This window comes from Neodiprion lecontei, chromosome 6 (assembly GCF_021901455.1).
Source record: "Neodiprion lecontei isolate iyNeoLeco1 chromosome 6, iyNeoLeco1.1, whole genome shotgun sequence".
NCBI classification, from domain to species: Eukaryota; Metazoa; Arthropoda; class Insecta; order Hymenoptera; family Diprionidae; genus Neodiprion; species Neodiprion lecontei.
In genome coordinates this window covers 15,629,805-15,701,893 of record NC_060265.1, presented here as the reverse complement: position 1 = coordinate 15,701,893, position 72,089 = coordinate 15,629,805, and the positions used below count along the sequence as shown (strand labels likewise).

Genomic DNA, 72,089 nt, shown 5'->3' with positions numbered 1-72,089 from the left:
CATGAGGCTACTAACACGCTCTCTGGAAATTTATAAAATTTCACTTCCACACCGAATCCACGATCTTGACGTGATGTATTATTACATCCGAAAATACAACAATTTTTTCTCGAAGCTGACATTAATAAAAAAAATTTAATATATTTTGTTTACAATTATTAAAAAGTTAATCACGTATGTTTACGTTAAATACATGATCCCAACTGCTTTGGATACTTGCCACTAGTTGGCGTAAAAGTCTAGAAGCACGGTCCCTATTTTTTTTTTTTTTATTTTTTTTTTTTTTATTTTTTTTTTTTTTTTCATAGTGAGCTGTACATGTTCAGCGCATTTGTGTTGTCCTTAGGGGGCACATTGCTCCAGGACATTTTTAATAAACGCTTTTCTCCCTCCCTCCCCCCTCCCTCCCTTCCTCCCACCCTCCCTCCCTCCTCCCTCCATTTCACGAGATGACACTACGCGCCACTCATCACGTCTTGGAACAGCTCATACTTTCCATGTTTCTCTCTATAGGACCAATATTTATTGCGATTTCTTTCATCTTACAGCCGTGTATCTATGGCATTCACTTCCTCTCGAATATAACTTCTTCACCCTTTGTTATTGAGTTTAAAGAGCGATTATATAATCATTCACTATCGTCCGAGGAATCTACCTACAGTGTTTTAGATATACTTCAGATTAAATTAGATCAGTTTTCACTCAAGTAATAAGTCTCTATCGATATTTATGTATACATACATATATATATACACACATACCTTACATCTTCATCTTTATCCTCTTTTTGTTTCATTAATTTTGTTTCATTAGTTTCCTTTATTGTAAACTACACTAATTAACCACTGTTTCTACGACTGATCTATTTCTTTTACTATCACATAATATTATTATCATACAGCGCATTGCAGCATTATTGGTATTATTTTTCATGCTATTTATAAATTTATTTTATAAAATTACAATTTTGCCCCAAAGTTTTCTAGGGCATAATAAAGCATCTATCTATATCTATCTCTCTCTCTCTCTTCCGGTTTACTGACTGGTCCATGATTGGAAGAAAAACAGTAGACTCCAAACAAAGAGATGGCTGAAGCTGACGCTAAGACATACACAGCAGAGACCAAGAAAATAGCGCCGGGTTACAAAGGTAAGCCTGAGAACTTCAATCCTGAGCACCACCTCGCTTCCTCTACTGACCTACACCACATTACTGGCTCTTGACCCAACGATCCTCAGGAGGAATATCTCATCTGTCAGGATGATGGGAAGGTTAAATGCGGTCTCAACCACCACGACCAGTGACAGCAGACTACCACCTCTTGCTATCACTCTTTCTTCGCACGCCCTCGTCCGATCCACCATAGCAGCCAAGGCCAGGAGGCGTAAGCTGCAAACGGCGACCTGGACAAAACTCTCTTGGAGGAAGCAAGAGCTTTAGCACCGGAACACTAAGGGCTCATCAACATCAACGAGCTGCTTCCTCCAGATGTCCACAAGCTGAGAGTCAGAGCCAGTATGGCGGCCAGAAAGAGACGGGGGTTGCACGCGTAAGTGAGAGACGGGAGGATTCTCATCCGACGGTCCAAGTGACAAGGTGGTCACTATCACTAGCGACGAGGAGCTGAGCGCTTTTTTAGAGCGCCTACCGCCATCATCACAACCAACACCGCCAGCACAGACGACAACGGCAACCTGAAGATGATTGATATCATACCACCTGCACCACCAAAATCACACACACTTAACTCATCTTCATCACAGCACACCTCCAAGGTAATACTGTCCACGGCTCTGCGGGTCTGTCATTTCAATGCCAGAGGAAGTGATGGTATCCCGCAAGTGGTAATATCTAAGGCTCTACCAGTGCTTGCACCATTATTATGTACAATCTTTAACCTTTCACTGAGCAAATCACGCTTCCCATCGGCCTGGAAGAGATCTTGAGTCCGCGCGCTGAACAAGACCACTTCACCAACAGCGATTACCGAATATCGTCTAATCTCCCTTCTCTGCTTTCTGCCCAAGGCGCTGGAGTGGCTGGTGCATAAGCAACTCACGGAGTACCTTGAGTCGAGACTATTTCTCGATGACATGCAAACTGGGTTTCGCACTGGTCACAGCACACAGTCGGGCTTGATCAAGCTGACTGATGATGTCAGGCTTGGCATTAACAATAAGAAGGTAACACTTCTACTCCTTTTTGACTTGAGCAAGGCGTTTGATACGGTGTGTCACGTCCAGGCTCCTGAGAAAGCTTTCTTCGTTCTGCTTCTCCAAGCAGGTCAACCGCTGGATCGCCTTCTATCTTTCAGGAAGAGAGCAGGCGGTAGATAACAACGAACTCTCCACCTTTCGTAGTTTGAATATCGGAGTCCCATAAGAATCAGTACTTGGTCCCTTACTATTCTCACTGTACATAAATGACATCAGTTTTTGTCTCGACTCCGACATCTCTCGCTTGATATACGCGGATGACCTGCAAATATACAGCAAATGCCACCTTGAGGAGCTTGATTCTTTATCCGTTAAGATGAGTGCTAACGCCGAAAGGATAATGGGCTGGGCTGCTCAGAACAAACTAAAACTAAATGTTTCAAAAACAAAGGCAATCGTCCTAGGCTCACCCTACTATATTAACTCTCTACCAACAGCAGCTAACACTTACTTTTACGTAGGGGGAGCCCGGGTCGACTATGAGTTCTCTGTTCGCAGCCTATGGGTGATACTTGGGTCCAAGCTCAAGTGGAAGGATCACATATTGCAACTCTGCAAACGTGCACACTCTCTAATGTACCCGCTCTATTTCCTCAGAAAGAGCACTAACTTCCAGTTGCGGAAAAATCTGATACAATCCCTATTGTTCCCAATTGTGGACTACTGTTCTCTAACATACTGTTACCTGACACAAGAACTCGACACCAAACTACAGAGACTAATCAACACGGGAATACGTTACATATATGGTGTAAGAAGGGATCAGCACATCACTCCGTACAGAAGAAAGTTGCAGTGGCTCACAACCGCCGGAAGAAGAAGGTACTGTTATGGGCTGGGTTGGCTGATGACCAAACCATTCCATAAGTATAACGCTTGGTTAAGATTAATTTTCCCGGATATAAATTATTGGAATTTTGACACCGTTTGCCCTCTTAATTGAACTGGCTTTGATATAAAAATGGTTACTTGCCTTTTGTTGTTAACTGTTGATTCGGGCTCTGTGGGGCGGCTCTGCGTGCTCGGTGAGGACTGGATACGGTATTAATTGACTGATTATTTAGCTTTTATTAGCTTGTAAACTGTGTAACTTCACTTGTGGGGTTTCAAAAGAAAGGATAAAAAATTATACCAGATGGATTAATTGAATGAATGCATTAAAGGTAATTGATTGGTTTACTCATGATGTAAGTTTTAAAACACACCTATTCGTTTATTCAATTTAGGTTTATGAAGATGGTTGAAATGGTATTAGTTATACATGTAATGGTAGAAAAAAGTTTATATTCAAGTAAAATAACACGGAATTCACTTAGCGCTTGATGTGATTGGATTCTTAGGTAATAGATACAGTGAGAAAGATTTCTTGTTAAAGACTGAATGACGACCCTCTGACGACTACTGATGGCTAACTCTCTCTCTCTCTGACTGTTCTTTTTTTGAAAGATTCGCGTGGTTTTGTCTAAACTACTTTCTGATTGGTTACCAGTATCCTTAAGGGATGTTGGACCAATCAGGACGTCCTGATCAAATTTTGAGTCTTTTCATTTGTCGAGATTACCCCCGCCCTTCGGGTACGGTGTAGCATGAGAATTTATCATGAACTATCCCGCCTTTTCCACACGTACGGGTAGGAATTTCCGTGCTGTTTTGTACATAATAAAGATATGCTTATTTTATGTTCGGGCCAATACTGCCCAAACAGACACTTGAGATAGACCCATACGGATCTATCCGTTGCACGTGTTCAGGTCATTTGGTCCCTCTTAGGGAGTTTGTATATACGAGTCTGTTTGGGTGAGGATTGTCTCCAAGAATTATGTATATAAGCTATTATATAGCTTAGGGTGTTCATTTCCTGAAGTAGTAAAAAAAGTAATTAAGAGAGCCGTATGCATACGGAGACGCAAAATAAAAAATAGAAAATATAAATGTATTCAATGATAAATTGAAAAGTAATCAAAAATAAAACTAGTGGGTAGGTGCAGAGGACATCGAGGATGTGACACCTCCCCCCTCCGTTTCAAATGTTAAACGTGTGTTCAACATTTGACGTTCACGTAGATGATCTTCAAGCACACTGGTGGGAACAAGTTTTATTGCTTGCGAATGAGGTACGACCGGTGGGTTTTCCATGTCTTGTTCCTTTGTAGATGTTTTCCCAAATGCGTTAGCAGGGTCGTTAATGAACTGAGTAGCGCCCCCAGCAAATGTATGCTCCAGAAATAAATGGTGTCCAGGGTATATCCATGGATTCCGACATTGATTACAGTTTTTATTCATTGAAGTATGAAATAAACTCCTATTTCTTCAGAACTAGCGGTACCCAACATCATGAACCAGTTCCAAATTTTTCGGGATGTAGATTCTGCGATTTTGTTCAAAGAATTTTTGTCTAGTAGGCCGGATAAAGAGATTTTTGTATCAGATACGGAATGTCCAGTTGCACCCCTTGCAACTGCGTTCAGAACGGTTGGCTTCTCGATCGGGAACATTACTCTGTCGCGGTAACTTGCCAAGTCCTCTTCCGTGTAGATTCCACTGACAGAGAAAGGTGGCGGTTTGATATACTGCCAAGATAATCTGGTCATCGGTGTCAGTTTCTTCAGTGCTTCTATGATAACCTTGGGTAGCGGTGAAAATGTAATCCATGTTCTATCGATATTGAATGTACTTGGTTGCAATTCGCTGCATTCTCGTTCACTTGATTGTCTCACTATAATTCGTGATTTTGGTGTTAAGAAGAGCGATTGATTTTGAAACGTTACCGGAATTTCTTGATGACATGTCTCTGATTTCCTGACGGTTACTGTCACAGGTACACATTTGATTAGTTGCACAACTTCTCGTACTCGTATAGCCATGTAACCTGGTCCCTTCATGACGTTGTATGCGAATTCATCTGGTGTGTGAATTGCAAGTGTAAGGGTGCTGCGTAAAACTTGTTCTTCCAGGGTACATTTTTGTTTAATAAGATCCTTATAAACTTGAGTTATTTGTTTACTAAGGTGTTTTTCCAAATATACGATTTTTGAATTCATGTATGAAAGGATGTCAACATTCTCGGCGTCAATTTTACTTTTAGCTTTTATTGGGTTTGCAGGGTCAATTTCCACAATGAATAATTTGGGATGTTCTGTTCGTGAGATTTTATAACCGCAGATTTTGAATTCGGTGGTCTTCATTAAGGCAAAAGTCGTCTTTTCACTTGAGTAAGTGTAAACATCTGGTGTAAATTCTTCTTCTTGGGGTTCCTTAATTTTCGTCGCTGGTCCGGTATACAAGGCATTATAACGATCAAGTTTACAATCATTCGAGGGCGAGTTTGTCCAATAGGCATACGATCCATCATTTCCAAAGCAATCAGTATTAGACAACGTACACCTGGTCCCATCCTTCAAAAAGAGCTTACTTTTATCGAATTTGACCGTCGCTGAATATTTTTCGACTGTTACTTTTGCTACTCCCTGAGCAATGACATCTTCCCATTGACCATAGCCATCGTCGTAACTAGCGCCAACACAGCTTTCGGTGTCGTTTATTTTTCCCGCGAAAATTGCGTCTCGGATGTTGGTTCTATTTTGAAGAAGTCCCGATAAGACGACGTTATTTCCCAGTCTTATGATTTCAAAATTATAAAGTCCCATATATGCTTCTCTGTTAACTTCGTGTATGTAAACGCGTCGTCCCTTTCTCACCACAGAATTGTCTGAATGCATACCACAATGGTGAACTGTTCTGTCTATCTCAATTTTACATTGAATAATGTCTATATGATGAAATTCGGCTAATCAAAGTAGTTGGACGTGAATATTTTCAGAACTGGGTTTCCTCTCCGGTATGTCGCATTTTCCGATACTGGCAGTATCGATGATTGATGTGTTTCTTGATGTTCCTCCACAGTCGTATCCCACCAGTGCCCAAGTTGCGGCGGGCAACCATAACATGATCATAAGTATGATTTTACTCATTGTTCCCCTCTGCTAGAACGAAGTGTTCTATTCATTTAGTAATAAGGAAATATTTGCTTAAATTAACAGTCTTTTCATTATTTGAAATGAAATCGAGTTATACTTATTTACGTTTGAATGTGTGTGTTATCAAATTTATTTATATCTAGTCCTGCCCTTTAACTAGGCTATTTCTATTCAGTTATAATTAGTTGTAATAATGAGTTATTCTTTTAGCATTTTCAGTTTATTCATATGAACTATTTTAATCTTATTTCCAACTTGAATTTTGACATTTTGGTTCTCTAATAATTCCTGTATCTCATACGGTCGTGAATATTGATTAGAAAATTTCTTTTTTGGGTTCTTTTAGAAGAAAAACTAGGTCACCTTTCACCAAGTTTAGCAAATTTAATTTTTCATCATAATAATATTTAGATATTTCTTTTCAATGTATCAGATTTTCTTTAGCCTGATTTTGGATATTTTTAAATTTGGTGAAAAGTTCTATTAGGTATCCTTCGTAAGTTCGATCATTCAATTCCTCTATTATTGCATGCTCAGATGCTAATCTTGCTAATTTGCCGAAAACCAGTTCACAAGGTGTATGTTTTGTTTCCTCATGGACACTTGTATTATAAGAGAAAATTGCAAAGTCTAATCACTTATCCCAATTATTATTTTTCGTAACATATTGCTTTTACTATTCGGCTAGAACACGATGTGATCTTTCCATAGATCCATTTGATTGGGGATGAAAAGCGGTCGTTTTGCATTCTTTGATTTTAAATTTCTTTGCTATTGTTTTCATTAATGAACTTGTAAGATTATCACCTTGATCAGTAAGGATTTGCTTAGGAGCTCCAAATTTACAAATAAAGTTATTGATTAGAGCTTTTCCCACATTAATTAAGGTTGTTGAATTTAGAGGTACTGCTACAGAAAATTTCCTTAATTAATCTTGAATTGTTAAAATATATTCATTGTTTGAAGGAGTGATAGGTAAAGGACCTACAATGTCCATAGATAGTTTGTCAAAGCTTGAACCTGGCGTATCGGTTAATACCATAGGTTGCTTAGTTTTTACTCTAGTTAGTTTTTTGAGTTCACATTCCATACATCCTGTAACATATTGTTGGATTTCTGATTTCATATTTGGCCAAAAGAAATTCTGTCTGATTCTATTGAATGTCTTTGTAACTCCCTTATGTCCCCCTATTGGTAGTACATGATATTCTCGAATTATCTCTGTACGTTCATCAAGTGATGGGACTCTAATCAAATTTTTGCAGATTGTTATTTTGCATTCATTATCGTTAAAGATGGATTCCAACAAAATTTGAATTTCCTTCCAATCCATCGTATCTATTTTCTTAGTTTTTGCAATTGATAAACTATTCAAATTTAATTCTCGAACGACATCCAATAGAGATTTCAATGATTCTATAAAAATATTACGAACTAAAGGTGTATTTACTGATTCTTTGATTGGAAGCGCAATACAATTTTTGCTTTCTATTGGAGTTACTCGTGCCCTTCCCAACATAGCTTCGGTGATTTTTGGAAATACATTTGTATTTTGTAAATCTCTAGATCCCTCATCCAACGGGATCCCTCGAGTAGTTACAAAAATGACACAATTATCACTACGCATAGAAAGTCTATCCCTAGTCTCAATAAATTTTAGATTATTTTGTGGTTCTTCCTGATTTGATTCAAGATCTACCATTTCTATTTCGCTGTCTGCGGATGATCCTATATCCTTATCAGATTCATCATCAGAATATTTAATAGGGCTATTTATGATTTCCGTCCTTTCGTTTTCAATAGATCTGTGAACTTTTGTGTCTTGTATGTTAGCATTCATATTGATAGTTTCTAGGATTTCATCATTTATTGTACTCTTAGATTGCTCTTGGATTTCGTTGTAAAAGAGATTAAAATCATTTAAAATATCTTCTGCATTGATATGTGTTTTAGTTTTTAGTTTGCGCGTTTTAAAATTGGTTGTGTATCTGTCCGGTGCTCTTATGGTCTGTCTGTCTCAAAGTTTACGACCTGCATTTTTGGTATTCTGAATACTTGGGTCTTCTGATTTTCGATCCTTTTCTAGGCTTGGGCCAGCTGTTACACTATTTTTTCGCGATGGACTACCTTCGTGGTATGGTTTATTACCTGAAGGTCCTTGACCCTGTGGCCCATATATTTTGGATGTTTCAATTTTCTTATTGGCATATATAAGTACTTCAAATGGTTCTGCGAGAAGGATGTCGATTTTTTCTTTTATCGTTTCCCATGGCAGTTTATCTAAACCACATCGTATTTTAGGCATAGCGATTTTGTAACAGTTCAAATTTTCACATAAACTTCTTAGTGATATCAGACTTCGTTCTAATGATTTTAATGTTGCTTTTTCGTTACTTTCTTTTTTCGTTATTAAATAAAATGTGTATCTATTACCATTTTTTAGAAAAGCTACGTCACCAACAGTTTTTTTCTGAGACTTCAAACGACCAATATTTCCGAAACGTGTTTTGAATTCGCGAGCTATACCTGCGTTCATACCAAGATCTTCTGCTACGCAATGAACTAACGAGTAACTTTCATCTACTGTAAATAAATCACCTGAAATTAGTTTAATGTTCTGCCTCGGCTTTTGCATCTTATCGTGGAGCTGTTGCTTGATCGCTAATACTTGTGTCTCACTTAACACTGGATTTCTAGATAATGCGTCAGCATTCGCGTTTATTTTTCCAGGTTTGTATTCCCAGCTATATTCATATTCCGCGAGTTTTAATCTCCACCGCACGAGTCTCGACATTGGATCTTTGACTGAGTGCAACCAAATAAAGGTCTATGATCTGTGACCAATTTGAATTTCTTTCCATATAAATATAGTCTGAAATAATTTACCGCGTAGACTATTGCCAATAATTCTTTTTCAATCGTTGAGTAATTTCTTTCTGCTTGATTTAATAATCTAGATGTATAAGCTATAGGCGAATCTTTTCCGACTGTTCCTTGACTTAATACACCTCCTATTGCGATTCCTGATGCATCTGTTGTTACTATAAAGGGTTTGGTAAGATCAGGATATTGAAGTATTGGATTTTCGTAGTTTATCTTGTGACTGATTGAAGGCGTTTTGTTGTGTGTCCTTCCAGAGAAATTCAACATCTTTTTTCAAAAGTTTCGTCAAAGGTTTTGCTATTTCAGAGAAATTTGGTACAAAGCGTCGATAGTAACCAATTAGACCTAAGAATTGTTTACATATATATTTGTATGTTTGTATATATATTCTTTGCGTTCTTGGGTTTTGCGAATTCTTTTACTGCTATGATTTTCTTTGGGTCGGGTTTAAAAACGTCCTCACTGAATATGTGCCCTAAATAAACTACTTCTTTCTTTAAAAATAGACATTTATCTAGTTGAAGTTTCAAATTCGCATTTCTTAATTTGATCATTAACGAATAGAATTTAATCTCGTGTGCCTTGGGAGAGCTTGAGTATATTACTACGTCATCGAGGTAAACAAATAGTTCTATACCCTGTAAACCCCGTAAAACGTGATCCATCAACCTTTGAAACGGTGCTGGAGCGTTCTTCAGACCAAACGGCATTTTTTGAAACTCGAAATGACCATACGGCGTTGAAAATGCTGTTTTAGTTGCATCTTTCATTTTGATTTGGTGAAAATCTGAGGCCAAATCGAACATTGAAAAGTATTTTGCACTGCCCAATTGATCTAAAATTTCTGTTATATTCGGTAGCGGGTAGGCGTCTCCTACTGTCTTCTCATTTAAATTTCGGTAATCTATAACCATTCTCCAGCGTTTATTGCCCTTGGAATCGTCCTTCTTCGGTACAATCCATAATGGAGGATTATGTGAAGTGTAACGTGGCATTTTTACTGCGCGTTCCACACGGCTCCCCGAACTCTGGACGGAACCTTAACTTAGGGAGCCCGCGGAGCAGACCGCGGCTCATTTCAAAAAAAGAGCTCCAGGACAACTGTCACGCATCCGAGACTCTGAGAGGGGACCATAGTCGGTCTAGCGAATACGACTTTTCAGGATTTTTGTTAATTTTTTTTTTGGGTGGCGAGTAAATGCGGTCTCAGATAGAGGATCGGCAGCAGATTCGAACGACGTTACCGGATGGCAATCGCGGTGGATCGGGACGGAAGGAGGGCCTCACGCGAGGCTGCGGAGAGAGCGTCAACGAAGAACTCTGCCGAGAGGGAACCCAAGGCGGACGAGATTCCCGTTGGAGGCCGGCGAGCCGTAGCCGCCCCCCCCCCCCCCCCCCCCCCCCCCCCGTCACCCAACTGACGACAGGCACCCTCGCGAAGTCGTCACCACGCCACTGTCAAGCTACGGGGTACCAGAGACTGGTCAGCCAATCAACACCCCGCGACAGCGGAATTCAACGATAGCGATACGCTAGGCTGTAAGAATTCCGTAACGAGAACCCCAATTAGATCGGGGGGAATTTGACTACGGATAGCGCCTATGTTCGGGGCATGTTCGAATTGCGGCTCCGATTTGCAGGACTCGTCACTTGAGTCCTGGCGACGTTACGCGGTGGGTGCAATAGTAGCGAGTAGACGTTAACAAGAAGAAAAAAAAAAGAAATTGTGTGAAACTGGAGTTGGGGAATTCCTCGTGTGGCTGCGGAGCGGTAAGCGCTTGTAATTCTTTGCGAGCATATTTCGTGCGCAAGTTATATTGGCACACTGATAAACGGTCGGCCCACTTAATTCTTGAGTTAGAGTAGCGCTCGAAATCTGTTTGCCGATCTCCTTGATGATGACCGTAGCCTGAGTTTTCGCGATAACGCGTAGAGTCAAGTTGATCCCTGTAAAGTCTCGCGTAGATTCACGGTTTCGAGTGGGGAACAATTTCGGTTCGAAATTGAGTGCGGCCAAATTTCGCTGCGCGGGGTCTCGTCGAGTCTGCGTACGTAAAAAGGGTCAGCTCTCGTGGGGGTCGCGTGTTACTGTGCGTAGATGCTCGGTTTAGCGGGAAGGGTTGCGAACTTTGTGGAATTAGTGACTACGACTGGAGCTCGGATGCGTCATAATACGCTACACACCCGCACGAAAAGAAAAGCTTCCTGGAGTTATTAATTCGGTCGCGATTAGCGCGTCGAGTCACGTCTTTTTGGTTTGTTGTATGAATTATTGTGTATCAGTAAGGTGGCGACTAGCGCACGTGGAAGTAAGACATCACCTAGATTTAATCACGATCGCGATTAGCGCGTCGATTATGATCTCGATCACGTTTTTGTCTAGCGGTTTATGATTAAGTGACGATTAGCGTCGTAGTAGAGGACGATCGCGGGCAGCGCATCGAGTCAAAATTTTGTTTTTGGTTTTTGTGAGTTAGGGTATTATTAAGACGGCGACTAGCGCACGTAGGCCGTAGAGGTCTTCTAGATTTATTCGTTTTTTTTTATTTTGTTTGTTCCTTCTTTTTTTTTTCTTTTGGGTTAAATTTAAGCATTTGTATTTGGAATCGCGAAGAACGACTTTCGCAGTATTATTATTTTAATTTTTTTTTTTTTGTATTATTGCTGACGAAAAATATATTATTGGAATTTTATAGTGATTTGGCCAAACCACGCGTTGGCTTACGTGTGTTGTATCTCTGTCTACCCAAAAATCACCCCTCCCCTCTTCGCGGTACTGAGCTAACGAGTATATGGTCGCGGTATTTCGCATTACCGATTTCGAGGCGTGTTAATCACGCCAGGCGCCCAACAAATTTCGCGATATTGTTTTAGGTCCAGGGTACATCGTGGACGCCGATTTATTGTGCGCGGGGTAAGTTCTCGGTCATTTTCTCCGAGTGACCGGAGAGCGGGAAAAATCCACGTCACAGCAGATAATGACGGTTTAAATAATGTCATCATTCAATAAATCTTTTACCTGCCTAGTTATTTCATCTTTATGAATTGGCGGGAATCTATATTATTTAATGTTTATTGGTTGTTCGTCAATTGTATTTATTTCGTGTCCTATAACATTTGTGGCTCCTAATAGCTCACCGGGAATGTGAAACCTGTCTTGGTTTTCACATATTAAACGATCTATACTTTCTTTTTCTTCATCGTTCAAGTGTTCGAGTCTTAATAACTCTAATATTTCGTTATAACATGTTTTTACGTCTATTTTACTAATTTTCCAAATTCTTTGAAAGTTTTGAATGCAATGATCATTTTGGATGCTCTTATTATATTGAATGCGATGATCATTTTAGATGCTCTTATGATTTTGGTTATTTCTTTTCGAAATTAATTCTGGGTTTGAAAAAAAAACCTTGTTGACCTATTCTATCATTTCCCTGCCCTAAGGAAAGGTTTGATTCAGAAATTTCATTTCTCACTACAGGATTTGCTAAATCATTCACGCAATTTTCCAGCAAGTCAAGCCCTAAGGTTGAATCGTGCAGCGGTATCGTGCAGCGGTATCGCGCCCTCGCTAGGTAACAAACTTATGGTCGGTACAAGCAATTCTATCTCCTCATCCGTAGAATCAATTATTCGAATATGCGCTTTTCCGTTATCATCTCTAACTAACGCTCCTCCTTATAATACTCCCTCTTTTACAGTAAATCTTGGTACGTAACCTTCGTTTACGTCCTTATTTTCCATCTTCACATAGAATGGAGCATTCGAACGCGTGGGAATTGTAACTACCTCTCGCGTATTGAAATAAAATACTAAGTCGTTTATTTCGACCAATTCTTGAGCATGATCAATTGTTGCTTTCTGAGATTGAAAGAAATTTGTTCCCAGTATGCCGGTTTGAGAAATTGGGAAATTATCACTGACGACATGAAAGTAAATGGATATTCCAGATATTTCAATTTTGACACATCCTAAGGTGTGAACGTAATTTTCTGTTATTCCTCTCGATTGCAACACATTACTCATATCAATATTATTCAATGATTAAAGAGTTCCTACTTTTAAAAGATTCGGTTCCGATCCCGTATCTATCATCACATTTATTTCGTCTATAAAGTCCTTAGATTTTATTTTTATTATAGATACTTGATCAGCGATTGTTAATTTTATTGTTGCGACGCGGACTCTTGTACCTTCTGAGTAATCATGGCTGTTTGGGTTTGGTTGACCACCCGGGGTCCGCTTTGTGTTACCGAGGGTCCCTGGCCGTTTCCCGAGTTTTGATTACTGGTATTTCCCTCAACATTTCGGCGATACTGCAGTTTACGACACACTTTTATTGTATGACCTGTTCTTTTACAGTACCTGCAAGATGGTAAGCTCCCATTAGTGAAGTTGCTTTCCCGTTCATTGTTCTGGCTATTTTGAGGTAGGTTTTTTATCGGAATTTCACGCCTATTTTCAAATCTATTATTGTCATAGTCAAATCTCTGGGTATTTCGAGGTTGATTTTGTATCGGGACTTCCCGCCCGTTGTCAAATCTATTGTTGCCATTGTTTCCGTTATTCTCCCTTTAGTTGAGGAGTTGGTTTTCCCGTTTAAAACGACAATTTATTGTGTTATGATTATTTCGCATACATATACGGCATTTCAGTGGTGCTAGAAAATTGGTTTGTAGCGCGCTTTCTCTTATTTTCTTCGTATGGAATCGTTTATAAAATCTATAGCTCCGTCAAATACTTCGGAAAGGGAAGTATATCCCTTCAAATATAGCCCTGTACTAAATTCTGTTGGCAGACCCTCTATAAAGCCTTCTAATGTTACAGATTCTATGGATTTGTCAGTTTCCTCATCTATGCTACTGTTTGCACGTCGTTCACATTCCAGAATTGAAGTTTTGAGATCTTTAATTCGGCCAATGTATTCAATGATATGTTCACTCGGTCCCTTAAATATTTTAGCTAGTTCTCCGCGGTAGAAATTTACTGATCAAGAAGGTGTGAATACTGACGGTAATTTGTCTGAGAATGATTCGAGCGTGTCAAAGGTTTGATCCTCTACTACAATGCACGCTTCATGTTTTAGCTTGGCTTTAATGTTCCTAATCAACTGTTTTTCTAACCTGGGTGCAATCACACCTTTTGCTCGTCTACATGCTCGGACAAACAGTGAGAAAGCTACATTTTCTCCGTCAAAAGATGGTACTCCTACCAAAATTGCACCCATCGGAATTGATTGTTCTGCCGTAATAGGTTCTAATATGCGGGATTCAATCCAATACTACTGATTACCATGATGAACAATGCAAGAAAGGCTCGCGCTAGAGCTATTGCATCAGGAGAAAGATCTCTCCAACGCCTAACTCTCTCAGTCTCAGTGGATGAAAGAACTGAGAGCTTGGAGCATACCGACAATGAGCTTTTATCAACTGACGTGAAATTATTGTGTATGATAAAAGAAAAATACAACCTAAATACATCAAAAAAGGTCACTGGGGAAACACTACCAGCTAGTGCTATAACAATACCACGTGTTTCAGCATCATTCCCAGCTATGACTACTGCTTTTCAGTATGCTGGTCAGGCTCGTCTGCTGGTACAACCTGAGGTTCTATTCCCAGATTTCCAGATGCCCATGGCACTGTTTTCTCCCTTAATCCCCGCCTGCACACCCAGAAGCATTAAAGAAAATGGGGTCTGTACAAACATACACCCTCAAATAATGCTGATCGCCATATCAGCGGATGACATCATAAACCCTCCACCTAAGAGGACTACACTTCAGCAGATGTGGCAGTTTTATCTAGCATCATTTCAACCACAGATGGTGCCGGAGGATGTAAGGAACTGATCAATTCTTAAATGGGATATGATCGAAGAGGGGCTTTTTGCAAGAGAAATAAGGAGTGCTAGAGAGCATTCAATCAGAGTGTTGTCTACTCTGAGAGCTACAGACCCAACCCTCCCCATGGTACTAGCTGCCATGCAAACCACGTTTTGAGTTGCCAGTGAGCGATCATGATTGATGACAATCTCTGTTTTCATTATATGTTGTATCTGATATTATGTTAATCTATTGCCTTGCTATTTTTCGTTTCAAGTTTTAGTTACTGTTTAATATATAACCTGGGTGTAAAATCACACCTTTTGCTCGTCTACATGCTCGGACGAACAGTGAAAAAGCTACATTTTCTCCGTCAAAAGATGGTACTCCTGCCAAAATTGCGCCCATCGGAATTGATTGTTTAGTCTAGTCGAGAAGTGAGTTTTCTGCGAAAATTAGTTACAGGTCTCGTCAAAATATGAGCCATAGCTCATTCAATCCGGAATCACAACCCGAAAAAGGAGTTTTTTGGATTTTTTCTGCCGATCAAAATTACGGTTGTTATTAACAAAAAACTGAAAAAAACGCCCTTTCGTTTTTTGGCTATACCTCAAAAATTATAAGTGATAGCGAAATTTAAACAAAAGATCCTAAAAGAGAAGGAAATTTCCGATGAAAAACTCCATACTCCCGGAATTCTAGCTCCATTATTTATAATTTTAATTTGACGCTGAAAGTAGGCTTCCGCGCGGCAGTTTCAGCATGCGCGCGCCGCCACTATAGAGAGTACTGCACATATAATAATTTTTTTATGTCATTTAATGTTTTTTTAAAAATTTGAAAAAATTCAGGGGTCATCTAGAGACTTCAAAAAATACGGTCCCGTTGGAATTTTATGTCTATCTCAATTTTTCAAAAAGTTATGCAATTGTTAAGTAACTAACTTTTTCCGGGTTTCCGTTATTAAAGAACCCGGTATAAAAGTTTAAATAATAAACCTAAAAATATTTTGCTTCTTGGAGCCTTTTTTTATAAGCATGCTGAATAAGATGACGTCATAAAACTCTTATAAAATTTTTTATTTTGTTAATTATGAATTTTCACAGTAACAAAAAATGGAAAATTCAAAATATTGTTGTTAAAAAAATTTTTTTTCAATATGCTAAGCTATCACTGATTTCAACTCTACTTTAGACATCAATCAATACCAGTTTTAATTTTTTTATGTCATTTGTTTATAAATTGTTTATAAACAAACTTATTGTTCAGTCAACACCCAAATTGCCCGGGCGAGGCGAAGTTCGGCTTACCCGCAGCAAGAAGGCAGCACTAAGCAGAGCATAGATCACCCGACAATCGATAGCCAATCAATGAATTTCTAGTTCAAATTCACTGACACTTGCGCATTTCGCTATTCTCTGACGTCATTCGCTACGAATTTTCTTATTGGCTCTTAGCTATGGGACATGCTTAGTCTTCCTCTCAGGGAAGAAGACTCGATTTCTAACGGTTTCCGCCATTATTACTTTCGGCTACCTCTAGTTCACCTCGTGTTCTTTTTCTTGCCGCTAATTCTTCTAATTCTTTGGCTACCTCTAGTTCACCTCGTGTTCTTTTTCTTGCCGCTAATTCTTCTAATTCTTTAGCTACTGATAACAACAATTACTGTGTGAGAATTCGCTTTAAAGCAATTATTAAACCAATTGTGATTTCGGGTAATTCGCTAACTGTATAAAGTGTGTTCAATAAATCTCGTTATAATTCTTTTTTGCTAAATTTAGTGCGCGCAGTTTTTTTATTGTGACGACCTGTACCAAACCAGATCCCGAGTCTCCTCTATTGTTACGCGCTAAAACACTTATAAATTTACAATTTTTCAAATTTTTTTTTACCATATGGTTGTAATGTAGAAATAATGATTTTTAAAAAAAAAATTTTTTCTTAAAAACATTATCTCATTGTTGTTAATCGTTTGTCTCATTTTTTCATTACTTAAATAAATTATTAAGAAATCGTTTTTTTTCTAAAAATCATCATTAACATTTCTCAATAGAATAGCAAAAAAAATTTTTTTTTTAATCAACAATTTGTTCATTTATTTATTTAACAATTTATTATAAACTATTTTTTTTATTTGTTATAATTTTTTTCTAGAAGACCAAAAAATTATCTTGTTTTTTTAACACAGCTAAGTCCAGCGCTGACTCGATTTGTTAACTAACAACTTGCTGTAACTTTGCAACTATTGCAGATACAGTTTTCGACCTTCAAGTCATTTTTGTGCAGCATGAGTTCAGCTTCCTAATAAAATTTTAACCTAACGTTTATCAATTATAGTTTACTAATTACACGCTTTTATTTACAAAAGTTTACATTGTCTATTCCTTACAACCCTTATATCTCATAAACAATTAATGTTACGACAAATATGCTTCAAGGCATTCTTATCACCCGATTATTAAACTATTCGAATATATTTTTTTTATATTTTTAATCTTATTTGTTTATGAGATTTTGGAATTTTTCTTCAATTATAACATATTTTATGGTCTTTTTTAAGATTTCGAAAGTATATAGTAATTGAAATTACACATTTTTTTTGTTTATTGTATCGTTAAATTCAATCTTACCATTTCTTTAATTATTATTTATATTGGAATACAGAATATGATCGTTGTTTTGTATTTGAAAGTATTTATTTGATGTCTTACAAAGTAATCTCTAGCTTGCTTTCTTTAGGGCGATCGTCATTCGGTAGCGAACTCTCGTAACGTTCAGTAGTGTTTCGTGAGTTTTTGTACTTGTGACTGGAATATTTTATTTTCTTTCTTAAACTTTGCATGTGTTTTTATATTGTGTTAAACTTATAGTATTTTATTTATTAATTGCTACATTACGACATTATCTATACAAGTTATTTCATATATTATACTGTTACAAACATGGATACTTCCAAGAACTGTTTTATTTGCAAGCAAACGTTAAATGTCGACGACCTTGAAAATGTTAAATCGAAAAGGATTGAAACTCTTACCGCTCTCAGTCGACAATATGGTGACAAGAATTGGAAATGGCTTGAAAAACAAACCGAAATTGTTATTCATCAACAATGTAATTTACAATATTCTACTCTGGCAAAAAAAATCCCGAAAGGAGTTGGTTCTCCACGTTCAGGACGAACTTCACGGTCTAGTTCAATCGAAGGTTTTGACTTTAGTTCCTTGTGTATATTTTGTAATAAAAATTGGGCTGAATGTTCTTCAGATAAGTATGTTATATCAGACGATATAATGAAAGAAAAACTTACAGCAATTGCTCAGGAACGTAACGATGAACTGGGAATGAGTGTTATGCCTCTAATTGCTCCTATCCCGTCTCTAGTTGAAGTAAATACTCGTTATCACAAAAATTGTTTTGACAAATTTAAATATAAACCACGGCAATCAGCATCCAGTAGTACATCCGATCAAGTTGTTGAAAATACAATGCAGGCAATTTACAATTATATAGAGAATCATGAAGAATGTCAATTTACAATCAAAGAATTACAAAAAGTGGGAAATAACATCTTATGCGATAAAACTATTTTGAAGTATTTGGAAATAAAATATGGCGAAGATATAACCATAGTGACACGCGCTCGGAAAGATACCATTATTTGTTATTCTGGTACCGGAACGTTTCCTGTCGACGAATATTGGTATTTGCATCAAGAAGAGAAGAAAGAAGATGAACGTTTGAGGATCATTAAAACTGCTGCGGAATTAGTGCGAAAGCAAATCAAAAGTACCAATTATGACAAAAAAACCTATCCTTCTTCGGCACATTTCTTAAACGACGTTGAAACGGATATTCCTAGTTATTTAAACACTTTTTCAAGTATCGTTATGTTGGATAGATTTGTCCGAAAGAAACGGAATGAAACTCTCAGCACTGACAAATCGATTAGTATTGAAATCTTAGCAAGTGATCCTCCGGTACAAGGTATGTTTATAGTATCAACCTTAGTTTTTCTGTAGGTAGTAATTACTTTACTCAGTTTTTATTAACTTATAATCATAATCTTTTATTTCATTTTTTAGATCAAAACACTGCAGACGAATTTTCGTCTTACGATAACAACGAGAAGAAAATTAAAGTGAAGAAAAATTATCTTGCTCATTCGATCATTTCTGCAATTCGGCCAAAGTCATTTATCTCCAGTTTCCATCACGCAACTGGTCTTTACATAAACCGTAAAAGCGGATCAAAGCTAATAATAGTTAATCTTCTTTCTAACTTGGGCGTTTGTGCTACATATTACGATGTTGCGCTACACGAGATTTCAGCTATAAAAGCAGAAGTTACAACAATAACACCACCAGTTTTCGGCCAGTACGTGTATGATAATGCCGACCATAATGCGCAGACATTAGATGGTAAAAATACCATACATGTAGCCGCTGCTATAGTTGCTCTCCACCCACCATCAGCATTAGGAACTGGCAATCCAGTGCGAAAATTGCCAAAATTGCCCCGCGCTGCTGAAGTCGCTTCTTTTGGGAACGTTCCGCTTGAAAATTATATCGATCACGGAACATCATTAAAATCAATAGTGTACGAAGATGTTCAACAGTACAAGTTTGGAACCATTGTGCCAGGATTAACACCTGTATATACAACTTATCTATGGGGTCGTTATTTAAAAGTATGGGAGTTACCGAGTGCCAGAGGTTTCCTAGAAAAAGTTTCGGAAGATAGTCAATGTCACGTTTCTAGAATTCTTCTTCTACCAATTATTGATCAAGACCCATCAAATCACCAAACAATATACACGGCTTTACACTATGCTGCTAACCACGCGAAGAAAATTCATATGAAGACTTGTTTTGTTACTTTCGACTACGCTTTATGGATTAAAGCTAAGCAAATACTATGTAATACGCAGGATAAAGACTTGAACGCTGTGCAACTTCGTTTAGGCGGGTTTCACTTATTAATGTCATATTTAAAAGCAGTGGGGACGATAATGGGTGGTTCTGGTCTTAAAGAACTGTTTACTACGGTATTTGCGCCGAATTCGGTTGACAAAATCTTGAATTGTAAATCCTACTCCCGAGATATACGCGGTCATATTTTAGCAGCAACAGCCATCGGTGAGTTGATTGCAGAAGCAGCCAGTACTGAAGAAAATATAAACAGTCACTCTGATATAGAAGGTATTAAATCTTTCGATCCTCGCAGAGCTGCGCCGTCAGTTATGAGCATACAACGGGTCATCGATGGAAAATCAAGAAAATTGACAGATTTATTGAAGAATCTTAGAGAGAATCCACCAAAATCCAACGTAATCGACGATGACAATGACTGTAAAGCTATGTATTACCTATTTTTAAGTGCTATAAGCACATTAAAACTAAGAGGCCCGACAGCTGAACTGTGGATACAATATTTCCATATGGTTATGACAGCTTTAAAGTTCATTGATGCCGAGAGAAACGGGAACTGGAATTTACATCTACAGTGTATCCGCGAAATGTTGCCAGTTTTCCATGCTGCTGGTCATTTTAACTACATCAAGGGCGCTCAGATATATCTTCAGGATATGGAGAAGTTGAAGAATGTTATGGATGTTGATGAATACATGGCTTTCACAGATAAAGGTCTATTCACTATCCGGAGAACTGAAAAACCGTGGTCTGGGGTATGGTCAGATATGACGATCGAGCAAACAGCTATGCGTTTTTTCGGGACTGGTAAGGAAGGAACAAAGCATGGTCGAACAATGACTGACAGTGTAATTTCGCGGTTTATTTTGGGAATGCCATATGCTTTCGATGTGTTGGATCAGCTGGAACAGATTGCAGACTGCAGATCTTCGTCGTCAGATCAGCACGTTGAGTTGACGTATTCTCGCCAAAAGCAGGACAAAGAGGATACTCAAACTTTTAAGGATTGTCTACATGAGCATGGTGTTTTTGAGTGTCAGCCGAACAAGTTAATTTCTCTCTCAAGCGGACTTGTTGCAGATTCAACAGTTGATTGTCACCAAGCCATTGCAAAAGGCCTGCAAAGTATGAAGAACATGATCGGTTCCAATGCCGATACATACAAACACAGTAAATCAAACAGCGTAAAGACACTAATTAGTACGACACCGGTTATTGAAATCGAAAATGAGAAAGTCTCAGTGAATACGACGCTGATTTTTCAAAGAATCGCAGCTGGTCTCATTGACAATAAAAATCTAATGAAAGATGCCATAGAATACGAATTAGCACCGTATCCTATAGCTCTTTTTAACGAACAGGGCATTATGCGAGAAAGCCAAAAATCTGAATTGTACAAATCACTAAAATCTACCTCGTACATCCAAAAGGACTTTGCAGATGCAAAATTTGTTGTTGACGGAGGTTATTTACTCCATAAAGTTTGTTGGCCTAAAAATTTAACAGTACGAGAATTATTTGAAACTTACGAGACTTATATTATAAAGCATTACTCTCCCAGTGCAACGATAGTTTTTGACGGTTATGATCCTGAAAGCATGGGAATTAAGTCCTATGAGCGCTACAGGAGAGTGTTTAAAAAAGTTTCTCCAGAAATTAATTTTACAATGGATATGAAAGCTCCTCGTGAAAAAGATTTCTTTTTGTCTAATAGTAAAAATAAAGCCAAATTCATAAAGGACTTGAGTTCTATCTTTATGAAGGGTAAAAAGTTTTTATTAACATTATTGCAGACAGATTTGAGTACTGAAGGGCTAGTAGAGACTTTTTATAATCCGAGTTCGTCGCAAGAAGAAGTCAAGGTAGCCGGAGAAGCAATAATGTTGAAGCTATTCCGCTCAAAAAAACAAACTACGAAAGAGGCACGGGTAGAAAAATTCGCTGGTGTCGCACGTAAATCGTCGGCTCTAAACTTAGCCTTGTTGCCACCAACATCAGGCGCGACTTATCAACATTCGCTGAGAACTTATTTACAAGTCCAAATGTGGCAAGGAAACTTCATTAATCCTGAAGATTGAGGCTGGAAGAAGACCGAGACAATGTTTCTTCCACTTCGCACCAATGAGCCATTAGCATCGCAGGAGCTCTTAAGGGGGGGGTAAGGTCAAATCATACGAAAAAAGCCATGTTTTCGTGATTTTTTTTCTGACGACGTAGTTAAAATTTCTTTACTCAACCAATGGTACATTATGAGGGGCACCGCAATTCAATTCTTTTTCGAGACACGTCCGAACAATTGCTGCCATTGCCGTATTTTTTAATATTTCTTTGTAAAAATTTGATGAAATATTCTTCGAATGTCATACTTCAATGTACCATTGGTTGAGTAAAGAAATTTCAACTACGTCGTCAGAAAAAAAATCACGAAAACATGGCTTTTTTCGTATGATTTGACCTTACCCCCCCCTTAACAATGGTCCACTGCTCCTGCGCTACCAGTAACTGTGGCTCAAGATGCGGCTGCAGAAAAGCAGGACTGCAGTGTACTAGAGCCTGTGAATCCTGCCATGGAGAAACATGTTTAAATTCAGCCGATATTATCGGAGGAAATGATGATGACGACGACAACGACGACAGCGTAAATTAGTAAACTATAATTGATAAACGTTAGGTTAAAATTTTATTAGGAAGCTTAAGGGAGCTTTCCAGTGTGAAATTTTCAAAAAATCGATATTTTTTTTTTTGCTTTATCGAATAGTATACACTCTTCCGAATATTCCCTGAAATTTTCATGCCGAAATTCAGATTATTTCGGTTACTGTACAGCATTTTTTGGAAGAAGGCAACGGAGCGCTACAGCTACCGCGTCGGCCGTCTGCCCGTGCGACTGTTATTTCTATTGTCTCGTTCCTACCTGCACGTACATGAACTTGGCTCGCCAATTGTCGAAAATGTGAATTCGGACTATTGCATAATTTGCCGTTAATTAGCCGTAAATTAGTCGCGCGACTTATTTTTTTGTCGCACTCAATTTTCAAAAAAAAAGCGGATGGCGTGCTAAATTCTTGAAAATCAATCAATCACTGTGTGTGGCAACTAGCCCCAAAGCACGTATTCTGCGGCAAGCAGATAGTAGAAATCGCTACGCAGTGTGCTGTGTGCACCTTCAATGAAGGTTACGACCCAATTTTAAAAATTTTGAAGACGATGGGATGCACGATAGGGCCGAGCGCCGCAGATTTCGCCGCTAAGTACAAGAATGCGCGCATCATCCAAGCAAACCGCCGGGCGTCCCTGGATAGCAAAGAGGCGAGGACAGCTCGTCGGACTGAACAATCCATTGAGCACGATCTTTTCGAAGAAGCAGAAGGGATATTGTACGGACCTGGCATCGCTGATTGACCGTAAGTAAACGATTTACCTAAAATTTCCTTACTTGAAACTTTGAACGCGTTTTTCTCGAAACAGCATTTTTCAAAACGGTGTCCAACTTGGAGGGCAGAGTTTTAAAGCTATCGAGTTGAATTTTTTACACAATATTCTTAACGTCATTGTTTATCGTGCTATGGAAGCTTTTTTTTTTTTTTTGACATCTTCCTATTTTTTTGTAAAAAAAACTGCCAAAAAAAATGCTAAAATCGATACTTTTTGTTCAAACCAGCGCCATTTTTGCAAAAAAAAAAGAAAACAAAAAAGCCTCCATAGCACGAAAGCCAATTATATACCGATCAATAATCTTTTTGTGTTTTTTGTTTCAGATCAAAATTGTGACCCCCAACGTGGACACCACATCCAAGTGCATTTTCTGCAACAATTGTTTCATCATTTTTATAGATATTAATTGATAAATAAATCGATCTTTAAAAAATTGTTTTGTATTCTTCAATACACAATTAATATACAAAAAAAAAACCAGACCGATTAGATTATTTTTTCTTTAAAAAAAAAAATCGCGAAAAACAGCGATTTTTCGGGCTGTCACACTGGAAAGCTTAAGGGAGCTTTTTTAAAGCTTAATTTTTTAAAGATCGATTTATTTATTAATTAATATCTATAAAAATGATGAAACAATTGTTGCAGAAAATGCACTTGGATGTGGTGTCCACGTTGGGGGTCACAATTTTGATCTGAAACAAAAAACACAAAAAGATTATTGATCGGTATATAATTGGCTTTCGTGCTACGGAGGCTTTTTTTTTTTTTTGCAAAAATGGCGCCGGTTTGAACAAAAAGTATCGATTTTAGCATTTTTTTTGGCAGTTTTTTTTACAAAAAAATAGGAAGATGTCAAAAAAAAAAAAAAAGCTTCCATAGCACGATAAACAGTGACGTTAAGAATATTGTGTAAAAAATTCAACTCGATAGCTTTAAAACTCTGCCCTCCAAGTTGGACACCGTTTTGAAAAATGCTGTTTCGAGAAAAACGCGTTCAAAGTTTCAAGTGAGGAAATTTTAGGTAAATCGTTTACTTACGGTCAATCAGCGATGCCAGGTCCGTACAATATCCCTTCTGCTTCTTCGAAAAGATCGTGCTCAATGGATTGATCAGTCCGACGAGCTGTCCTCGCCTCTTTGCTATCCAGGGACGCCCGGCGGTTTGCTTGGATGATGCGCGCATTCTTGTACTTAGCGGCGAAATCTGCGGCGCTCGGCCCTATCGTGCATCCCGTCGTCTCCAAAATTTTTAAAATTGGGTCGTAACCTTCATTGAAGGTGCACACAGCACACTGCGTAGCGATTTCTACTATCTGCTTGCCGCAGAATACGTGCTTTGGGGCTAGTTGCCACACACAGTGATTGATTGATTTTCAAGAATTTAGCACGCCATCCGCTTTTTTTTTGAAAATTGAGTGCGACAAAAAAATAAGTCGCGCGACTAATTTACGGCTAATTAACGGCAAATTATGCAATAGTCCGAATTCACATTTTCGACAATTGGCGAGCCAAGTTCATGTACGTGCAGGTAGGAACGAGACAATAGAAATAACAGTCGCACGGGCAGACGGCCGACGCGGTAGCTGTAGCGCTCCGTTGCCTTCTTCCAAAAAATGCTGTACAGTAACCGAAATAATCTGAATTTCGGCATGAAAATTTCAGGGAATATTCGGAAGAGTGTATACTATTCGATAAAGCAAAAAAAAAAATATCGATTTTTTGAAAATTTCACACTGGAAAGCTCCCTCAACTCATGCTGCACAAAAATGACTTAAAGGTCGAAAACTGTATCTGCAATAGTTGCAAAGTTACAGCAAGTTGTTAGTTAACAAATCGAGTCAGCGCTGGACTTAGCCGTGTTAAAAAAACAAGATAATTTTTTAAAAATGAAGGAAAATTTTTTTTGCCATATTGTTGCAGGTAGCTGTTTTTGTAATTTTTTGATCTTCTAGAAAAAAATTATAACAAATGAAAAAAATGGTTTATAATAAATTGTTAAATAAATAAATGAACAAATTGTTGATTAAAAAAAAAATTTTTTTTGCTGTTCTATTGAGAAATGTTAATGATGATTTTTAGAAAAAAAACGATTTCTTAATAATTTATTTAAGTAATGAAAAAATGAGACAAACGATTAACAACAATGAGATAATGTTTTTAAGAAAAAATTTTTTTTTTAAAAATCATTATTTCTACATTACAACCATATGGTAAAAAAAAAATTTTGAAAAATTGTAAATTTATAAGTTTGTTTATAAACAATTTATAAACAAATGACATAAAAAAATTAAAACTGGTATTGATTGATGTCTAAAGTAGAGTTGAAATCAGTGATAGCTTAGCATATTGAAAAAAAATTTTTTTAACAACAATATTTTGAATTTTCCATTTTTTATTACTGTGAAAATTCATAATTAACAAAATAAAGAATTTTATAAGAGTTTTATGACGTCATCTTATTCAGCATGCTTATAAAAAAAGGCTCCAAGAAGCAAAATATTTTTAGGTTTATTATTTAAACTTTTATACCGGGTTCTTTAATAACGGAAACCCGGAAAAAGTTAGTTACTTAACAATTGCATAACTTTTTGAAAAATTGAGATAGACATAAAATTCCAACGGGACCGTATTTTTTGAAGTCTCTAGATGACCCCTGAATTTTTTCAAATTTTTAAAAAAACATTAAATGACATAAAAAAATTATTATATGTGCAGTACTCTCTATAGTGGCGGCGCGCGCATGCTGAAACTGCCGCGCGGAAGCCTACTTTCAGCGTCAAATTAAAATTATGAATAATGGAGCTAGAATTCCGGGAGTACGGAGTTTTTCATCGGAAATTTCCTTCTCTTTTAGGATCTTTTTTTTAAATTTCGCTATCACTTATAATTTTTGAGTTATAGCCAAAAAACGAAAGGGCGTTTTTTTTCAGTTTTTTGTTAATAACAACCGTAATTTTGATCGGCAGAAAAAATCCAAAAAACTCCTTTTTCGGGTTGTGATCCGGATCGAATGAGCTATGGCTCATATTTTGACGAGACCTGTAACTAATTTTCGCAGAAAACTCACTTCTCGACTAGACTAGCTGAAGAGTATATATCTTGTGACGTGGACTTTTCCGCTCCTCGGTCACTCGGAAAAAATGACCGAGAACTTACCGCGTGCACAATAATTGGGCGTCCACGACGTCCCCTGAACCTGCAATAATACCGCGAAATTTGTTGGGCGCCTGGCGTGGTCAACAGGCCTCGAAATCGGTACTACGATATATCGCGACCATATGCTCGGTAGCTCAGTACCGCGGAGAGGGGAGGGGTAATCTTTGGGTAGAGAGAGATACGCCACACGTACGTTGACAAGTTATTTCAGAAAGCAGCAAGAAAATTAAACAATATATTTCAAAATAGCGATAATACAAAAAAAAAAAAAATTAAAAATAATAACAATACTGCGGAAGCTTGTCCTCGCGATCCCAAACGCAAGCGCTTAGCTTACAAAAAAAAAAAGAAGAACGAGCAAACAAAATAATCAATCAAGAAGAAAAAAAAAAGAGAAAACAAAAATATTAAGGGATCCCAAAGACCTCTACGGCCTACGTGCGCTAGTCACTATACTACTCGTGACCGCTAATTTACACACTAAAAGAAACCAAAAGCAAAATCGGACGCGACGCGCTGATCGTGATCGTCCTCTACAGAACGGCGCTAATCGCCAACTAAATACTAACTGATTATACCAAAAGAAAAAAAAAAAAACTAAACTGAAACGAGGCTCGTCGCGGCACCCGCGACCCTCCTCTAGGAACGAATATTTGTATTAGCGCGCACCCGAGCTTCACTTTCTTTGCGGCGGCGGGACGCGGTCGCGAATTCGAATGCTCCCCGTGAGACTGCTCGCGACCTACACGAGAACGGAGGGTGTATCGGATGAAGTAAAATGACCCCGTGTAACGGATTTCGGTTACACTCAAACTCGAGGCAATAATGTCTCGGCTCAACCCGTGACTCGACTCGATCTCCTGGATCCCCCGAAATTAACGCTACTCCCTTACGCGCAACTCAGACTACGGTCACCAAGAAATGTATCGGCTAAAGCAGGACTTCCCAACCGGTGTGGCGCGCCCCCCTGGTGTGGCGTAGAGAAATAGCAAGGGGGGCGCAACACGCGTTTGCAATTTCGAAAGAAAATTAATTTAACGGATTTTAAGGCGTATAATATAACGTCATAATATCACAGTGATTGATTCCGTCTAGTCCGGGAGTTAACGACAGAAATTTCCGGGTCATTTTCGCAAGCTTCATTTTTTTTGTATGAGTTATGTTTGTAACGTATAATATTAATCTGAACGTCTGCCAGCGCACCCCCGCGACAGGGGGTTACAGGAGGGTTACAATTGCAGCAAAAAATCGACAAAAAAAATTTATAGCCGCATACGCGAAACTGATTTTACGTACCAGTTGAAACATAAGAAGCTTAGAAATTATCGTCTGCCACCTAAATTCCGCAACAAAATTCGTCTGCCACCCACGCAAGTAAGCGCAAAAAAAATAGTAAAAAAATTTATGCCCGCAAGGATGAAATTGATTGAAATGCTTCTTTTTATAACAGCAAACACAAAAATAATAGTCTGCCACTAATAAGATACCGCGAAGGTCGTCTGCCAAGCGTATGAAGTTGCGTTCGGCATGCAGCGCGCGAGCACCGCGGCCGAGACCGCGGCTACGACGCTGCATCTTTATCGGCCTGAAAGACGATCGTTGTTATAAATTGTTCAACGGCTATCATAAAGTTGTTTTTTTTTATGTTATATGTTGTAACGTGGCAGTTTTACTGCGCGTTCCACACGGCTCCCCGAACTCTAGACGGACCACAGACTTAGGGAGCACGCGGAGTAGACCGCGGCTAATTTCGAAAAAGAGCGCCAGGACAACAGTCACGCATCCGAGACTCTAAGAGGGGACCATCGCCGGTTTAGCAAATAAGACTTTTCAGGATTTTTGTTTATTTTTTATTTATTTTTTTTTTGGGTGGCGAGTAAATGCGGCTTCGGACAGGGGATCGGCAGCAAGTCAGAACGACGTTACTGGATGGCAATCGCGGCGGATCGCGACGAAAGGAGGGCCTCGCACGAGGCTACGGAGAGAGCGTCAACGGAGAGCTCTGCCGCGAGGGAATCCAAGGCGGACGAGATTCCCGTTGGTGGCCGGCGAGCCGTAGCCCCCCCCTCCGTCGCCCAACTGCTGACAGGTGCTCTCGCGAAGTCATCACCACGCCACTGCCAAGCTACGGGGTACACGAGACTGGTCAGCCAATCAACACCCCGCGACAGCGGAATCCAACGATAGCGATACGCTAGATTGTAAGAATTGCGTAACGAGAACCCCAATGTGAGCGGGAAAATTTTGACTATGGATGGCGCCTATGTTCGGGGCATGTTCGAATTGCGGCTCCGATTAGCAGGACTTGTCACTTGAGTCCTGGCGACAGTTCGCGACGGTTGCGTATCGAGAAAATAAGAAAAAAAAAAAAAGAGACTGTGTGTGAAATGGCTGAGACGGGAGTAGGAGACTTCCTCGTGTGGCTGCGGAGCGGTAAGCGCTTATAATTCTTTGCGGGCATATTTCGAGCGCAAGTTAAATTGGCACACCGATAAACGGTCGGCTCACGTAATCTTAGAGTTAGAGTAGCGCTCGAAATCTGTTTGCCGATCTCCTTGAGGATGACCGTAGCCTGAGTTTTCGCGATAACGCATAGAGTCAAGGGGATCCCTGTAAAGTCTCGCGTCGAGTCACGGTTTTGAGTGGGGAACAATTTCGGAGTAAAATTGAGTGCGGCCAAATTCCGCTGCACAGGGTCTCGTCGAGTCTGCGTACGTAAAAAGGGTGGTGAACTTTGGGGAAATAGGGACTACGACTGGAGCTCGGATGCGTCATAATACGCTATACCCTCGCGCGATTAGAAAAGCTTCCCAGAGTGATTAATTTGGTCGCGATTAGCGCGTCGAGGCACGTCTTTTTGATTTAGTTTGCGGATGTTTGTGCATCAGTAAGGTGGCGACTAGCGCCCGTAGAAATAAGATATTAGCTAGATTCAATCACGATTGCGATTAGCGCGTCGAGTATGATCTAGATCACGTTTTTGTTCAGAGGTGTATAATTAAGTGACGAGTAGCGTCGTAGTCGAGGACGATCGCGGACAGCGCATCGAGTCCGATTTTGTTTTTGGTTTTTGCGAGTTAGGGTATTATTAAGACGGCGACTAGCGCACGTAGGCCGTAGAGGTCTCCTAGATTTATTCATTTTTTTTTGTTCTTATTATTTGGTCTGTTTCTCCCTTCCTTATTTCTTTTGGATTAAATTTAAACCTGTGTATTTGGAATCGCGAAGGACGACTTGCGCAGTCGTATGATTATTTTTATTTTTAATTTTTTTTTGTAACATCGCTGACGAGAAATATATTATTGGAATTTTATAGTGATTTGGCCAAACCACGCGTTGGCTTACTTGTGTTACATCTCTCTCTACCCAAAATTTACCCCTCCCCTCTCCGCGGTACTGAGCTATCGAGTATATGGTCGCGGTATTTCGCATTACCGATTTCGAGGCGTGTTAATCACGCCAGGCGCCCAACAAATTTCGCGATATTGTTTTAGGTCCAGAGTATATCGTGGACGCCGATTTATTGTGTACGAGGTAAGTTCTCGGTCATTTTCTCCGAGTGACCGAGGTGCAGAAGAATCCACGTCACAATGTATACAAATGTTTGTTCAGTGAATTAATTTAAAGTCTGGTAGAGACCTTTTAGTTTAAAAATTAAAAATATATTGATTTGATAAAATGCTTTAAGATAAAAATTAGATATTACCGTTTTACAATGACATTCGGAGATAATTATTTATTGATTTTTATTTTATTATGTACAAGAATCTATATTTATTATGTACACGTATAATGATGCTGATCTTGTTTAACAGCCGTAATTTTATAACCATTCATCCATATCACATTGGTCGATAGAATCATCCGTTTCATCCAATATTATATCGGAATCCTCAATATCAGAGTTATTGATTTCAAGATCGTCTTCTTCATCTGACTGACCTTGGTCTTGCTCTGTATTCGTTTCTTTATCTGTAAATATAATAATTTATTAATGGCTATATAATTATTTTTATATAAATTTTTATGTTTTTGTATAATACCTTGATTTTCTTCAGAGTTGATTGCTATATCATCGATGGATTTCGGCAATTGATCTCCTTCGAACCATTCGAAAACAAGTTTATCTTCTGATTCTTGCCAACCATAATCAGTGGGTAAAAATTCCGTCGGTTGCGGGAGATAAGCATGCCTCCAAAGATGTGCAATATATGCGGTTCGTTTCAATTGCTTTTGCAGCTCAGCTTTACAAGGTGGTTGTACTGCTCCATCGACATTTTTTGCGTTGGTCCGGAAGATTTCGTCGCCCTCATTTATTTTATAATTCTTCATAAAAATAGCTACACGAGCTTCATTGACGTCAGCTATCTTTTTCAACCCATACATACGGCATATAAATTCTTTGATAACTGTATAACTGCTGATAAGTCGCCAGTGTTTAAATCACTGATACTTTCAAAGGCAGCTATGTACCTATCACAGTTCCTCAACATAGTAAACGGGCGATTTTTACCTTTTCGGTAAAAAGATGGGTTATAGTCGCAGCCCGTCAATGCGTGGAAAGCTGGTAACGCATTACACAACTTTTCTCCTAATTTATTGTACATTTCTCTGACATTGACAAATCTTTGCGAATTGCCAACGCCAACATGCATTCACAACTTTACGTCGTTCCTTATGTGTGTCATATTGCCCAGCAATATGATAACATTTTTGCGAATTTCATCACTATATTTAAGCCTCCATTTTCACGGAAGAGATCTAGCGTAACTATCCACGAGAATTTATTAAGGGCGTTGCCTATGCCTCGAAGAGCGCGCGCAAACAGAGACTCACGATTTTCCTTCTCATTTCCTCATTTTTGAAGATAATTAGGTTCTTAGGGGGTCATTTTGAAGGTAAAGGATAGATCTGTGTCGCCTTTTTTGCCGAATTTTCGATTTCGCTTTCAGATTTGCGTAAAACGTACTTGAAAGTACGTTATGTTTGAAGTGAAACACAGCGGACAGTGAATTTTTTTTCGCAATTCGGCGAAAAAGGCGACACAGATCTATTCTTTATCTTCAAAATGACTCCCTAAGAACCTAAATATCTTCAAAAATGAGGAAATGAGAAGGAAAATCACGAAGCATAAAACAGCAAATTTTTCGCGCAAAAGGCGGGCGGCTGCTAGCGCCACGACTGCGTTGGCCGGCGACCATGCGAATTACAGGCGAGGAGAGTAGACTCAACACCCCCCACCACAATTCCCCTCCTTCGAATCCTCGTCGCTCGGCACGTGGGTAGTGTTCCGCGCTTTTATTTTTGCTTGTGTTTTTCTACAGTGTTTTTTATTATTTCGAATCAGTATTTATTCCCGCGATGGCTAAGAAGAGAGGGAATGTGTCTTTGGAGAAGAAGAAACGACCCGGCATAAAGATTTTGGCTAAATTTCAGGAAAAAATGAGGTAAATCGAATTATTTATATGATTGATGGTGCACCCTCTCTGACTTCGAAATTCAATCACTTGAGTACGAACAATCGCAGGGCTTTAATTTAAGAAGGTACTTTCAAGAGCTGATAGTGCTGTTCATAATAGCAGTATACATTCATTCTCTAGTTTTTTTGTACATACGAAAATATAAACTAGAATGCATTGTGACGTGTGGTACTAGCCCGGTTTGCATTAGTCGCTAAAATATGTCATCAATTTGTTACGTGTTCAGGTTAAATGATCGAAATCGATATTCGGCAATTAGCATGAGTGTTTACTAGACTAGGCCAAAAAAATTGACTATTTTTTTTTTTTGAAAAATATATTGAGAATATCATTCAGTATGGCAAAAAAAAAATTTCATGAAATTTTAAGCCCTTAATATTAACTTTAAGAGGTCTATCATCGCTATTTTTGATTTTTAGTAATAACTTGATGTTTTACGTCAGAACTGTCGAAATATTGAAGTGAAAAAATTTATGTTCACTTATCCCTTTATAAAATTAAATTCCCAACAAAAAAGGTCTGATTATAGATTTTTGTCAGACAAGCCGTTTCCGAGTAATTAAGCTTAATAAATTGATATAATTTCTCGATTAATTCTCGATTAATTCTCGATTAATTCTCGATTAATTCTCGATTAATTCTCGATTAATTCTCGAGAAATTATATCAATTTATTAAGCTTAATTACTCGGAAACGGCTTGTCTGACAAAAATCTATAATCAGACCTTTTTTGTAGGGAATTTAATTTTATAAAGGGATAAGTGAACATAAATTTTTTCACTTCAATATTTCGACAGTTCTGACGTAAAACATCAAATTATTACTAAAAATCAAAAATAGCGATGATAGACCTCTTAAAGTTAATATTAAGGGCTTAAAATTTCATGAAATTTTTTTTTTGCCATACTGAATGATATTCTCAATATATTTTTCAAAAAAAAAAATAGTCAATTTTTTTGGCCCAGTCTAGTGTTTACACTTTGTCGATCATAAGGAATATTCTTATCACTTATTGTGACTACCTAAGTATCCAAGGTAAAATTACAATGTACCTGGCAGAATTTTCCATAGAAAGTAAATACGGCGCGTACGTATTAGGCCACTAAAATACGCGCGTTTTGTTTTTAGAAATAAACTTGACGTAATTCTGGGGTAATCATATATGCACACATTACTTACAAATCAGCCACCTACAAAACTGTCATCAAATCAGATACTACTGCCAAGTATAATTTATTTAGAAACTAATGATGATTTTGATATACTATAACTAATGATGACAAAAAAAAAAAAAAATTGAAATCAAAATTGAAATTCTAAAAAAAAAAAACGTAAATTTTGATAAAAAAAAAACAATTGGAGTACGTGGTCCTGGCGGGCCCATGCTTATATTGCCATTACAACATTGATATAGCTCGACTTGTATTTTCTTGTGCTTGTTTTAAAAAAGCCCGCCTTTACCACTATCTCCAATTTTTTTTTTTTCAATAAAAATTATTTTTTTTTTTCAATATCAATTTTAATTTCAATTTTTTTTTTTGTCGTTATAGTATATCAAAATCATCATTAGCTTCTAAATAAATTATACTTGGCAGCAGTATCTGATTTGATGACAGTTTTGTAGGTGGCTGTTTTGTGGGTGGCTGTCAAATTAATATACTTGGCGAAAGGTTTTTGCAACAGAGGTGCTTTTTGGGGATATCAGTACTTTTTGTGGGATTTCGCTTGAACATTTAAAAATTTAAAAAAAAGATCCTTCTCATACAGATTTCGTGATTATGTTTATTAAGTTTAAACGAGTTCAATTTTACTTTTACCATTTTATATTATTTTTTATCATTTTGTATTTGTTTGGTGCAAACCCGATCATGGTTGGGAGGTAGGGACGGGTTAGGCGGGTCTCTGTTTGATAGCGACCTCCACGTGGTGAGACCTGGGAGATTGATGATATTTTCGTTGCTATATCATGAATTTGCTCACAGCTATTCGTTGCATTTTCAATTTAAAATGACCTGTGACGACGTCTGGCCGGTATTCGTAAATAGTTACGTATTATTTTCGAGACTGTATTAAGAACAGCTCTCAGCCGATCAAGCTATGCTTTGAGCTGCCTCAAGACAGTCCTGCAAATCGAACCTGACTATGAATACCGGCTATTAGACTATTACCAGTCACGTGATCGCATTGCGTAGAAATACGGACGCCGGTGAATATAATTTTCGTTGAAATATGAAGAATGTATATCTATATCAACATACGTATAAGGAATTCTACGTCACGTCAATCAAAAAATGACCTCGTATTTTTTCAATCTATTCATACTTTTTTTCACACGAAATAAAGGTAAAAAGAATCGACACGCATTTTGGTGTTCGTCCGAATTATGTTTGTTTTCGAAAGTTACAAGACAATCATTCAATTTTGATCCAAAAGGAGCTCGGATATATCCGGTTCTATTCGACGTAAAGACATCATTTACAGTGCATTCGGAAGGTGAACGAATAACCTTTCATAAAAAAAATGCAATGTTGAACATTATTGAAAATCCCAATTTTTATAAACAATTCAAATATTTGACGATTTTTACCTCATTAATGACAAGTTTTCGAATTATAAAAAAAATAGTTTCGGGTTCCTTATTAAATTCTGTATTACTAGTAAATTTTTCAAGTGGAATCTGAAAGGAGTCTACTTTTTTTTCTATTATTCATCAGGCGCTGCGTCGTGCCGAGCGCGATACACTGGGCTGTTTAAAAGTATTTGAAACCGAATGCCCGTGAGGGGTGGAAGAGGATAGCGCGTCACCCGCCCAACTCCGGCGACAGCTCGGCTGCTCCGTCTCACTTGTTTCTTTACCCTCTCTCTCGCCACGGTTAACGCGGGAAGCGGAGTAGCCCGCGCTTTCTAGCTAGGCAACGCCCTTAAATTAATTATATTAAACAAATGTATAACATAAAAAAAACAACTTCATGATAGCCGTTGAACAATTTATAACAACGATCGTCTTTCAGGCCGATAAAGATGCAGCGTCGTAGCCGCGGTCTCGGCCGCGGTGCTCGCGCGCTGCATGCCGAACGCAACTATATACGCTTGGCAGACGACCTTCGCGGTATCTTATTAGTGGCAGACTATTATTTTTGTGTTTGCTGATATAAAAAGAAGCATTTCAATCAATTTCATCCTTGCGGGCATAAATTTTTTTACTATTTTTTTTGCGCTTACTTGCGTGGGTGGCAGACGAATTTTGTTGCGGAATTTAGGTGGCAGACGATAATTTCTAAGCTTCTTATGTTTCAACTGGTACGTAAAATCAGTTTCGCGTATGCGGCTATAAATTTTTTTTGACGATTTTTTGCTGCAATTGTAACCCTCCTGTAACCCCCTGTCGCGGGGGTGCGCTGGCAGACGTTCAGATTAATATTATACGTTACAAATATAACTCATACAAAAAAAATGAAGCTTGCGGAAATGGTGCAATGAAATCTGTCGTTAACTCCCGGACTAGTCGGTATCAACGTAGCCACGTAGCGTCGCTGCTGGACAAGTTTCGACCAGTAATCGCGGGAGGAGCGGGCGCCGGGCGGCCGGCGGAACTTCTCCCACATAACACAGGACGTCCACGGGATATCTCAAACATATCCCAAATGTCCTTAAGATATCCCGGATATCCTCAGGAGGTCCCGAATATTCCGGGAATGTCTTGGACGTCCTCTGGAGCTCCCAGGGATATCTCACAAGATTTCATGAGTTGGTTAGTTTTTTGACACAAATAGGACATCCTTAGAATATCCTGATGATATCTTCTGACGATATCTTTGTAGTGAATTATGTTGCATCAGACTACTACGAGAAAATAATGTCGGAGTATCTCATTTATAAAGCCGGAAAAACTTTGAAAATTATCGACCGCAATGGTATTTTGGTTGAGGCACATCACATGTTGCGCGCTTTGCTGTCTCGTAATATTAAATATATACAGGATGCGCCGAATATGTGCGCAACACCGTTGTAGCAGATCCGACCTAACCTATATTCCGTTTTCACATCAGTCTTTACGTGCAACTAATAATTTGATCGCATAACATCAAAGATCTATAAATTACATATAATATATAATATATAATATAATATATAACAATAAACAGCAGTAACATCAATAGTAATAGTGACAATAATATAATAATGATAATATAAAGTATAAAAAAAAATTCAAGGTGAATTTAAGTTCTGAAATTCTCAGACAAATTTCGTGTTTCTCTCAAACAAAAAATTTACTATCATATTAAATTTTTCTAAACTCCCTACTTACTGCTGAAATTTCATTCCAGCATTTATATAGCTGTGGTTTGGTATGTTTTTTTTTCCAAATAATATAAAAAATTCTCAGATCTCAAAATTTTTCATGTGCTTCAAGTTCTGAATTTGATCGAAAATGTCAACAGGCTTTCATATTATAATATGATTAGTTGTTCAACAAAAGTTCCCCAAATTTGAATTTGATTATAACAACCAATCCTTAATGTTGCTATATTCGAGGTTCCATTTGTGGGAACTTTTCCACGGAAAAACCGGGAATCTCACAGCATAGAAGGCACAGAACAGTTTACGTTGACATGAAATTTCAGAACTTCAGGCACATAAGTTTTCCGAATTCTCGAAGAGAATTTTGAAAAAAAATATCAAAATCTTCAACAAATTTCATATAATAACGTTTACCAGTAAAGTGAATAGTGATCCAGAATTTGAAATAAAAACTTGAACTTCATGAATAGCGGTTACGTGTTCCGTTACACTAACAATTTGAGAAAAGATTGGCATAATCGTCGCGAATTTTGTGCTCCGTTTCCAGTCGATACAATATCTCTAAAAACATGCCCAAAGAAAAAACTTTGAAGCCTGTCCGGAAAATATCTGAGCGTCAACTCCGGCGGCAGGTCAATGAGGAAAGTTCACTAGAGTACCTAAACATTTTCCAACGTAATGATGCGAATATGGATGAAATGCGACTGATATCTTCTTCTGATAATAATGCTTCCGTGTTGTCAGAAACATCAGATTTTGCAAGCTGCGCTGAGAAGAATATATTCAGTGAAAATGTAAGAGAATCTTGGTATATCTCTGATAAAAATCATGAAAACGCCACACATCCAGATGAATCCATTGTGGCTGAAGAGCCATATAACGAACCAGAAGTTTGGTATTCATCTGACTCATCGGAGAGCAGCGAGTTAGCTACTGCTGACAATGAGTCAGTATATGTTGAAAAGCCTCCTGTACCTACGTCTGAGGATTACAACCTGCAATCTTTTCTTGCTCAGTGGGCGGTATGCAACAGAATTCCACATGTGGCTATATTGTCGTTATTGAAGAAGCTAAGGCAGCATCCATGTCATTCGCACTTACCATCTGATCCCAGAACTCTACTAAAAACACCAAGGTCTACGATTACAACGGATGCTCACCCAGGAAAATATATTCATCTAGGCCTTGCTCGTGGATTGAATCAATTACTTGTCAAGTATTCAAGTGAAATAGATACCGATATTGAGTTAGCCATTAGTATTGATGGTCTCCCCATATCAAAGTCGTCCAGGGGTTTTCCATGGCCGATTCTGGGATCAATCGTTGGGTTTAATGATGTATTTATGATTGGAGCATATTATGGCAATGAAAAGCCTGGTGTCGCCGGCGACTTCATGCGAGATTTTATACAAGAAGCTAAAGACCTATGTGAAAATGGATTATCGTTTCAGGATACGTTGTACACGTGCAGTATAAAATTCTTTGTATGCGATGCTCCAGCGAAGTCGTTTGTTTTGAATGTCAAAGGATGTACTGGGTATTCTAGTTGCACAAAATGTACAATTGAAGGTACCTATGCCAATGGACGCATCTGCTTTCCAGAATTAACTGCACGGGAAAGAACCGATACAGATTTTAGAAACAAAACGGACGATGTTTATCATGCAGGAGATTGTTGCCTTGAAGAAATTCCACGTTTTGACATCATCAAAAATGTACCATTGGACTATATGCATCTAGTCTGCTTGGGAGTTGTGCGAAAGCTTCTTTATTTGTGGTTATTTGGGGACCTAAAATACCGTTTGCCACATCGCAATGTTTTTTCAATTTCAAATGCTTTAGAAAAACTCAAGGGGTTTATCCCTTTAGAATTTGCACGGAAGCCACGGTCTCTTGATTTTGTGAAACAGTGGAAAGCCACAGAATATAGACAGCTCTTGTTATATACTGGTCCAATTGTTCTGAAAGATGTATTGCCATATGATGTTTACATGAATTTTTTGACACTTCACGTTGCAATAAGAATTTTGTGCAGCACCAATACAACTTCACTTTTCAACTATGCTCACGACCTACTCAAACATTTCGTTACATCATTTATGATACTTTATGGAAGGCACAGCGCAAGTCACAATATTCACGGCCTCATCCACATTGTACAAGATGTTAAGAATTTGGGTATTTTGGATAGCTTCAGTACCTTCAAGTTTGAGAATTATATGCAAACTTTAAAGAGACTACTAAGGAAAAGTGATAAACCGTTGCAACAAATTTTTAGGCGCTATGTTGAAATAGAAAACAGCTCAGAAAGTACCACATCAAAAAAACGAAGTTGTAAATTCGAAGTACTCACACAGTCTTCTCATTACGATGGGCCATTGCCAGACGGCTGTGAGAATCCACAATATAAGATTGTTAACTATTCAGACTTTAAATTAAAAGTGGACAGCTTGGCGGACAACTGTTGCGGTTTAGTGAATGGGGAAATAATTTTGGTGAAAAATATTGTGTATGACTCACGTAAAGGCATACTTGTTTTAACAGGAAATGAGTATGAGGAAAAAAACAATTTTTACACTGAACCATGCGACTCTTCATCACTTGACATATGGTCAGTTGGTAAACTGTCAGAGTTGAAAACATGGCCTTTAGAAGATGTTCGCCAAAAGTACGTGAGATTGCCATATGGATCCAACAACTTCGCAGTTTTTCCGATGCTACATGTAGAACTTAATTAATTTGAGAACAAAAAATAACGATAATAATGATAATGATAATGATAATCAAAAGAAGAAAAAGAAGAAGAATTAGAAGAAGGAAATCATCAATTAATATGTTAATAATGAATAATAAAATAAAATGGAATATAAAATGGATGTACCCACGTTAGGTACATACCTGCGCTGAGGGACCTTGTACACATTATCATCGCATACGGCCCTAGCGCGTCATCGCGAGCGCAACACGGCCCCCCCTCATATGCGCAAAAATCATGCGTGGCAGTTAGCCGGCCGGTATTAACCTGTAACTGGTGCAAGAGCTAACGAAACTCGGCACGTGCTTGGCACGTTGTAACAGTCACGGTGTTGACGAGCGATTCAAACTGTTTTGTGAACGAGAAGACACGTGGGCTGTTTCTACCTATGCAGGGTAAGTGCAACAACATTCTAACTCCTATTTTTCTTCTTGTAAGCTACACGATTTGTGCGATATTCTTGATATACACAGAAAAATCACATTAACGAAAATGGAATATGGCGACGCATCAGTGCAAAACATCTAGATGTCTCATATTTTGGGCTATTAAGACGATTCCGTAACCATATTTGGCTAACATAAACGGGCAGGTAGCCGAGGTAGAATCACGCTAAATCTCACGTGAAAATTTACTAGGTATTACGGTCATAGCCATAGTTTGGCTCATTAAGAGTAAGTAACACCGATAGCGTGGTTTCTACTTCGCGCACGCGTGAGTGCCAAGTCACGGGAAATTTTAGCGTAACTCGAATAGAGTGTCGAACCGTGTGAATAGTAGTTTTGTTTCGAAGAATTGAAGTACCTATACGAAAAAAACTTGATACGAGGTGTTGCGAATTGTGTTCCGCATTATTCTGTGTCTTTTTGACCCCTCGAGGGCACACCTTCGTAGAATTACATAAAGTGCACACGAGATCAAAATAACTCCAAGCAATTTTCAAATTCATATACCTCAAAAAGTATGCATTCTTTCGGGTAAAACGTAGAGACACTTCTTGAAGCTAAAAAGTCATGTTTTAACCCAGTTTTATTACTTTTTATGAAAAAAATTATTATTTTTTCTCAATTCATAGTCATTTCAGAGGTTTCGAGATTTTATAATGTTCTACAGATTGTTGTGTTGCCTGTTTCTCTTCTTAAAGTTCTTTGTTCACTGGTTTGTATAGTATTCGCGTAGATAAATTTGAGAACTTGTGAGAACTCCCATTTCAGACTCAAGCATTGCTAGCAGAACGAAGTATCATTTTTTATTTCCAGTTATTGGCAAAGTAGCAAACCACTTGCAGAATTTAAAATCGAAAAGCTTTATTGAATGTGTATATTCAGCATTGAAGACGTATGCACGTTTCAATACACCCATATTAGTATAGTTGTGTAGGTGGTTCTATATTTGTTACAAAAATCATGATCAGGATTTGCTTACAGTGCTGAAATTATCTTGTTGAAAAACTGTAACTATTATTTGAAAATGTTGATTACCTAGAGTATTTCTTTACAGTGTAATTTAAGCAAAGTCATGGCGCAATCCAAAAATTATGTCATTGTAGAGTTTGAGGATGGAATTCAATTGATAGCGAGTAATTAATTGGCTAGTTGAAGAGACCATGGAAGCTTACTGGCCTAATTTTACAACGATGAATCGATATTACAAGGCTGTGCAAGTATTGGAACCGATTAAAGATTCCTGGAAGTTGTTCAAAGTAAAACGTATACTGGCCAAAACTTGTAAGTTAATTTTTCTTTACACCCGTGGTATAGGCTCAACTATGTACTACGATGACCAGAATTAGTATTCAGTCTACCATCGTTTTCTTTTTGAACGAGTTGGGTACAGATAAAACATTATAGTTTGTCCGTTCGGTTTAGGTGGACATTAACCAATAAGGTTACGAGAAATTATGAGTAATCTGAAATCCTCAATATCATATTATAAACATTTGTTTGACCGCTTTCGTTACTAGACTGCTATTCTAGACATTAATATTTTGAGCTTTGGATCCATTTCTGATATGACGTCACTTTCTCTCACGTAGCCATCTTCCTTAACTGAATGAACAAGCTGTATTTAAGTCGTGTATTGTGAAAAAGAATTGTAATGTAATTCAGTAGTTGCCAATGATGAATTTTTTTACCTCAAATATATTTACAAAATTTTAGATAACTATGAGAAAGGAACAAAAATTTTAAAAGATGCGGAAATATTTTCCGATCTCAATTCGGATGTTGATGATACATGTCTAAAATTGAGACGAAGAACACATGCTCGCTTAGTATATTCTGATAGCGATGATGAGGAGTCGGGTATGGAAAATAACAGTCGATCCAAAATTCCTCCTCTTCCTAAGCCCTATGTGAGTGAACCATTCATTCCACCGCAAAAACCGATAAAAAACAGCAAAGCATCAGCTGTTACTTCAAGGAAAATGGGATGTCACGAGCCATTGAACAATAACAACTCAGATTTCGAGGATGCGGAAATCCATTGCCCCAAGCAGACTGGCAAATATCTTAATATCCAAGAGCACTCAGAAGTCGATGCTGAATCAGAATGTTGACTTGCTACAAACACACTTGCAACGGCAACTCTTCCACATACTAACAATACAGCGTCTATCAATCCTAAACAACATAACAGTAATCCACAAGTTACACACGCACATAGGGAAATGCCAGCCAAGAAAGTAATACAACCCAAAAATGTTGATCCAGATTTGGAAAGCTGTATGCGGAAGACAAATATGAATGAACCTACTATATCTCTTGACAATGAAGGTAAAAAATGAAATACGTTAAGTAATTCCATATCTTGAGACATCAACTTTTTTTTCCAGACTTCAGAACTTATCAACGCTTTGTCATATGCTCTTTCACTATGCTGAAAGCCAAAATCAATAATGTTATTGATGTTGTGGAGGTGATGAGTAAGAAGCTAGATGGTATAAAATGTACTGATAATATTCCGGATGCGAATCAAGAAGCTGATAACCCCGAACTTGAAGTCATGAATCTTTTCCCAATTTGCCATGTAAAAATGTTGCAAAGAGTAGAAAAAGAATTAACGAACAATGCGATGAAACAAAAATTGGTGAGTATATAGTTTTTTATTCCAAATATACCAAAATAGATTTTCCTTCTGGCATTCAACAATTTACAACTATTGTAATGGCGTTTGCTATAGAAAGCAATTGAAATTTGAAAGAAATTGCTTGTTTTGTTGGTAACATGGTAAAAAAAAGCTATTTTTTTGGCAGATTTTCATGAATTCATACAGCAAGCACCATTCTGTAACAACCAAGGTGTTAGATGGTAAATAAAAATTCTATTTTATTGCTCTATTCAAGAGTAACCCAATAACCTGCAGTAATAGTAATTTAATCAAGCATAACATTGCCTTAACCAGATGATCTGAAATTTACACACATATTGACTTCAAAAGTTCCACACAAGTAGTCAAAGATGAAATATTTACGCAAGAATATTGTAAAAAAGATTAATATTGACATTAAGTGAGGTCTCCCCTTACTATATCTGTTTCATACATGTCCCGAAGTATAACAGGTGAAGCACAAAGGCACCTCCGATGTAAACTATTAGCTGAGGAGGTTCGTTTGAGCATTTCTGTAGAGGACACTTCGTTAGTATTTACACTATTGAGCACAGAATTTTCTAAAGTGGAATCAAGTTTCATGCACAAGCGATGGAGTAGTTCAATCATTTTGAAATAGACCTTTCACAATCAGTTCCAAAGGATATGATTATGTACATTTAAAGCTGCTAAATAATCTTTTGCAGTTCAAAGAATTTCGAGATACCAAAATAACCGTTCAAATACCTTTTTCTGAAATGACAACTTGCAGGTTATTGCTTTCTGATCACTTTCTCTTTGTTGACTTCTCAGCTCTTCTGTTTCCTTTTTAGTAACATTACGTTTACACTCACATTCTTCTCGAGTCTACTCATTTTTCTCATTTGTTATTGAAAAATCAGTTATACCAGATCCCTATAACAGTAAAGACAAATGACTTGTGACTGAAAACGTTAATTCAAAAATATTGTGAATTGTGAGTTTTGATTTAGTGGAAAATTTGGTATTATTCATTTTAATTTGATCAATTGTATTGAACATTTTCCAGATGACAGCATTACTAAAAATCGGTGGAAGTGATTACAAAAACACTACCACTAGATTGATGGAACGGCTTTTCAGCAATTATGTAGCTGAGAAATTTAGCTGGGTCGGGTCAAAAGGAAAAAGAATTTTTTCAACACTTCATTTGTGTCGTGTTATTCTAGGTAAACTGATTCATACCATATTAAATTAATTGTAACATTTATCATGCACGTTGGTAAAATGTCCATAACTTATTTACATTCTAACGTTATTGTAGATGTTGTCGGGAAAGCATCGACCACAAATTTGGTCACAGAAGATATGATTGCGAAAGTCATTAAAGATTGGTTACGGCACGCGAAGGAACGATTGTCACGAGAGAAACCGTGAATATTAGATTTATTTAGTCATGTTTGTTCCTATCAATATGAAACAAACAAATAATTGCATTATGTCGAGCAGAATCTTCTCAGAAATATCTGTTCCAAATTGAATTGTAAATCTCATAATGTATACACTTTCAGGCCCCTATCTTTGCACACAGATGCAGAAGAAAACTCCGCCAGAGAACCAGATGCCGAAGTAGAACTTAACGTTCCTGGAGTAGCTGAAGGGACTGATTATTCGAACTAGTACGTTTTCTTGTTCTTACTACAAAATTATTATTTTCTCAAAACTTGCCTATAATGAGATGTTTTAGTAGGGAATGATTCAGATATTAATCAGAGTCCTTGTGTTGTCTTAGCTTCTCTTACCAGCTTGAGAATCAACAACGGACCCGTTTATACAAAAGTTCGGTTGTTCAGAAGGGGAACGTTAACGTAGGTTATTCGTCTTTTATTTTAAAACATTGGATTTCGTACTTTCAGTAACTAGGACATTATTGCAATGTGTGCTAATAAGAAACACGTACTTCGGACCTACCGATAAGATACCACGTATTTCTTATCCTTTTACGCAGATGATACGTGTTCTTTTATCCTAATGCATGAGATAATTGTTTCTTATTAGAAGCCATTGATTTGGATAAACCCATTTTAAAGAATCAATCTAGTCCTAAGTCCTATACACATATTGGCTCTACCAAGCAGCGCTTTTGACTATGTATCGTTCTACGCTCAATGTATACATTGTTCACCCTTATAATCTTATCACATTATAAATGTATTGTACAGCTACATCATTACACAGTACTTCTAAATGAGAAAAAATTTTTCAAATCTTTCATATTTCAAAAATTTTGAACCAATCGGTACTAAGAATTGAATAGAATCTATCTGTTGAAAAAATTAAATAGGCGGCAACATTTTTTTTTTTTTAGCGACTTCATGTATAGCATAATACAATTATAACGATAATGCATCACTATATTTTTTTCAGAAATACACGCACATACCAAATGTCTGCCTAAATTGGCATTGCATGATGAAAATATCTGATGCTTCTGCGACTGTGATTATAAAATTAAGTGGCACATTTCTATCCGTCTGCTGGTTGGATGGAAATAAAGCTAATGCCTTTTAAGTATTATTATCCTTTAAGTTCGACAGCGCTTTAAACAGCGGTTCAAATACTATATTATTTATTGCAATACATTGCAAGCAAAGCAAGTTTTATGTTTCAAATAATACTATGAGATAATGACTGATTCTACGTACTACATGGTGTAGCCAAACTAATCGTAAGTATATTATTGAAATTCCTTATGGACGATTCCGTACTATTTCCCATATTTCTGTGTTGATTAAACAAGATAGTATGTTTTTATTTTGGTAATGTTTTAGTATTTTTTTGGTATAGTTATTAGGTATTGGCTGCATTCTCATTATGTTACTAGTATTCAATTTTGTTTCACTATTTATCGTTGAAAGTAGGTTGGAAATGCTCTGTGCACTACATTCCACCGTGCTTTGATTATTAGATTAATGATCGTTCTACAATGATATTGTTAACCGTATCATTCGTAGCTTTTTATTTATTATCGTACGTTTTTATATATTCCGATGTCCTATGTAGTATTTCTATTGTTTCATTCCACTTAAATCCTATCGGGTGTAGCAATATTGCATTGTAAAAGTCGATGTAAAAAGTCAGATTTGATGTGAAGCATTACAAATTAATGAATTAATTTGAAAATTAATTTTACTGGTATTGAAATGAAAGGCATGGAAGGTACAATGCAAGAACCTGTGCAATGATGTCTATCAACTGGAATGTAGTATCAATAGGTTAGACCGAGAATATATTGAATGTCGCTCATAGTTTACTTACGTCTCTTATATGACTATTGGTAATTTATTTTGAATTACTTTCCAGCGGGCGATGATCTGACAGATGAGAACATCTTTGGTTGATGTTAAAAGAAGACCCTTCTTAAACTTGATTATCAACGGCTAAAAATTAATTTTATCTCTAAAAAGTACATATCCATTATACATAATGTCCACGACTATATTTTTAGGGATCGATTTCGAGATTCGATACTTTTTGGTAATGAAATTAATTTTTTTGCCATTTTCAACCAAGTTTCAGCAGAGTCTTCTTTTAAGGAGGTTCATGGCGTCATCGATTTCATATTTTTACCGTAATGACAACTATTTATAGCTGGAGTTTTATAAAAAAAATGAATTGACATTTTTATAAAATGTTTCAAATTCCAAATATCGTGTCATAAAAAAAGATTATGATCAAAATAGTTTAATGAAGTCATTTGCTGTACTTCATCTTGTTACAAAAAGGATCTATATGGAATCACATTTGTCAAATTTATGCAACTTGACTGAATATATGTATATTTATGCACCTACCACGTGAAGTTTGTTTGCTCTTAAACCAATTGCCAATTAATTTTAATGACAGTAGCAATTAGTGATTCATATGTGCAATAAATGCTTCAGTACAGAACTCTTATTAGGCTGTTTGAATAAATAGTAAATATAATTACATTTATATAATTAACTTGTCTTTCATTTCACATAAAATACTCACCCTGAAAAATTATCATTGTTTGCGAAAACAATTCGAATAAGAAGCCTGGCTTCTCAACCAATTCAAAATAAGTATTCACGCGTTTACCGCAAAATGCTATAATATTTGAAACATTGCATGTGTCGAAAAACCCATGACGTCAAAAATTGACTTGACGAAGGCCCAAAATTGGAAAGTCTGATCAAATTTTTCCGTGAAGACATTGTTATATGTGATACCGAAAATGTGCTGATATTCGTTTTGTGTGGAACTGCCACAATAATCGAAATTATACTTCAGTACATGTAGTTACGTCTCGGCCCTGAAGGGTGCTCTGAAAGCTGAAATTGTTATCTATTGGTTTCAGCAAGAATAACAGTGATACATGCGAAAAATAATACATTTATTACATGATCGTATTCTGTTATTTTTACTGAAACCAATGAATAATAATTTTAGCTATCCTCGTCCCTATATATTAACAAGAGACCGCTTCTGGGTCGAAACATAATTTCTACCAGAGCTTAATTTCATTGCTTTTTTACATGGCTTTTTTACACCAGAAAGATACCAGTGAAAAAAGGATGTAACAATTATTACCGAAAATATCAAATCAAACCAATCCCAGATGCTCCGGGAAGGTCATTAAAAGGATATCCCTATGACGTCCTATAGATATTGTCAGGAGGTCGTGAGTTATCCACCGTGGACATCCTGAAGATATTGTGGGATCGGACATTTTTATATCCCTAGGACATCCACGGGATATTGTGGGATATCGTGGGATGATCCCTGGATATCCAGAATATCCCAGTCTGATGTCCACGAGATATCCTAAGGATGTACTTGTGCTATGTGGGCTCGCTTCTCGCTTCGGTCCGCTTCGGCCCGAAGTGATTTGTTAATTGCATACACAAGTTAATAAATATTGAAGTTTTGTTTTTAATACACATCTGTCATTAAAAGGTAAGTTTGTGTAATACTAGTTCATTAGTTAGGTAGCAGACATATTTAATTGAATGTAATGACCAATTTATTTTTATAGACTCAAAATGGCAGCAAAAAAGAGAAAATTTTCTGAAGATTATATTAAATATGGATTCATTTTTATTGAAAAAGACGACATACAATTGCCTCAGTGTGTTATATGTATGAAAGTTTTAAGTAATGATAGCATGAGGCCCAATCGCCTTCAAAGACATTTGACCCAGCAACATCCTACTCTGACAGCGAAGTCGAAAGAGTTTTTTTCTTCTAAAGCTGAAGTACTCAAGCGCATGAAATTGGATAAGTCAGGAAGTTATCACAAAGGAGTGTCACAGCATGTCAAAGTTTCATTTGAAATAGCTTATTTGATTGCGAAGCAAAAGAAACCTCATACTATCGGCGAGGAATTAATCAAACCATGCGTTTTAAAAGCTACACAGATAATATTAGGAGAAGAATCAGAGCAAAAAATGAAATCGATTTCTCTGTCGAACAACACAGTGAAGCGTAGAATCGATGATATTGCAGCAGATATAAAGTCACAAATAATTAACAAACTAAAATTGTCACCATTTTTTGCCATTAGTTGCGATGAATCCACAGACATAACTAATTGTGCACAGTTAATCGTTTATGTTCGGTACATCAGCGGAGATATAATTGAAGAAGAGATTTTGTACTCTCAATTTTTGACAGCAGGCACTAAATCTGAAGACATATTTAATTCAATATCTGACTTCATTAAAAAAAATGATTTGGATTGGAATAAACTCATTGGACTTTGCACAGATGGGGCTCCTGCAATGATAGGTGTCCGATCGGGCCTAGCTCAAAAACTCAAGGAAAAGAATCCTTCGATAGTTAGCACACATTGTGTTATTCATAGACAAGCTTTGGCTTCAAAAACATTGCCACAGAATTTACGCCAGATTTTAGACTCGGCCATACAAATCGTAAACTACATCAAGAGCAGTGCTTTGAACAGTCGATTATTTACTTTACTTTCTGAGGATCTCGATTCTGATCACAGAGTTCTTCTTTTTCATACAGAAGTACGCTGGTTGTCCAAGGGCAACATGCTAGCTCGCCTTTACGAATTGAAAGAAGAGGTCATCCTATTTCTTGAGTTCAAGGAAAAAAATATTTTTTTGCAAATGTTCAAAAATGAACAATTTCAATGTAAGTTGGCCTATTTGGCTGATATATTTGACACCTTAAATCAGCTAAACTTGAAGCTTCAGGGTCAAAACGGCACTTTAATAAGTAACTATGATTATATTCAAGGTTTCATATCAAAACTTCAACTTTGGGATCAAAAGGTGTCTGCTGAAAATTTATTATGTTTTTCTCGGCTATACGAAGCAATTAAAAATAAAACACTGGACGAAGATTTGAAAATTGAAATAATTACTCACTTGCAGACCTTGGTGAGCGAATTCCAACATTACTATCGAGACATAAATTCAGAATCACCAATATGGTGTCACGAGCGCCGCATATTTACCCAAGACTAAATTACCGATTATATCAATTATTATTTTATATATTATTATTATCTTTAGAAACAAGGAAGCATAGTTTTAGTTAGTCTATATAAAATATTTTATTATAACCAGTTCGTGGAGTAACCGAGCGCAACGGCGTAGTTGGACGGCCAGCAACGTCAGCGTCTTCGCGCCCGCCAGATCCCGGGTGTAATCAACACCGGGATGAGGCGAGCGCGAAATCACGCGCTTCAAGGATGACTGTCGCGAGGCGAGCCTTTGTTCGAAATTGTGTATTTAGCGAAAACCCCGAGTTGTAAATTCAGCAAAAACTCGCTCGCCGCCCGACGTTCCAAGGGATGTTGGACGAGCGAGCGAAGGCAGTCCCCGTTAGAGACAGCTAAGAACGACATCAACGGAACCCAGGCTCCTTCAGAGCTGCTGTGTGAAGAGTATCAGACTTAGAATCACCGACGATTAGAGCGAGAACACCTCTAATTCTACAAGCGGTATTCCAGAGCATCTCGCGTCGCGGCGTCAGTCTTTGAAGCTAGTAATAAGCGCAATTGTATAAGCCACGAACTCTATAGAGCAGTGTAGCCCGTAAGTGAGTGGGTGAAGGTGTGTATACTTCGGCATCTTCGAGGCCGAAGCTGCAAGAGAGAGAGGGAGAGGGAGAACGTGAGTAGAATTAGACCAAAATATTGTAAGCTTCCTTGTTTAGCACCTTTTCTGCTTTTAGTTGAGCTATTAAACATTTTTTACTTTGCTTCCTTCAAAATATTGGCACGTTCAATTGAAATCCTCCAAACCTTTTCCCAGGGAACGTCCTGTAGAGGACGTTCGCCTCCTAACCTGCCAAAAAAATAAATATAAACCTCAGTAAGAACTAAGAGGGTTGAAGCCGTCGCGTGCGAGACCGCTCCGCACGTGACAATGGCACATGACCAGAAACCCATTTGTTGTCGATGTTTTACAATTACCAGAAGAAGTACAGGAAGAATTTCTAGAAATGAAAGCTGATTCGACCATGAAAGATGACTTCCATCTCTTGACATTGGAGAAGTTTTGGATAAAACGATTCCTTATCAATCCAAAAGTTGCTTCTCTTGCTTTGCGAATACTTCTTCCGTTTTCTTCAGCATATATGTGTGAGACAGGTTTTTCAGCTTTGGTTTTAATTAAAACTAAGCAGCGAAATCGTCTTGCCCTCGACAGCGATCTGACAATAACTTTGGCAAAAACTGTACCTAGAATCGACAAGCTAGTACAGAACGTGCAAGCTCAAGTATCTCACTAGTAATAATATTAATATTCATTTGAAAATACATGAAAGTTGTAATTGATAAATAAATCATATTAAAATAAAGTGTGTTTGTTTTATTGCCACGAAAAATATTATGGGGGGGGGGGGGGCATGAAAACGTTGTTTATATTACGGGAGGGCTTGACACAAAAAAGGTTGGGAAACCCTGTTTTAGATAGATTACTATATCAGGAACTGGAATACTATGGTTAAGAGGAGGATGCATGGCTAAAGCAAATAGTATAACGCTGCCTGGAATGGACACATACTTATCAAAACAACAATATTTGTACCAACCGAATCTCTCTCTCTCTGTAAGAAATGTATCACCTGTAATACATAGCAGCACTAAATTACTGGAGTACTTAGATAAAGAACCAATTTTCAGTAGCAAGCCTGAACAAGGAAAACCATTATTCGAAATTGAAAAGGATCTAGAGGCAATGGAGCAACAGAAACAAATATCGAACCAACATGACAACTTGGTTTACGGCTCATATATAGCGCAAACAGGAATGGTACTAACCATCGTAGGAATTTACTATAGGAAACAGGTGATGAATCACGCTAGATCATGTTTAAGGCTAACAACTAATCAAAACTCCAAAAACCGACGGGACCTAGCACAAAAACCCATTCACGAGAATACCATGTTAACTGAGATTTGCTCTCCCTCTATGACTGAGACACATCGCGACCTACCTCAACAGGAAGCGCAAGTGCACTAGAACCAAATTATACTCCCCCATTATCCCACTCAATAAATAAAACACAATGAATACTGGAAACGGCAACCCTCTTCGTTATGAATCATATTGTTGCTATTTGCAAAATTATCAACAGGAACCATGGCCAGCACCAGCCAACCGGACCAAACTCCATCGAGGAGATTATTCATAATCGGGCTAGCCACCTGCGCCAAAAGGCGGGACCTAGCGAAAATATGCGAAAACTACCAACCGAGATCGAGAGTCATACGAAAAGGAAGGGACTATCAGAACACGGCATTCGTAGACTTTAGGACATCAGAAGAGGCGGCGGAGGCCATGAAAGGTGTAAGAACGGTGACACTGAAGAAGAGGAAACTTACCATCAAGTTTGCGGATGCATGGGAGGAACTGCAAACACTACCATCATGTAAAAAGCGCAGGCCACTTAGGATGGAAGAAGACCCTTTACCTGGATTCGTGCCGAAGGAGGCAAAACAACTGCCTATAGAATGTATTTGTGAAGTTGCACGTCATTTACCATATAAGGAACGTGCACGGATGGAACGAGTATGCAAACAGTGGAGAATTGGAAGTAGAAGCTCCCATACATACACCAAAACTGTAACCCCGACTAGCTGGGAATGGAAGGACGGATGGAACCAGATATTCAATTCGGACGGCCTAGTGTGGATTATTAAGAGAGGCAGGGAATACTTAACATCCCTAGACCTAGAGGGGATCACGGAAATAAAATCCATCGCGATCACTATGGCAGCGAAGGAGTGTCGAAAATTGGAAGTTCTAAAGTTAACGACAGTTAGCATTAGGGGAGGAGCGTTAAGATCTGTGAGTGATCATCTCTTCGGCCTCAGGGAGCTGGAGATTGGACAGTGTGTGGGACCTATTGACTGGGAGATAGAAAATATAATCCTCAGAAATTTAAACTTGCAAAAACTGATACTTAAAGACAACGAGATAACTGGAAAGGGACTGGGACACAAAACGTCGATCAAAGAACTTCACATAAAGGATTGCGATATGGCCAAGGCTGAAGGAATCGCAAAGTATATCCAACTACAAGATCATTTGGAAATACTGGTGATTATAAATTGTCTACAGTTAAGACGTGCACAACTACTAACGGCGCTTACCGAGAACAGCCATACTAAGGATACGTTAAGGTCACTTAAGATCCACGGCGATGGACCCAGTGACGCGCCTCGGGAAGACCCAGAGCTAGCGGAAGGAGAAGAGGGGAATTCATCGAGTTAGACCCTTTAGTAGCGGAGCAACATCTAGCATCAGCCCTCCGGTCACTGCATGAACTATCAGTAACAGCATGTGGATGGGTAGATGCTAACTTTATCGGAGACATTGGGGAAACATTGGCCATTCTCAGTTCCCTAGATATCAGCATGTGCACGAATATACGTGGACAATTTTCGTTAGAACCCCTCGCACAACTAAAACATCTGAGGATCCTAAGGATGAATAACATGCATCCGACCGTGGGAGGAAGCTGCCTACGAGAACTGGACCTACTCGAGAACTTAGAGACCAGAGAGAACCTGGGGATCCACGATGAGGATATTTGCGGGATGCTAAGGACTAACCACGTTGTCCAACACCTCGTCATTGAAGGTTGTAGGAACATAACCGAACAGACCATAACCGTAGCACGAGAGGTTGTAAATGGGACACCGACAGCAGCCACTCTACCTTTATGCCGGGAGTACGCAAGCAACACCGTCTCGGCGGGACAGAAGAAACGCCTACCTACGTCTAAGCTTTGAACGATATGCGACGCCGCTGTTCCAGCGCGTGAGGTAAATCCCGTGAACCCAAAAACACTCCGGTTGGCTGACCAGTTTTACTGATCACAGAGAGTTATTCTCCCGCCAACCGTAGCCCCAGAATAATAACTATATTTTAGGGCCACACGAGGTGAAGTCTCACGCGCTGGTGCAGTTGCAATCGTTATGAGCGGACAGTTGTGCATAAAATCTATATAATAATTATAATTGTCAGTTCTTCTTCTTGGGAAACAGTATCAGTTCTTTCATGTCATACACATTGAAATGTGAGCTAGTTCATGGAGGCAGAATTTAATTCGATGAAACGAAACTCGATTTCACATAATTCATGACACCAATAGTCACCATCTTGATACTTTAATAACGATAACGCCCGCCAGTCCAATATAGTGTCTCATGAGAATATTCGTGTTAGAGATTGATCTTCTCAAATGTGAGGCTCGGCTGACCAGGTTACTGATCACAGAGAGTTATTCTCCCGCCGATCTCACATCTGAGGTTGCAGCAGGAACAATTGTTACCATCGAACGTCCCAAATACGATTACTCATCCCAGATATAACTCCTCGCGCTAAACTATGCTACAGCTGTCACTAATGTAAAGGCTCGGCTGACCAGTTTTACTGATCACAGAGAGTTATTCTCCCGCCGACCTTACATCCTAGATTGCAGTAGCAATGATTGCGAACATAAAAAAAAAAAAAAAAAAAAAAAATGCATCCAGTGAATAAACTCAAAACATGTCTGCTGTCTGGCCAGGAGTTTTAGCCATTCGACTCGATAGTCCGGGCGCAATTTCCATTACACCTCTTGTAGAGTAGTGTGGTGGTAATTCACTGCCAATTATTCCAAGTTCCGATTGTCACGATGTTATTAGATATACCACCTTTAATCATGTTATTATTCCCTTACGTTAACGTGAGTTATAGTTATCCTTAATGTAAGGCAGGCTGACCAGATTACTGATCACAGAGAGTTATTCTCCCGCCGACCTTACATCCTAGATTGCGATGGCAACGATTGTCGCCATGTTATAAAATATTCCACCTTTAATCATGTTATTCTTCCCTTACGTTAACCTGAGTTATAGTTATCCTTAATGTAAGGCCGGCTGACCAGGTTACTGATCACAGAGAGTTATTCTCCCGCCGACCTTACATCCTAGATTGCGGTAGCAACGATGGTCACCATGTTATAGAATATACCACCTCTAATCTTGTTATTACTTCCTCATGTTAACTATATATATATAGTGTTCTTAATGTAAAGGCCGGCTGACCAGGTTACTGATCACAGAGAGTTATTCTCCCGCCGACCTTACATCATAGATTGCAGTAGCAACGATTACTTCCTTATGTTAACTTTATATATATAGTGTTCTTAATGTAAAGGCCGGCTGACCAGGTTACTGATCACAGAGAGTTATTCTCCCGCCGACCTTACATCATAGATTGCAGTAGCAACGATTACTTCCTTATGTTAACTTTATATATAGTTGCTCTTAATATATAGGCCGGCTGACCAGTTTACTGATCACAGAGAGCTACTCTCCTGCCGACCTGTAATTTTTTTTTTATATATATCTATGTAATACCTTGATTCATCATTATCATTGTCACACTGTCACATACACACACACACATCATCATTTTTATTACCCTCAGTTTTCATATACCTATTAGCCTTTAACTATTTATCAACGGGGACGTTGATGGTTTCTAAGTGGGGAGGGATATTACGCCCCGACGTACCGCCTTGGCGTCCCTTTTTCAAATTACATTCCATTTCATTTCATTGATTACTTCAATGCACAGATATCATTTCATCAAAATCTCATATTCTAATAACAGCGAGATCCACCCCTCCTGGCAAAACTCACGTAGAGACCAACAATGATCCCTAGTATGAGGTCCAACTTTCTTTTATTAAGCTGGTACCAAGAACTGAGATAGGAGACTGCTGAATTAGCATCAGTAACGCTCAGCCTGGAAATATTCCTCTTTTCAAGTTAAAACTATAATCAATAACTAGGATAAACCACTACCTTTGGAACCACCAAATTAAAACAGATTACTTATTAGGATATATGAATGAATGTGTGAACATTACATGTAAATATCTTTTGTTCATGTCTTCAATGTGTCACCGACGAGATTGAGAATCGTCGGAACACCGTCGAAAAGCGAAAAGTAACGCTGACCATGTGGATTTGGGCGCCAGGAGGTCGCCCTCGCATCTCATTGGCCTAATTGATGAGTAGGAATTCTCGACCTCGTATATAATCTATTATAGAATCTTGGTGATCGGTCAATTAAGTAAACATATTTTTAGTGACGTTTCGACCCGGATGTGAGCCCTCCTCAGAACGATTTATTTATTTAACTGTCAAGAACAACGAAAAATTTTTTACAATAGAAGTACAATTAGACATTAAATATTGTAGATGTAATACTCTTAGGGCTGATATATATTATTGGTTAGTGAGAACAATTTGATCAATTGAAAAAAGGTAGGCTTAGAGTGTTATTTACCTTTTTTTTAAAAGTAAGCGAACGAAGATGCAGTCGAATTCAAAATTTACAATTTGTGGAGACAATGTTCTTTGAGTGACGGTAGTCATTGTCAATCTTCTAGTTATTTTATATGTAGGAGTCAAGAGTTGGAAGTCATTAATCAAAAAGATTAAAGAACTATGTTTCTTCACAGTCTATATGTCATTGTATTAAAAGGTTTTAAAGAAGGTCTTTTTAGCAGTAAAATTAGTTTGCAAAGTGTCCAAGAAGTGGAGCTGGGCTCTTTATGACTACATTCCCCATGTCTAACAAAAATTATTATTGGTTGAACCGATTAGGTCAACAGGTGAATAGCGACTGATGGGAGAAACAAATATGATCCAGAGTGAAGGTGAACCTAATATAAACAATTATACAGAAAAACAGAAAAATATAATCATTCGCTAATTACCGTTGTAACTTATTACAACTGCAGCTCCTTGGACCCTCGGGCCCAAGAAGCCGCGTCTTTCGTCTGTCAAGTCGCGAGCTGCGTGGACGTCAACCCGTATCAGCCCTTCTCGAGCAAGAATAGCGTTTGGAAAATCTTAGTTGTGACCGACCTAAAGTCTCGCGCTAATTCGTCAAAACCGAGCATTCAGTTATTCTGTTAATTGCAAGAGACTCACTATCTTCTACGTTTCCATATTTTCTGTGCTTTACTAAATCTCATCATTTCGAGAACAGACATTTTTATGCCATTCCATTTTGCACGATTAAATTGAGTTCGGCCCTGATTCAACCGAATCAGGTAATTTCAAGTGATAATAATAATAACTACATTAACGTTTTAATAAATAATCGTTGCAATCATTTTTAACTTACATCAAAATCAGAAAATAGACACTTTCAAGCTTTCGATAATAAGACTAAGTGACCGACGTTCAACATCGTTCGATTGATCAACTCTTCCAAACTTGAGGTGAGGCCCTGGTCCAGAATTCTACCGACGCAGACCGACACGATCCGACGGCACTCAATCTCGTCAACCGATTCACCTAAAGCTAAGTCGATCCGAGTGTGAATCTTCGAAATTGAACGAATTCTTGTTTCACCTTTAAAATCACAATTTACTTCAGTAATATTCATTCAAAAGCAAGTCTAGAATTGGTGGCTATCTTCACTACCCCCAATTAAATCATACTTATTGTGTTCCAAGAATTTACCAACGAGAGTTAACAATAGGATATATTATTGACTTAAGATAATCTAAAAAGAGAGATACAATATTGAATAATCACGACCAGCTAGTTAACCATCGTTCAGAGTAGATGTGTCATGAGCGCCGCATATTTACCCAGAATATATCACCGATTATGTCAATTATTATCTTAGAAACAAGGAAGCATAGCATAAATATATTAGTCTATATAAAATATTTCATCATGAACAATTCGTGGAGTAACCGAGCGCAACGTCTCCGTTAGAGACAGAGTAAAATCAACATCTACGGAAACAGGCTCCTTCGAAGCTACCGCGTTTAGAGCTATAAGCTCTTTTTCGATACCGACGATTAGAGCATAGTTCTCTAATCCTACACACGGCCGGAAAGGTTTCTCGCGTCGCGGTATAAGTCTTGCGAAGCTAATAATAAGTGCAAAACGTTAAGCCACGAACTCCATTGAGCTGTGTGGTCTGTAAGCAAGCGTGTGTGTGAAGGCGTGTGCACTTCGGCGAGTTCGAAGCCGAACCTGCGAAGCGTGAGAGAGGGAGAGAAAGTGAGTAATATTAAGACAAAGATGATTGTAAGCTTCCTTTTTTCAAGAATTCTCTGCTTTTGGTTCACTTGACTTATTAAACATTTTTAATTCGGCTTTTCCATCATAAACATTTGGTACGATAAATTGAAATCCTCCAACCCTATTCCCGGGGAACGCCCTGTAGAGGACGTTCACCTCCTAACCCACATAGAAAATAAATATAAACCTCTGCGAGTACTTAGAGGGTTGAAGTCGTCGCGTGCGAGACCGCTCCGCGCGTGACAGATGTTCCTGGTACCAAACGATAATATCCTTTAGAATAGAATAACACACGATTTGTATAAACTCAAACACTTTATAAATTGTGACTTTCGGCTCTTATATCATTATCACCATTGATTTTTAACAGACATTTCAAACACCAGATCAAAACCGAATATACTTCATCTTTTACCAGTTAAATCATATTAAAACATTTATTTTGAACGACCTTTTTCTCATTTTTATTATTATAAAATTGCCTCAACAATTTAAACAAACCTCACAGACCTGTACAGGACTATAGCAACACGATCCTACAAATTACCGGCTTATCGAAAAGTAGGTCTTTTCTTAGTTTCAATATTTATTCATTGTCGTTACGTGGGAGCTTGATTATTCAGTTAATCATTAACTACCACCGCTCAGTACACCCTCACCCCCACGTAACACCTTCACATTGAAAGAATTGGCTATAATTTCAATTTACTCGGAAGCATCTCCATCGATGTTTTTCTTCAAGCCACCTTACGAATGGGATTGTCTGGACGCCAAATACAAAAGCCAAAATTCTTGGTTAGAACGCGATTTTCACGGTTTACCTTGGAGCTGTGGAACCATACCGTTTGAGGAAGTTGAGTGGACCACTGAAGACAGACTGTGCAAAGCTGAAACCGTGTACGTAAAAGGAAAAGAAAAACGAGATTGGTTGCTCAAAATTGTCCCGAAAGTTCAAATCATCGATATGCTGGACTTTGACTGTCCGTCGCTTCAAACCTTGCAAAAAACTTCAGCTGTGTCTCTAAGATGTGACGTGCATACAATACCCAACGCAATCTGTGTAGTTCAAAACGTTTTGCTACTTCAAAACTGCTCACAAAATCATCATACTGTTCGGATGGCGAGGGCGTACGATTTGTGTTACTGCGCAGAAGCGTCTACAAGAAAGGTCCCACATTCCTGGCGAATATATCATCCTGGTTATGATACTGTTGAATAGAATTATTGTACTATCGTTGTGAAGTAATTGTCAACTGTACCCTAAAAATTGTACTCAATAAAACTGTTTTTTGAAGAATATTCATGTAATAATCTTATACCTTCACTTTCACCCTAGCTCTTAAGAAAGAATTTTTTTCAATGCAAAGCTTATGTGAGATTCAACCTTGCTCTCCATCCTTGACCGAGCTGTACTCAAACCGAGTTGAGTTTTGCATTCCTAGAGCGATAGTAACACAACACCGCAGATCCTTGGCTCTGAATGTATACTACCGCAGCTATCGGTCGACCGTGCACTATGGTCTTGATTGAACCCGTCCAAGATTCATCCTAGAGTTCACATTACAGTTACAAGACGCAAACGCAGCTCAAAACCCTCCATCGTTGCTTAGTGGTGTTCGAATTAGCATTATCTTAGATTTTAAGACTTAATTCTAGATACAATTACAAGGTACAAAACGTACGTAGGATTAAAGGTATACAAGATAATTAGACGATAAATGGAAAGATATTCATAATTTCAATTTTTTTTTTTGTTTATTGAACGTAAGACATCCACAGGACACTGGATATTCGAATGTGATAGTCAGATTATACGTATACGAATTCAAGTTGACCGTACGGTCCGCCAAGATAGCGTAGATGCAACCGTATCTCCTTACTGGCTGTCGTCACCTTCTGAAACAAATCTTCATCTTCTTGGAGGGCCTTGGTCAGTCGGTTCGGTAGAAAAATCGTGAAAGAGTCCTCCAAGTCCAGAACGATTTCATCACCAAATTTCGATTTAACCCGACGAACGCCACTGACTCGGTAGTCGAAGTATATTTCGAGGTCCGAAAGCTTTTTCAAGGGCAGAAGTGTCTCCAGGCGAGCGACTTCGTTCAATTATGAAAAGTCCATGATCGTTACAGTCGAGTTGTATGTGCTGAAAATCTCTTGTGAGTTAATTGAGGTCAGATCTAATTTTCAGCACATCTTTTACTTCTCCAATATTCTTGATGAGCAGTTCTAGTCGTTTCTTCAATTCCCGTTGATGTTCCAAAACACTTCTCATTTGCAAGAAGAACAGCTTCAGACTGAGGATGAAGTTTTCACTTTTGACTTATATAACGTTCCCCCACTATATAATTTGAAATTTGGTGGAGGGTGAGGAATGTGACGTGGTTGATATCAAATACGTATGTTTGTGTATGCGCACACCTTTCAGCATTCTTAGAGCGATAGTAACCCAACACCGCAGATTCATGGATCTGAATGTACCGCGGCTATCGGTCGACCTTGGATATCAAACCGACATCCGAATAAGTGAAAAACAATTCTCTGAACGATTAATTTTGGAATGTCGCGTGGTTGATAACATTGAAAAGGAATGTGAGGTGGTTGATGTTACACATCAGCGATATCCGAGTGGATAAAAAACAATTCACGGAACTATCAATTTTGGAATGTCACGTGGTTGATAACGTGGGAAAAAAATGTGGGGGTGGTTGATATTACATATCAGCAGTCCTACCGTAGGAAAGGAATTTGGAGTGGTTAATGTTACACATCAGCAGTCCTATCGTGAGAAAAGAATGCGGGACGGTAAAAAAGTCCTCGCCCCCGCTGCGCCCTCCACCGTTGGTAGGCGAGCAGCGAGCACTGCAGACTTTGACCTTCGTTCGTTAAGATTGTCGGTAAAACAGCATGATTTTGACCTTCTACCGATAAGAATTGCCAGCAAAGCAGCGCGATTTTCACCGTCAACCGATACAACTGTCGGTAAGGTTGCACGGTTTTGACCTCAAGTCGACACGGCAGACTGTGACGTCATCGCGGGAGAGTTTGAGTCTCGGGAGAAGGTCGGTAAGTGTCGGTAACAGGAAACTGCGTGTAGAATCCGCCTTGCTATGCTACTCGCTGACCTTTTAATGGAGATAGAACGCCGCGATATCAAGCAGAACGTAATGTTGACATCAATGAAGGAGATAACTGATGCTGTGACCGAGCTGCGTCAGTGCATTAAATTCGCTCAGTCACCAGAGGTGACCAGAGGTGGCAGAGTGAAAAAGATATTCTGCGCCTCGTGGATCACTACCTAATTGGCGCACGTGATCGTGACGAAGAACGCAAAAACAGGAACGCGGCGTGCGCTGCGAGGGCGGCAGCAGCAGCACCGGCTAATGGAGTGACGGAATTGGTTTTCGTTTAGAATTCAAATTTTTTTATCAATAAATATCTTTCATGAGAACGTCGAGTTCTACGATTCAGTGTATTATTGTTATCGATATTGCTCTAGTTTCCTAATCCGAGAACGGTCTAAAATTGTGTATGGATAGTTTGGATACCGGAGACTAGAGATAGGAGCACGAACTGCGGTTCAGTTAAGCGAACGGAAATGTATTGCAGTTCGAGTAGGTGTGAGGTGGGAGCGAACCGCGACGAAGCACAATTCACTAGTGTAAGCCACGAGGGGGGAACTGTCCGGGCGTCTCCATGGGGCGTCTAGTATAAAGTATAGACATTAGAAATGCAATGTGGCGGCGAGAATTCAGCGAACTCGACTGCATCCTTTTGAGCTCTTCAGCGCCATCCAGCGACGCATTTTTCATGACGTATTTCACTTTCTATTTAGCACAGCAGTTCGTGCTCTTGTCTCTAGTCTCCATGGTTTGGATCACGGTCTTACATACAGGTTGGGCAGCTCTGGTGGTGGGGGAAGGGTCCACTAACGTTACTCGTTTTTGCATTTCACTTTTTGACCGTGTGGAGCGCAACGATATAGGGGTATTTTTTAAAGGCACGAATGACTTGTTTATGCTGAGAACATAACCTCTATTTTTCAAGTATTGTTGTATACGCTGCACATTGTATCTCTTGATAATAATTACCGTAAAAAGTTTATGTAAGTCGAAAAAAGTGGTGATAAATGATCGCGAGTGAAAAATGGGGAAAGTTTTTGCTGTTCCCCAATACAACAAACTGCACAAGACTAATAAGCGTTCTATGTTTAAAGGAGCGTCTGCCGAAATAGAACGCAAAACATGGGCAGCCGCTATGCCAGAAATCAAAAATTTAAAAGCGTCACATTTCATAGGAAAAATCATTTTGACCCAGCTTTTATACATCGGAAATATGTGAAGCACAATGAAAACGGAAAGTTCATTGCTGAAGTAAGTATTCAAATGCAATGGAAACATAAAAATAACCTTACATCGCAAGCGTGTCGTGTGATTTTTTATTTTATAACGCGTTTTGGCGCAAGTTCAATCAAATGAGCGAATATAAGGGTTTTTCGTGCCATATCAGAGCATATGAGACTGCAGCAGTGATAAAATCCACTCACAAGTTCAACCGCCACCAACCAGAGGAAGAGCTATTGGTACCAAGCCCAGCACGTCTAGAAATTCCTATCAACAACGAAGATTTATATCGCAGAGTTGAGAAGAACAAGGAAACTAAAGCAATTCTAAGTGAAGAGCTGAAGAAGAAGCTCTACCCCGGAGTGAAAGATGGGATGTCAGCAATGGATAGACTAGAGGCCTACAACACAACAAAGGCCATAACATCAACTATCACCACTCGTGCCATAGGGTTTGCCACTGTGCATATATTTGCCAGTCTTTATGAATTCAACAACGTACCGGTAAGAGGCAGCATTTATCAACTCTTCCGTGTGGGACTAGCTCTGATAGAAGCGAAGGTCTAATTCACACATCGAGGTGTCTCAATGATAATGAACAATGAAGACGATTGCAAGCATCATACCTTCAATGAAGAATGGATGCAAGCTGCTAAAGCTGTAGTCGTAATGCCAGATCAATTAAGTACGATCATTAACGCAATTGGCAAAGTCATCGTGTACGATTCAACGTACATACCAAAACTGGCTAAAGATAACTACCATGAAGATAGATTTGTTCCCCAGAGTGAACAGGTAGTTTTATCAAATCTTAGAAACGTCGTAGCTGCCTTATCCGACGAAGACACGCCAGTACAACATCGAAGAGCATTTTACCAACATAATCCGATACCCGGGACCATTTGGAATGGACAACCTGAAAATCCAGTGTTACAAAACCCGGATGATATAATTCCTCCGCAATACCAAGTGGTAGATTTACAAGATGACATCAATGATTTACGGGTGAAGATGACTTTCTTCAACAAGAAAGCAGGAAAATATTTCACTAAACCAATAACTTTCGAGCCCGATGGTCACAAGACACAATTCATTTGCAATAAACAAGAGGGAATGCGAACGTGTGACCGAGGAGGAAGAGAACAACTTGATGAATACTATTCCCGATGTAAGATAGAAGGTGACATCGATGACTACTACAATTTAACGTTCCTGTCTGCTCCAGAACAACTTGAAGGAAATCTTTTACTATTAGGAGAGACACCAATTTCTAGAAATAGAAAATATCCAATATACATTTTAAGGGACGAGAGAGCCTGTGTAGAATTTTCAAATCTACATTATAAAGCAGCGAGAAACATGAGATACACCTGATAGGCTTTCAACTGATGGCCCGTCGAGCGAATATAAGGGTTTTTCGTGCCATATCAGAGCATATGAGACTGCAGCAGTGATAAAATCCACTTCATCAAATTTTTTATTTCAACCCTTCAACGGCCATTGCAGCATATTATCCACATGTGCGAATCAGCTATTTTTTAAAATATCTTCTTTAATTTAAATCCAAAAGTTCTGAAATAATTTGACAAACAGTAATGCATTTGGAAGAAGGTTTTCACGGAATAATTCCGTTTGAAAAATTTTTTATTTCGGTGTGAAAATTGAAAAACACTGTTTCCAAAAAGTGTATTTTTTCAGATCTTGTGATTGAGAAAAATTTGAAGCGGTTGAGAAAATCGATTTTTTTCAATGGGAAAGAGGCTTGGCCGTTAAAGCGTTAATGTTTAGGTCAAGACACTGCTGCATCTCTTGATTTTGCAATGTTATTTAACGATATGATGCTTCAGATTTTGCTTAGCATTTTACGGTCTTGACCCGCGAGGGGGAATGGGCGGAAACATGGGCGTAACGGAGTGCGGTGAGCGGGGTGTGCCTGAACAAAAGAATGTCGAACCGCTTACGGACTACCCACGTTGCCAGCAGAATAACTTCAACTCGTGATATCCGAGAAAACAAGTCGGGTACTTTATCTATGATATACTAAAAGATTATTTTTTTCTGTTGGCGAGCGGTTCGTGACGGAGTCTCCTTAATTGCTTTACACACAGGTCGAAGAAAATTCTAAATGTCCGATCTCATTTTTATTTATCCATATTGTTTTTGTTTTCTAGCATATGTATCAGCGTCCACAATTGGATTTAAGCGCAATACTGTGACGATGCTTCTCCAGCTTAAATTCCGTGATTCTCGCCACAATTTGTTAAAATTTGAATAATTGAGATGAATGTGGATATTCGGATTGGATGAGGAGGCCAAACAGAATTGTTGAAATATTAAGTTCGTCTACAAAAGTTTCTCTTTTGAGATATTATATTTCTCATATGAAGTTTTATTTTATTTATTTTAAAAGTGAAAGTTTTTACTTTCTTGCAACATTTGGTAAACACATTGTCAACCCTGTAGCGATTGCTCTTGTAGTTTTCTAGAAGTAAGGATAAGAGTACCCGAACAGAGTAATAAAAACTAGGTATAATTTTAAGCATAGTATAGACCCTTAAATATATATTTTCAACAGTACAGCTACAGTAATATAGCTCCAAGGAGTTAGTTCACTCTGATCCTTCAGTTTGTCAAGACGTACCTCCGATACTCTATTTTGAATAAAGTAACAATCTTCCTATAATAAATCTTCAATTATTTAATAAAATTAATCACACCAACATCCATAATCCCAACAGGTTATGGACCCAGGCTACGTTGATGATTAATTAAAATTATCAAAATTCAAATTTTATTGAAAGGAAGAAAATAATATTCAAAGTACGATTGAAAGTAAGTGAGTGTAAACTAAAACTAAGTGGTTTAGTGTTTCGTAGTGTAGATAAAACAATTATTTCCAAATATCAAAATAGTTCATTATTCAATAAACAATATGGAAAACGTGAAATCTAAAAGAAACATTCGACCTTTCGATGGTGAAAATTATAATATATGGACTTGAAGTGATTCATGTCATCGATAAACCGCAACCGGCGAATCCTGACAGCAAGTGAAAGAAATCGGAATCAACCGCGAAAAATGCGCTAATCGAGTATTTGTCCGATTCGTAGTCGAGTTACGTGAAACCGGAATCGTCGACAAAACAAATTTTTGCTGCCATAGACAATATCTTCGAACGGAAAAGTGTGACAAAACAACTAGGAGCTCGAAAGAAATTATTTAGTTTAAAATTAGAAGGTGATACAGATTTATGTTAACACTTTAAGCAGTTAGATTCTTTGATATCGGAGTTAGCATCAGCCGGGGCAACCATCTCGGAGGTTGATAAAGTGACTCAATTATTACTTACTTTACCACCTTCGTACAATGGTGTTATAACAGCCATCGAGACTTTATTGGAAGATAATATCACGTTAAGTTTCGTGAAAACCAGATTATTGGATCATGAAGTTAAACTCGTAAATGAAACTCTTGATACGAGTAAAAAGGTTCTTCATGTGGAGCAGAAAACCAATGACGTCAAACGATATAATAAGGAGTTCAGAAAGCCGTGGAAAAATCATCGTGGGATCGTAAAGCCTAAACCCAATGCAGAAGGACCAAGGACAGTTCAGTCCATCCAAGCTGACCCACTGAATGGAGACGGATTTGCATTTATAGCTGGAAACTTTCAGTTACTAAATGAAAGAAATAAAATTTCTTTCCTACTGGATTCAGGTGCCTCTGACCATCCGATAAATCGAGAGGACCTAGCCGACACCTTTGCTGACCTACAGACACCAATCAAAATTTCTATTGCGAAAAATGGAGCCTTCATGACTGCAACTAAAATGGGAACCGTCGTAGTGACAAGCAATATGGGAGTTCAAGGGAAAATCGAGAATGTACTGTACAGTCCTGATGTACCGTATAATTTGTTATCAGTATACAAGATGCAGCAAGTAGGATACTCAGTCAATTTCAGTAAACCTGGAGTGATAGTAAGCCGAAATGGTAAGACGGTAATGACTGATAAGCCGAAGAACAATCTATTTACTCTGGAATTTTCTGTAAGTAAAAGCTTTATCAATTATTCAAATAATGCATCTAATTCCGAATACAAATTATAGCATCAGCGATTAGGCCATATGGGAAAAGATAAGTTTAATAAAATAAGAAATAAGCAATTAGTAGATGACGTAGAACGAGTAAGTCAAATAATACCTGACAATTATTTATGTGACGCTTGTATTAACGGTAAACAAGCGCGACTATCCATTAATAAATTTAAGAACAAAGATTACATAGAAAGACCATTATTTAATATATATTCAGATGTTTGTGGTCTTATTACGCCATCTGCGATAAACAATAAAAATTATTTTGTATTGTTTGTTGATGAATTCACTCATTATTGTGTAACTTATTTAATGAAAAATAAATCTGATGTATTGACGATGTTTAAAGATTATGTAGCAAAGAGTGAATCTAGGTTTAATTTAAAAATAGTAAATCTATATACTGATAATGGTAGAGAGTATTTATCTAATGAGATGAAGGATTATTGTATACAAAAAGGTATCAGTTATCATCTCACAGTACCACGAACTCCACAATTACATGGTGTATCTGAGAGGATGGTCAGGACCATCACAGAGAAAGCGCGAACAATGATATCTGGTGCAAAATTAGATAAAGTATTTTGGGGTGATGCAGTTTTAACTGCAACTTATCTAATTAATATGACACCAACAAAATCATTGAATGCGAATAAAACACCATATGAAATGTGGTATAATAAGAAACCACGGTTAAAATACCTGAAGGTTTTCGGTTCAACCGTATATGCGCATGTTAAAACCAGTGAAACTAAATTTGATGAAAAGTCATCAAAGGGAATACTGGTAGGTTACCAACCAAATGGGTATAGAGTGAATGAAGTGGAGAATGATAAATATGTGGTAGTAAGAGATGTAATTGTAGATGAGACAAATTTTATTGAGTCAAGACCCAAAATAATAGTACTTGGTGAGGTCGATTCAGGTAGAAAAACTGTAGTCCCTAACGATGCAATAAACTCAGTAGACGACCCAAGTACCAGACTTGACAACAATAAGACGGATAGTAATAGTAGTATTGAAAATTCACACAATACAGTACCTCAACTTAATGACACACAGACAGACAGTATTGAAAAACAAACCGATAATTTTTCATCTCAAGACAGTGTAGAACTTAGGCGGAGTAATAGACTCAAGGGTCGTAGCCAAACTTCATACAATGAAGATGATGCGTCTTTTGATTATTTGCTGTGTGCACAATCCATTGTGTGTCCTGTTCCTAATTCATATGAGGAAATTAAGAATAGAAATGATGCTAAACAATGGCAGAAAGCAATTAATGATGAATTAAATTCTTTATTGATAAACAAAACTTGGACTTTAGTACCAAAACCTAGTAATACAAATATTGTAGATTGCAAATGGATATTTACAATAAAGAACGATGAGTTCGGGAATCCATTAAAGTATAAAGCTCGTTTAGTTGCCAGAGGTTTTAGTCAAAAATATCTTGTAGATTATGATGAAACTTTTGCTCCGGTTGCAAGCATTTCGACCTTTAGATTTTCAATAGCCTTTTCAAATCAACATGGTTTGTTAGCTCACCAGATAGATGTCAAAACTGCGTTTTTGAATGGTGAGTCAAAGGAGGAAATATATATGAGGGTACCTGAGGGTGTAAAAGGTGAGGACAACCAAGTTTGTAAACTAAACAAAACATTATATGGCTTGAAACAAGCTGCCAGATGTTGGTTTGAATTATTTGAAGACTCTTCTAGAAAAAGGTTTTACAAATTCTTATGGAAATCGGTGCATGTACATACTAAATGGAGGAGATGTTTCTAAAAATATTTATGTTGTATTATATGTGGATGATCTAGTGATATGTACTGCTGATGAAAATACAATGAAGAATTTTAAAAATTATTTAATGAATAAATTTTCAATGGTTGATTTAAAGGAGGTAAAATTCTTTTTAGGCATTAGAGTTACTAGACAAAATAATATCACAACACTAGATCAAAGCACATATATTAAAACAGTATTAGAAAAAATTTAATATGGCAGGTTGTAACCCTGTAAGTACACCGTTAGAATGTAATTTGGATTATGAGGCATTGGAATCCGATGAGAAGTACGATGCTCCGTGTCGAAGTCTCATTGGATGTCTAATGTATTTAATGGTGTGCACAAGGCCCGATCTGACTTTAACTATAAGCTTACTGAGCAGATATATGAACAAAAATAATCGAGAACTTTGGTAATGTTTAAAACGAGTGCTTAGATATTTACAAGGTACTATAAATCTAAAATTAAAATATGTACAAGGAACATATAATAACATATTTACAGGGTACGTTGACTCTAATTGGGGAGGAAATGATAATTCTGAGTTAGAATATAAAAGAAAAAGCACAACGGGTTACTTATTCAAGTTGTATAAGAGATGTACAATATGTCGGAACACAAAAAGGCAGGCATCTGTGGCAGGTTCATCTACAGAGGCTGAATATATGGCTCTGTATGAAGCTGTCAAGGAGGCAATATGGTTGAAAACTTTAGCAGCAGGTATAAACCTGGGAACTAAAGTACCTATCTTAATATATAAAGATAACACTGGATGTATTAGCATCGCTTATAATCCAACAAGCCACAAAAGATCCAAACATATTGACATCAAATATCATTTCTCTCGGGATCAATGTGAGAAAAAGGTTATAATTATTAAACATATTTCAACAGATCAGCAGATTGCAGACATGCTGACCAAGCCACTACCAAAGTTTAGATTCCTGGAGTTAAGGGCGAAGATGGCATTGGAAGATTGATTAGTAAATATTAAGTAATATCTAGATGTAATATTATTGTAATTTTTTTTGGTTTTATAATCTGATAAGGTTTTTCTGGGTTTCCCTTATCGTAAAGACAGATGTCGGATCATTATGTACTGTAACGCTAAGTCTTTTCTGCCCCTCGTCGAGCGCCAATTTGTAACGCTAAATTTTGTTACTTTCGGATGAGGACTTACCGTTGACACTTTGGCGCGATTCTCTACTTATCCGCAATATTAAACTACAACAAAATAATTACGTTGGGCGCCAGACGCGTTAGCGTCGATTCTCAAAGAATAACATAAATCACTAAAATTAACACAAGACCGTACAAAAGGGATAAATAGAGAACCCGTTGTATGGCTGGCTAGGCACAGGTACGATCGCGTACATCCCGGTAGAGTGGCGGAGTTCAAGGCAGCTAGCAGTAATTCCAGAATTAAAGAAAATAACCAAATAAAGAATAAACTCCAGTTAAAAGAGAAATGAATAAGTCAATCGATCATATATTGTCGAGAAGGTTACATAAGTAAGACAGGCAAATAAGATGGTATCGATAGCGGTAGTAAATAAAATAAATAATCGTTGTTCACAAAAATATCGGTAGAATAGCAGTAAACGGTAGCTTTAACACGAGAGACGGTAGTTAACAGAGAAAAATAGACGTAGGCCGAGAGATGCGATATAATGCAAGAGTTGACTTAAAACTACACGTCACTGGGCGACGTGATCTTACCCGGGTTGCAAACGACGCTACGAAAATTATTATTCTGTTAATTAGGACAAGAGAGCTTTACTGCGATCGGTAGACAACAACGTAACGGTAGTTCGGTAGATGATACGTCAAATTTACCATAAATTATAACCAAGATGAGAGATTGACATTTAGTAACAATTTACCAAGTCGGCAAACGATCGGCTAGGTAGCCTTCGGTAGAATTATTCATACGGTAGATTCGATAATTTACAATCATTACATAATTGAGGAATTAAATAGTGAATTCCTAAATATAACTTTTGAGAGAATACCAAAATACAAGGTTATGAGAGTGAGAGAATTTTGGAGAGTTTACAAAATAGAGAAATATACTAAAATACACCGCAATACAAAAGAATAATTTACAGAACTTAATTTAACAAAATACGGGGAAATAAATAACAGGCAAAAATAATATAAAATGGTCAATAGTAACAAAGAAAAATGCGGTAATATCTAGGGGTGATTCTACGCTCGCTTGTACTCCAAGGAGCTCGATATACGATACAATAGGCACAAAAATAAATAAAAATATAATAAGCGATAACAGAAATAAAATATAAAGCACACTACTATTACAAAAGAGTATGGAATAAAATATGAAGCCAATAGGGCTCAAAATACGATAGAAAATACAGAAGCAGGATAATAGAGATTCACAAATAATCAGAAAAGTCATAAATACAAGAAATAATTATTTGGCAGTTACGAGGTCGCTCAGATACGAAAATAATAAGTTACTGAAATCATGCAGCCACACGGAAGTCGTGGACCATGATTCACACAAAACGGCATCACACGATGCAACCAAGAAACAATAGATGTAATATTAATGACCGAAATCATGCAGCCACACGGCGGCTTACTGCAACTTTAACCGTGGACCATGATTCACGCAAAGTCGATAAATACTATGAGAAAGAATAGAAATTATGAGCAACTTCGTAACAGTACAACTCAAAGGCAGAAGCCTTACCTTAACGGTTGATCTCAGGCACACAAACTGATTCTAATTTAAACTATACTTCACAAAAGCAAAACTGATAAGGAAAGGAAAAAGGATGCAAAGAGTTTAGAAGGATAATGGTTAGCGGTAGAATAGACAGTAGAACGATAGCGGTAGAATAAACGATAGGTCGGTAGCAAAAGAAGGAAAAGGTGTCGGCAGCTTAAATCGGTAGTAATGGTCGGGAGAATAATCGAAAACGAAGCTGTTCCTCAACAGGTCGAGCGTAGAATAGCAGGTCGTAGTTCAGCTCGCCGATCTCGCGGTTGTCGTGAGGTGATTCTTCTTCTTCTTTGATTGGTCGGTTGACCCCCACCGCAAATAGGCCATCCCCCTGTGGCGAATATTGGTTACTGCGTGGTCATACGTTTTCCAAAAATTACCGCTAAATGTGGTGTAATGCGCTGCTCGCGATTTCGTCGTTGACACCAACTCGTACGATTTTGGAGTCGCTTCAATTTACGGTCCAGGCTGCCTATCATCGGGGACTTCTTCGACATAGGCATACAGAGGGTGCCTCTCGGTCAAAGTTACCGGGTGGAGAGTGACGCCTCATTGTTCACCTCCACCGGCTTTTGTATAGGCAGTAGCTAGCTGCCTATACCTGAGGTCGTGCAGTCAGACGGTTGGCCAAACCGTGGACCACGACCCACACAATTAGTCCCTGCCGATAGGAAGGCAGCGTCGATCCTCAGAATGATGGCTTTATCACCCTGGACGTAGTGGTTTGGGGTCGGTCCGGCACCAGGCCGGTAAGTCGGAGGATGGCAGGCTACGGTCTGCCCTTCACGCCATCCTTACGGCATCCGATAGAGTTGGCGGCTGGTTCCTCTTCGAGGAACGATGCCCTCGGCCGCCGGGAGGATTTTTATCTCCCTGTTCACCGGTAGTCGAGGCGATACGGAAGGTTCGGGTGGATGCTACCCCAGGTGTATATCAAGGTGCACCAAGGTAGCCAGTGTAGTCTGATGAGACCGTCAGTAGGCGAAGTCGTCGAGAGCTGCAAACGGTAGCTAGTGGTCCCTTGTTGATCGGGATCGTTGTCATCCAAGTACCTTGTTAGCTTGCGCCAAAGCGCGAAATAAAGAATTTACAAAAAAGAATTCGTTAAAAGTAGTTATTGCCTATTTTGTATCGAGTTCGGTTGGAGTACCCTGCTGAGGACGCGTAAACTAAAAATAATAGCGGTTGTGTGCCCTTGTGACGGGCGATTCTGAAACGCCACGTTACAGTACACGGTTAGTAACAACCGTCCCAGACAAAGAGTAAGCGGAAGGTATGTCGATCATTATTAAAAGGTATTGTATTCAACTTTTATTTCAAGTTATCATATATACAGGGTGTCCCTGAATTGAGGGACACGGACCAGCGAGCGTGATACCTGACTGAAATGCAACCGAGAATTTCTTTACCGGAAGCTCGTCCGACGCATAGTTTTTGAATTATAAGCGATAGCGTTAGGCCAATCAGAGTGCACCATTTCATCTGGATTTGCCGCCACGGAAATTGCTGTTTTGTCGTCTGAGTGAATTATTATTATTCGGTTACAAAGTAAATATCGGCACCTCCCCTCTCTCGCTGTTGTACCCCTTCTCGAGCGCTGACCTCGGTATTGTTGCCGCGGCACACGCTGCCGGGCCGCACACCCACGGACGCACACTCGTGTGTGTGAAAATAAGCGAATGCCCAGCTCCACAATACTACGAAACACACATACACGAGTGAAAATAAAAATAAATCTCGAAATAAATCAGCGGATTTAAGATTTATTGTTATAAAACACTTCCAATCATCGATGTATGCATAAAACTAGAGATTTTAGATAATTGATATTCCGTTAGGGTTCATAATTAGTCATTCAATCAATCTGAATTATGCTTTCCGAACATTTTTTGTGTCTTTGCAACATAACTTTTCCACTAGTTTGAAATTCATCATTGACATTCGATTTTTCAATAATGCGAGGGAACAACAACTCGCTGAATTGACGTGTCAATAGGTTTGTAAATCAATTACAATTCAACTGAGTTAACACAAATAACTTAATAAATGAGAATTCACTGAATCACTAAAAATGATGACTGAAATCATGAGAATTATTTGAGATATAACTGAATTAGGAAGAGTTGTAATAAGTCAAGTTACGTCGAATTACTTTAGATTCGTGCCAAAATTTTATGTTTAGAGAGAAAAATAATTAAATTCAAATAAAAAAGTAATTTTAAATCAAGAAGAAGAAAATTCCCAAATACCTGAATTCAAATGAAGCAATTTCAATTTAATAAATCTATCTGAATTTGAGGGGAAAATAATAATCATTATTTGGAATAGAAAACTGAAATCGAATTACATGAATAAATTCAATTAATTCAACTCAAAAAAATATGGTGTCATTCAAATTACTAGTTATTTCCTCGTCGATTCAATGTGGGTCTGGAGTGGCAAGTAACGTTAAAATTGTTGAGATCAATGCTAGTGATGGCCACTT

At 38.1% G+C, this 72,089-nt stretch overlaps 3 protein-coding genes across 3 annotated transcripts; all 3 read left to right on the top strand.

Moving 5' to 3' along the window:
- The first annotated feature begins 40,558 nt into the window (after nt 1-40,558).
- LOC124295033 lies at nt 40,559-41,572 on the top strand. Its single transcript, XM_046743081.1, has 2 exons — nt 40,559-40,684; nt 41,117-41,572. The coding sequence occupies exons 1-2, from the start codon at nt 40,564-40,566 to the stop codon at nt 41,512-41,514; spliced, it is 519 nt and encodes a 172-aa protein (XP_046599037.1). The 5' UTR covers nt 40,559-40,563; the 3' UTR covers nt 41,515-41,572.
- Nucleotides 41,573-41,577: 5 nt separating this feature from the next.
- Nucleotides 41,578-44,712, top strand: LOC124295032. Its single transcript, XM_046743080.1, has 6 exons — nt 41,578-41,731; nt 41,791-42,044; nt 43,093-43,252; nt 43,348-43,456; nt 43,595-43,702; nt 44,451-44,712. Coding segments are annotated over exons 1-6 (738 nt in total). The 5' UTR covers nt 41,578-41,625; the 3' UTR covers nt 44,452-44,712.
- Nucleotides 44,713-47,089: 2,377 nt separating this feature from the next.
- LOC124295155 (protein ZBED8-like) lies at nt 47,090-50,542 on the top strand. Its single transcript, XM_046744041.1, has 3 exons — nt 47,090-48,287; nt 49,495-49,807; nt 50,203-50,542. Exons 1-3 carry the CDS (start codon nt 47,090-47,092, stop codon nt 50,540-50,542), a joined length of 1,851 nt encoding a protein of 616 aa, XP_046599997.1.
- The last annotated feature ends 21,547 nt before the right edge of the window (nt 50,543-72,089 follow it).

Excerpts from the sequence above, each read along its gene's own strand:
- LOC124295033 (XM_046743081.1), top strand. The coding sequence starts at position 40,564 with ATGGAAGCTTACTGGCCTAATTTTACAACGATGAATCGATATTACAAG. Across the intron at positions 40,685-41,116 it reads ACGTATACTGGCCAAAACTT|ATAACTATGAGAAAGGAACA; the intron begins GTAAGTTAATTT and ends ACAAAATTTTAG.
- LOC124295032 (XM_046743080.1), top strand. The coding sequence starts at position 41,626 with ATGCCAGCCAAGAAAGTAATACAACCCAAAAATGTTGATCCAGATTTG. Across the intron at positions 41,732-41,790 it reads TATATCTCTTGACAATGAAG|ACTTCAGAACTTATCAACGC; the intron begins GTAAAAAATGAA and ends TTTTTTTTCCAG. Across the intron at positions 43,457-43,594 it reads CGATTGTCACGAGAGAAACC|GCCCCTATCTTTGCACACAG; the intron begins GTGAATATTAGA and ends ATACACTTTCAG.
- LOC124295155 (XM_046744041.1), top strand. The coding sequence starts at position 47,090 with ATGGCAGCAAAAAAGAGAAAATTTTCTGAAGATTATATTAAATATGGA. Across the intron at positions 48,288-49,494 it reads TCAAAACGGCACTTTAATAA|AAGAAGTACAGGAAGAATTT; the intron begins GTAACTATGATT and ends TACAATTACCAG. Across the intron at positions 49,808-50,202 it reads CAAGCTCAAGTATCTCACTA|TAGCAAGCCTGAACAAGGAA; the intron begins GTAATAATATTA and ends ACCAATTTTCAG.